The sequence below is a fragment of the Rana temporaria genome, chromosome 3 (genome assembly GCF_905171775.1).
Source record: "Rana temporaria chromosome 3, aRanTem1.1, whole genome shotgun sequence".
NCBI lineage: Eukaryota > Metazoa > Chordata > Amphibia > Anura > Ranidae > Rana > Rana temporaria.
Window position 1 is genome coordinate 387,289,059 of NC_053491.1, and position 72,089 is coordinate 387,361,147.

The 72,089-nt window shown below is 42.1% G+C and overlaps 2 protein-coding genes across 4 annotated transcripts in view; both read right to left on the reverse strand.

The window, feature by feature from the left end:
* Positions 1-13,269: 13,269 nt before the first annotated feature.
* Positions 13,270-28,538, reverse strand: SINHCAF (SIN3-HDAC complex associated factor). The gene is made up of 6 exons (XM_040345748.1): positions 28,342-28,538; positions 22,662-22,806; positions 20,271-20,370; positions 17,692-17,803; positions 16,628-16,784; positions 13,270-15,191 (listed from the first exon to the last, which is right to left on the reverse strand). Exons 2-6 carry the CDS (start codon positions 22,787-22,789, stop codon positions 15,074-15,076), a joined length of 615 nt encoding a protein of 204 aa, XP_040201682.1. The 5' UTR covers positions 22,790-22,806; positions 28,342-28,538; the 3' UTR covers positions 13,270-15,073.
* A 29,851-nt stretch (positions 28,539-58,389) lies between these two features.
* Positions 58,390-72,089, reverse strand: part of DENND5B (DENN domain containing 5B) — a 160,031-nt gene continuing 146,331 nt past the window's right edge. For all 3 annotated transcript variants that reach the window (XM_040345751.1, XM_040345750.1, XM_040345749.1), the window contains 4 exons: positions 70,735-70,817; positions 68,454-68,580; positions 61,684-61,858; positions 58,390-58,797 (listed from right to left, as the gene is read on the reverse strand). In XM_040345751.1, the coding sequence (XP_040201685.1) occupies positions 58,614-58,797; positions 61,684-61,858; positions 68,454-68,580; positions 70,735-70,817 (569 nt within the window). In that variant the 3' untranslated portion in view covers positions 58,390-58,613. The remainder of the gene's footprint in view (positions 58,798-61,683; positions 61,859-68,453; positions 68,581-70,734; positions 70,818-72,089) is intronic.

Sequence of the window (72,089 nt, forward strand, 5' to 3'; positions counted from 1 at the left end):
AGGCCAACTCTTTCTCGGTAAAAAGTCCAACAGTAAAGATGATGGTAAGAATATGGCAAGTGGGAAAACTTGCCTTGGGCTATAAAGGATTAACAGACTACTCCCCACTATGGGAAAATAATAACTTAAAAGAAATTTTGGCCATGGGAAAATTAAAAGAATGGGATAAACGTGGGATAACCAGAGTGGCACAACTCTACACAGACTGCACATTAAAACCCTTCTCAGAGCTAAGTCGGGAATATGACATCCCAAATTCTATGTTTTTTGCCTATTTGCAGGTTAGACACGCATTACAAGCCCAATTTAAATTACAGCCGGTAAGATGGCAAAAGCTCACGCATCTCCAAAGACTAATCAAGACGGGGGTCTTGAAAGGTCTTATATCAGAATTGTACAAACGGATCAGCGATCAGTTAATAGGAAAAGAGAAGCTGAGCAAGAATAAACAGAGGTGGGAGGAGGATATTGGACTCATAACAAATGACCAATGGGACAGGATACTGGAACTGGGGACAGTGGTTTCATTAGCCCCCTCACAACGGGTTTCTCACTTGTTTCTCCTCCACAGGGTCTACTATACCCCCAAGAAATTATATGGATTTGGATGGAAGTCAGATGACAAATGTCCCAGATGTCAAAATACAGGGGACCTTATCCACATGATGTGGAAATGCCCAAAACTGCATAGATATTGGGCTAAGACTCTGGACATTATAAATGCAACCTTTGGAACCACTCTGGAACTTGAAGCCAGGGTTTGTCTATTAGGATGCATCGAAGAGAGAATGGGGCAGAGGGATATATTAGTAGCAGTTATAAGATGCCTGTTTCAGGCGAGGAAATTGATAGCACTAAAATGGCAAGCACAAAATCCACCCACAGTAGAGGAATGGTTTAACGCAATGAATAGCACAATTGGGAAGGAAAGGGGAACATGGATTAGAAGGGGCAACCTCAAAAAATGTAATGCAATATGGGAGCACTGGTTATGTAAAATAGGCCGCTCACTTTAATCAGGGAAAGTTAGGTAAAGAATAATCTAAGGAAAGGAACAGAACCAAAAAAAACGTGTATGCACTTTAAAAGTAAGATAGGAGGGAGGGAGGGAGGGTTGGGAATGGGATTGAAGGAAATTTTTAACCTATGCAATGAATTTTTTGTATGCACATATAATGCACTGAATATAGAATATGGATATGTATTTTTTCTCTCTCTGCTATATATGTATGGAAACAATAAAAAAAAAGTATTGAATTTAAAAAAGAAGTGTTGGCTGGCATTGACGTGAACACCCAAAGCAGAAAGGCTTTGGGCTGCACCATCACATGACCACCTCTTATAATAAGTAAAAAGGGCTCCAGTCCCAGAGTGGGGCTTTAAACCACCTGACACATTCTTCTGTCTATCAGATTGGTGTGATTTTGGTGATGAGTTTGTGGGTCTGCACAATTTCTGTGTCCAATAACACATTCCTGCCGCCACCTTCCAGCCCTTTAAGTGTTTCTAGATCCTGGCAGGCGGGCATTCGAGTCATGTGACCGCTGTGATAGGCTGTCACAGCAGTAACATGATTGGAAAGCTCTGGATTGCAAGTATGCAGTGGCAGCTTTCCGATCCCTGCCAGCAACTGTGCTGGGAGCACACAGGGCACGCAAATTTTAGAACAGAAATGTTTACATTTAGGGCTTGTTCACACCCCCTGCACTCCAGTGCTATTTTTCTGCACCCAAAGCGCATAAAAAGTAGGTTAAAATGATTTCAATGGTGAAGTTCACACCAATGCTTGCAGTTCCAGTGCGTTCCTGTTCTATAAAACAAAACAAAAAAGAACATGCTGCATTTTTCCTGCACAGAACTGTGCTGGAATTCGGTAAAACGCATCAAAAATACACTGGGCCCCAGTACAGTGAAAAAAAAAAAAACGGAAAGAAGAGGGGGGAGCATCTGGAATGCACTCAGAAATTTAAATAAAAACGCAACAGAATGCGCAGCATTCAGAAACGCATCTGGAATGGATCTGGAGGACATTTTGTGGTGTGAACTAGCCCTTAGGCCGTAAAATATGCGGGCTCTCAGCGGCTGAGAATGTAGAAGGGGGATCAGGAGCATATAGGTTGGATGGGTGGAGTTGGGGCAGCGGGCTGTTTTTTAACCATATATGTTGTTTGAGGAATCATTTTTAATCTATATGGAATAAAGATATTGATTATATATTTAGAGAGGACGAGGTGTAAGTGGTATGTTTCATGTAATAATCATAACTGACAATTTCGTGAGTATGGTGACAGATAGAGCCTAGATCCATTGTGTATTGGCTTTCCTTTGCATGATCAGGAGCACACACAGGAGGGAGGAGACATAATACTCCCAGGTGGACAGAGACAGTCAGGAATTACTGCCGGGATCTCACTGTTGAAATATCAATGACATGTAAGACGCCAGAGAGTGACTAAGCTCACCAGGCTCCACTTATACTTTAAAAATGGTGGTCAAATTACATTATTTACATGGTAATAATGCGCACATACGTTTCAGTGCCATCAATTTTGAAAGGCAACCCGAAGCACTAAGGCAATGCCCAGTCAGGGGGGGGGGGGGGGGGGCGGTAGTGGGGTCCCCCAGGGTTTTGTGCTGGGACCAATCCTGTTTGATTTGTAAAGGACCTGGAGAATGGGGTAAGCAGTGCAATCTGTATTTGTGGACGATACTATGCTAAGCAGGGCAATAACGTTTCCGCAGGATGTGGAAACCTTGCAAAAAGACCAGAACAAACTAATGGGGTGGCCAACTACATGGAAAATTAGGTTTAATGTAGAAAAATGTAAACTAATGCAATCTATACACTGGGGGAGAACCTCTGGGGGAATCTAGGATGGAAAAAGAACCTGGGGGTCCTAGTAGATGATAGGCTCAGCAATGGCATGCAATGCCAAGCTGCTGCTAACAAAGCAAACTGAATATTGGCATGCATTAAAAAGGGGATTAACTCCAGAGATAAAACGATAATTCTTCCGCTCTACAAGACTCTGGTCCGGCCACACCAGTATGTCCAGTTCTGAGCACCAGTCCTCAGGAAGGATGTACTGCAAATGGAGAGAGTACAAAGAAGGGCAACAAAACTAATAAAGGGTCTGGAGGATATTAGTTATGAGGAAAGGTTGCAAGCACTGAACATATTCTCTCTGGAGAAGAGACTCTTGAGAGGCGGATATGATTTCAATTTACGAATACTGTACTGGTGAACCCACAATAGGGATAAACCTTTTTTGTGGAAGGGAGTTTAACAATACACGTGGCCACTCATTAAAATGAGAAGAAAATAAATTTATCCTTAAGCTACGTAGAGGGTTCTTTACTGTAAGAGCGGCAGGGATGTGGAATTCCCTTCCACAGGCGGTGGTCTCAGTGGGGGTCATCGATAGTTTCAATAAACTATTAGATAAGCACCTGAACAACCACAACATACAGGGATACAATGTAATACTGACATATAATCACACACATAGGTTGGACTTGTGTCTTTTTTCAACCTCACCTACTACGCAACATTGTGATACAAATGTTCTGACGTGTCCAATTTGTGGGATGTTTTGGTGTTGACAGCCTATTGTTTTCAATGGACAGGACAACCTTGACACAGCGCTCATTAGCACACTGCAACATTGTAAATGATCCCTCAAATTTAAAATAAAAGATTTTTATGGTAAAAAGTAGCACTTTTCTTCCTCCACATTTTACAGATCACTTCTCTCAGAAGACTTTTTTTTATTGTTTATTGTAAGTTATGCATTGAGTAGACTTCAGTACCATCTGTGTGACCCTCTGAGGTCCTCTTTATCCCAAATACATCTGCCTGCTGTGTTGAGGAGGCTGCAGGCCGCGGAATGTTTGAGCAGGTGCACAGAGAAGACAGCATTCCAAGCATAAAAGCTGCAGCAGCAGGGACACTATTACTACAGCTGGGAGAGGGCAGCCAATGACATAAGCAGGTCCCCGACTGTATCACGTTCCCACTGCAAGAGAAAGAACAGAACATTATTTTTTTCAGTGATTTGAACAGCTACTCATTAATCTTGCAAAGATGACAAAAAACTTTATTAACAAATACAGAAAACATCGTTCACAAAATTACCACCTGAGGAATGTTACACCCCTCTCTTGCCCAGACCTTTTTTTTACTTCTGTGATAGTTTGACAGACAATTACTTGGTCATGCAACACTGTGCCCAAATTAATTTTATACCTTTTTTTAACCACTTGCTGACCGCCCCATAGCACATTTACTGCTTCAGGACGAGCGTGCGGCGCAGAATCACTATATATATATATATATATATATATATATATATATATATATATATATATATATATATATATATATATATATATACATATATATATATATATATATATATACACACACACACACACACACACACACACACAGGTTTTGAGTTTAAGTCAGCGGCAGGACGCTGCCGCTGTAACTCTACACAGCGGGTCGTGTGGACCCAATGTCCGCCGGCACCTGCTGACCATTCGGCACACTGACAGAATGGCAGTCTGCCTATGTAAACAAGGCAGATTGTTGTTCTGTCAGTAAAGAAGGCATGGATCCTGTGTTTCTGTAAAGCAGAAACACCGATCCATGCCATCCACTAGCAAAAGCACCTCCCCCACTACACTGAGCTAGGCACACAGTTAACCTTTTGATCGCCCCTGATATTAACCCCTTCCCTGCCAGTGTCATTAATACAGTGACAGTTCATATATTTAGCACTGATCACTGTAATAATGTCACTGGTCCCCCAAAAAAAAGTGTCAAATATGTCAGTTAGGTTTCCGATTTGTCTGCCGCAATATTGCAGTCGCGCTATAAGTCGCTTATTGCCGCCATTACTTTTACATCATTTGACTTTTGCTCTTACATTTTAAAAATAAAAAATATCTCATCGTTTGTAGACGCTATAACTTTTGCGCAAATCAATATACGCTTTTTGACATTTCTGTTACCTAAAACATGTAGCAGAATACATATTGGCCTTAACTAATGAAGACATTTTTTACTGGATAAGATTTAGAGCAGAAAGTAAAAATATTGTTTTTTTTCTCAAAATTGTCGTTCTGTGTTTATAGCATAAAAAAAAACACAGGAGGTGACCAAATACCACCAAAGGAAAGCTCTATTTGCAGGAAAAAAAAAAGAACATCAATTTTATTTGGGTACAGCGTCTCACGACCGTGCAATTGTCAGTTAAAGTAACACAGTGCCGTATTGCAAAAAATGGCCTGGACAGTAAAGGGGGGGGGGGGGGGTAAACCTTCCAGAGGTGAAGTGGTTAAAAAGATAAAACTTTCTTTTGGTGGTATTTATTAACCGCTGAGATTTTTATTTTATATGAAGGGGAAAAAAAAGACCAAAAACATTTTAAAAAACAATTTCCCATTACTTTCTTGAGATAGATTCTAACATTTAAAAATGCCAGGACTGTAGTAACGCCCCTAAAACTACCCCTTTATGAAAAGTAGGCGCCCCAAGGTGACTGCAAAAATTGAAATGAAGAAACATGCTGGTATGGAGAAGTGTGGGTTTATGAAAAAATAAACATCCAGACTAACCTCTGTTCTGCAGCATCGGTGTGAAGCTGCAGCTGTCCCACATCAGTGCAGCGGAGAACTGAGCGATCGCATAACTGCTGTCTGCTTGGGGTGGAAAACAGTGACGATCAGTCACCTTTCTCTGTTCTGCTTCTCCTACACTCACTGGAGCGCCAAGCTGTGGAAGGGATGGGCACAGCTGGTTCTGCCAAAAGCAGAGAGGCGGAGCCAGCTGTCAATCTGTCAGCCGGGTGGATCCCAACAATATTGTCAGAATCCTTCCAGAGCACTGGAAACCCAACAATACAAGTGGCCACCTCAACACACATTATGTAGGCATGGTATACTGTTCTATTCACTAGGAAACTTGCCCTGAGAAATGCTATGCAGCCATTACCGCAAGATCAGCAGCACTCAGATGCAACAAAGGAAGGGATATTTTTTTTTTTAAATGGCTATTTTCAATACACATACAATCCCCCCCCCTCTTTATTGGAATGATGAGGGGTTATACGTTTTTTTTCAGGTTTTTATTGCTAGGATTCTTCAAGTAATGAGGAGCGCAATATCATTTGATGTGTAGTCTGAATGTATTTTTTATATTGTGTAGTATATTTATAATAAAAGAAATATAGAAGATGAGCATTTGCATAAAAAGCATTGGGGCAGGAGCTACATGCTGGCAGTTAGTCTGGTTGAAAAAAGACAAGTCCATCCAGTTCAACCGCCGCCACCTCTTCCATGCTTGGAACTGGCGGCTCCTTGTAGGTGCATTGTTTCATTTGTCATGACAGTATACTGGTATGTGGATGAAGCCTTTTAATGTGCTTTCTATATTATTAAATACATATTCGACACTATATGTGGTTGGGACTCATGCGGTGAGCGTCCCCCCCAGTATTGTATCAAGTAAACCAAGGGTGCCCAACCTTTTGAAGAGCGAGGGCCACTTAAGCGACTCGGTAACCGGTCACGGGCCACAATGAGAGGAGCGGGTGAATGAGATCCCACTCTGCTTAATAGAGCCCATTCTACTCGCAGCACACCAAACTCGCAGGTAATAGAAGTCTATGGTTCAGTGCAGGTAACCCACAGGTGCATTTCTCTGCACCTATGGATCAGTTTGAAAGCAGCCCAGTAACCACTGCATATGCTATATATATATATATATATATATATATATATATATATATATATATATATATATATAAAAATATACACACTGATATTAGTAATAAACGTACCTTTTAATAACAGCATTCTATTTTATTCCATCCCAGAGCAGGTCACGAGCTACATCAGAGGGCTCCGCGGGCCACTGGTTGGGCACCCCTGAAGTAAACCGTCTGACTGTCCCCAGTGGTGAGAAGTGGCACTACTGGTTGTCCCCCATTGTGAAAATGAAGCTGGTGGACGACGTGGAATCCAGTTGATACAAACATGAATGTTGATGCTTTCCTCTGGCAGCTTAAGACCCCTTTCACACTGAGGAGTTTTTCCCAGGCGGTACAGTGCCAAAAATAGCGCCTAAATACCACCCAAAAAACTCCTGCCCAGCCTTCTCAATGTGAAAGGCAGAGGAGCGGTATGTATACCGCTCCTTCCCATTTAAAACCATGGAAAACCACGGTAATACCACCCCCAATGCGCCTCTGCAGAGTCGCACTGCGGGCGGTATTAACCCTTCATCGGCCGCTAGTGGGGGTTAATACCGCACCTCTAACGGCCGAATCCCGCGGCAATTCCGACGGTATACCGCCTCCTGCCCCAGTATGAAAGGGGCCTTAGGCTGGCTATACAGGATACAATTTTCTTTAAACTATGTAGTGCAAGGGATACAATTGAAAATGTTGTTTAGTTTTGACCTCATATTATATGGTTTGTGGTAAAGCTAAAAGGAAAATTGTACAAGAAAATTGAACATGTATGGTCAGCCTTAGACTCCGTTCACATCTCCACGTTCCAAATTGCAGGCAGAATTGCTGAGATTCGCAATAGCAGCAAATCGTGGAATGCTGGTGCATTTCCAGCACGTTGCCCGTTGATTTTAGTAGCACCCCAAACGCAGCACAATTTTCCCACGATTCGTCAGGGGGACAATCACGGTAAAAACAGGCAAACAGTGTTAAGCCTCATACACATGGTACGATTGTTGGCCAATCGAGCATCTGTGTTTGGTGCCAGGATCTTGTCTTACATACCAATGTTACACAGTTGTTGTGCCACAAACACAACCATAGTGACATACTACGAGGAATTTCAGCTCAAGCACCACACTTTGGGCCCCTTCTGCCAATTTAGTGTTTGGTGGGCATTGATTCCGAGCTTGCGTGTTTGTACTTCGACATTTGTGTACTGACCATACGAAATTTACTAAATTGTCAAAGGCATACTAACAGTAAGAATTTAGGACAACAGTCTGTCAGACAATCCCCTTCCAACAATCATACCGTGTGTACAAGGCTTTAGGCTAGGTTCACACTGCTGCAAATTCACAAATCCCTGAAATCGCGGCCGCAAATGCCAGTCTATAGAGCCGAATTTGCATCGCACACGGATCAAACTCGCACAGGACCCTTTTTCCCCCCGCAGCTTAGATTCACACCGCACTAATGGAAAACAATGTTATTTTAATGACTTGCGAATTTGAACGATCGCAACGGCTCAAAATTCGCAGCAGTGTGAACCCAGCCTTAGAGAGGATTTCAATTAGTTGGTGGAAGACACTTTCACTGCGTGATATTAACCACTGCCTAATGCCGATATACGTCGGCAGAATGGCACAGGCACGTCGCCTTTAAGATTCCAGCCGCGGGTGGCGCACGCGACCAGGTCCGAAGCTCCGTGACCCGATCGCCGCCGGTGTCCCACGATCGGTCATAGGAGCTGAAGAACGTGAAAAAGGTGTCAAAATTTCACAGTCACGAGGGGAGGGGGGGGGTAGGGGTTAGCCAGTTTTGTTTGGGAGCCACATTGCACGACCGAGCAATTGTCAGTTTAACCACTTGCCGACTGTCGCATGTATATGTACGTCCACAGAATGGCACGTACAGGCATATGGGCATACATCTACGTCCCCGCCTTTCCGCGGGTCGGGGGTTCGACCAGTGTCCCCATTGGAAGATTTCCCCACCATTTCTTTTCTGGAGATAACCCAAAATTTGTTTGTTTTTTTACTGTCAAAGAGGATGACAAAAACAGGACAAAGAGGGTGAATCTCCCTAATGAGGCCAAAGACAGTGTTTTATTGCTAACAGGTGTTCTAATTCATCTCCACTCTATTCAAAACTAGAAAAAAAAAAAATACGTATTCACACACCTCATTAGGACCCTTGAAACCTCAAAAATGTAAAACAAGTGTAATACAACTTAATCACAGCTTATGGCAAGAGCACCATCGTGTGGTAAAAAATGGGTACTGCATATGGTCCAAGGACAAAGCCAAGACAGAATGAGGATAGCATTCCATGCAACAGATGTCACATTCATTTTCCATAACCGATAGTTAATGACCGATGCAGAACACATAAAAGGGAATTTCACACAGTAGACTGGGCAGATGTAAACACTAACTGAATGACATGGCGTTTCCCAAAGCACTGTCATAATAAAAACACCCCCCCTTTCTTGTCCTTTGCTTCTTCTCAGCACTACTGAACGCTTTGACATGTAATCCAGCTATAGCTGTATGGCATTTCTCAGTATTCACCAATAGTGGCCTGTGTAATGCATGTTGAAATTACTACTTGTAGACCCCATTCCATGCAAACGTTGGGCCAACACAGGATCAAAAACTGGGAGACAGAGGCACAACATTATCACCATACGAGGAAATAACTGTAGAAAACAGACTTTTTTTTTTTTTTTTTAATCGTGGTAATAAAAAGAGAAGCATAGTCCAGTATATGGAAACAAATACACATAAATGCTACAGAAGGATAATTATAAATACACATCACTTGGATATACAATATAGGCTTTCCAGTTTATCATATTTACAATAGCTGCCATAACTGTACAGATTATCTGAAGATGATACAATTATTTGATATTAGAATAAAATAAAAAAAGATATTAAAATAAAATAAGAGTTGTAGAAAGCTCGTTGATCAGCCACCCACATTTAATGTCTAGACAGCAGGAATGACAAGACCTGCATTGTCCACAGCTGCCAATTAAAAAATAAAATAACCGCATTCCATGGAAGGGGAAAGCTGATCGGCCATCTGAACACCACTTGTTGCTTATCCATATGAAGTGAAGATGTACAGAAAGTGTGCCAACAAAAAAGCTTGACAACCAATCAGCTTCCAGCTGTCATTACTACAACGCTAGTTTGAGAATTATACACTGGTTGCTGTGGGTATTCTATAATTCCCACAAAAACTCTTCAAACATTTGCTTTCATGAGGTCTTGCATTCATGAAGACCTACCTACCGATTTATCAACCTAATATGTCCCCTTATCGAGGTTGAGACGTTAAGATTCTATATGCTTGTTCAACCCCCAAAAAATGCATATAATAAATAGAATTATGAATTAGAACATTGGCACTCTAATATTTGTGATTGCTTAATGTAGGGTTAGAATGCCTCTCTTTGTTGTGGTAGTAACAGTGGAATATGCTGGGACTTATTTATCAAAAGAACATGGGGGGGGTCAACTGAGACAACAGAATCACAAAAAATAATCTGATTCAATGCATAATACAAGGGTCAAGGAAACCTTTTGAGAGAGATGCATGAGGGCTGCCATTATTAGTATTCTAGAACAGTGTTTCTCAACTCCAGTCCTCAAGGCGCCCCAACAGGTCATGTTTTCAGGATTTCCCTGCCTTGAGGACTGGAGTTGAGAAACCCTGTTCTAGAATGCTAGTTGTCTGGACCAGTGTTTTTCAACTCCAGTCCTCAAGGCGCCCCAACAGGTCATGTTTTCAGGCTTTCCATTATTTTGCACAGGTGATTTGATCAGTTTCACTGCCTTAGTAATTACAACAGCCATTTCATCTGAGGGAAATCCTGAAAACATGACCTGTCGGGGCGCCTTGAGGACTATAGTTGAGAAACACTGGTCTGGACAGTTCTGTAACCCACATGGTTCCATAAGGTTTGAGTCACTAACCTGGAAAGAGTCAGACATTCTAATTTGGATACCTGTTTCAGGTAAGAGACACAAAACAGGTGTGAATATATATATATATATATATATATATATATATATATATATATATATATATATATATATATATATATATATATATATATATATATATATATATATATATGTGTATTCTCACATGAAAAAAAATTGGACCATCTGACTGTACTGGATTAAAGGTTACTAGGCTATTTTTTGTTCTCCATTCATAAACATAGCTTGAATCAGGAACATACTGCATTATAGCCACTGGATGGAGCCAATGATCTTTACTGCATCCATAATGTGGTATTCTTATGACCGAACAACATTAAACCTGGAGCCTCGTAACACGCAATTGTGCCAGGATTCACACAGAATTAATGTACATGTAGTTTTACAGAATATCTCTGCAAATTTTTTTAATAAATACACCCTAAAGTATTGAAGCAAGAAGGTAAACAAGGCAGATCATGAAAATAGCATTTGCAGAATGAGATTTAGTACCAGATGCCTGCAGCTCTCACTCAAGGTTTCCCTTTTCTATGCGACTTATTTCACACATTTGATAATGAAAATGCAATAAAAGGGCTCCCTGAGAGGATCACCTTGAATATTCAACTCTCCCACTAATAGAACTGCAATTCTCCGCAGTAGTGAACAGAAACTGGCAACTGAAGACCTTGCAGAATCTGACACTTCTGGGAGTGTCAATCTCCTGGTCCCCTGCAGTGCTCTGTCCTTCAATCCAGCAGTCCATACATCACTTCTGCATCTTGTAGTGATGTATGGAGTCAAAAGGAATCGCACAGCATGGGCAAACCACCAGGAAATAAGACACTCGGAGAATGAAAAATCTGCAGAATCTTCAAGGTCACTATGATGAGGTCACTGATGCTTGAACATTAGTATTCCTGGCCATATATTTCAGGCATGAATTTTGCGCATAAAAGAAAAATTCTAACTCCTAGAATGTCGTTTGTTTTGTATGGAGGGGTACCCATACCTACATAAAATGGGGACAGTCCAAGCGGATTTCTGTCTTTTTTTTTTGACTGATCTATAAGCAGCACATTTTTACACGCCTGTGTGTACAGGCACATTAAATGCAGGCCAGGGTTTTCAATCAGGAAAAAAAAAAAAAGTCTTTAGGTCTCGAAATGCTGTGTTTTCAGGCAACAGTGTTCAAGAGGCCTAAAGCAACAGATTATCTTCACTTCTATGGCACACTCGGCAGTATAGGAGAGCATTCAATGCCTTTTTTGAAGAACTTTAAAGGCACTCATGTTTGGGCCGATTACTGAAATGCTCAACAAAAGAAACTGGATTGAATGTCCATAGAAGGCTGGTGAGAACCGTCACCTACAATTGTTTGGGCTCAGGCTCTTTCTAGGTAATGCAACCAATAAAAAGGTCCATTTTAATATTTAAAATATACAAACTCATAGCAAAATAAAAAGGAGAATACACAAATCTGATCAGCATTAGATTACTTTTTGTGGTATGCAACATTGTAATTTATTGCTCCTGTACAAAAACAAACCATGTTCTGCGCATTAAATGTTTTGTAGTGTAATTATACATATTATACATATATTACATATATTGTTACCACAAACCATATTTACACAACTGATTGCATGTGACCCTGCCATGGCAAGTCAATCCTGTACTCAAAGAAATACAACAGCTGCTGTTACTGTTCTCCTTTTAAAAATGGCAATTGCCTGGCTGTCAGAGTGAATGATTGTATTGTATTGGAATGACAGACAGAAAACGATTTGCTTCAGTAGAGTTCAGCAATGTCAGCCTTCATACTACCTTACCATTACAGTCTTAGTGTCGAGTGACCTTAACAGTCTGCCTGAGGATTGACAGGTCTAAAAAAACATATTTAAATTTTTAAACCGAGGAAATGTTTTATTTATATTATAAAAACACGTTTGTACTAGCGGGCTCCATAATTCAATAAAGCCATTTCTGTATATGGTTAGCCAAATTGCTGCTGTATAGTCTATCCCAAAGGAAACCTATAACTATCAGTTATTGATGGATTGCTACTAAAAACGTAGTTATTGTTACTAAACCCACAACAGTAAAAATCAGTAAATATGTGCAGTAAAGCATTCTTGTTATATTCCCTGCAGAACCCAAGATGTTAATCTTCCACATTGTGTAAAAAGGCTGTTTGATCCGGTCTTCTCCAATCCTCCTTTTACTGTCCCCAATTCCATCTCCCGATAGTACAGAGCATTGGAGGCACTCTGTACATGCTCAGTTTAGCATGTATTGCTAGGAGAGGTTTTTGTTTTTTGGAAGGGTGCATGTGATCAGCACAGGGCCAATCAGCACTGTTTCAGAGAGGGTCAGGGTTAATGCAGCCTAATAGAATAAAAGCTCCTCCAAGCTTTAACCAGTGCTCGGCCAGACACTGATAGAAGTCATAAGACTGCTGGTGAGAAAAGGTCTTTAGCAGTTTATATTTACTAAAATAATTGCATTTCCATGTTTTGTGTACTGTGGGAGACCAAATATAGTGAATGCAGAGTCCTGGGTTTAGTAACACTTTAAGTGATTTTAGTTGTGAACTAGTAAACATTGCCAGTGCAGATTAGGCATTAGCCTTGATCAGTCTGCTTCTGAAAGCACAATACCTCTTCTGGGTAGAATGACACCTAGGGTCTTTCAATCTACCTTCTAAAAAATGCACTCCCTGCAGTATTCTGCTAGTAAAATGACATCCAACAAATCATTCAATCTCTCAGCAGCAAATAGATTTAATCACCCATAGCCCTTGCCTTAAAAGGTGACCTATACCTACAGAAATATGTAGGCTGCCATTGTTGATCTAAAAAAAAAAGCTAGTTGCCTGGCAGTCTCGCCATCCTATGCTTCGTTACCAGCTGAAAAAAGAATGCAGATCGGGCACATCAGAACTACTACTTTGCATACTTGTTCCAGGTCAATGGAAGGCAGAGGCAGTTTATTTTCTGGTCACATAAATATGAATTATATGACATTATCTTACAATTGTAAATAAAAGTCAAAATGGTACAAAAAAAAAAAAAAAAAAAAACACTTTATATATTCCCTTTATACAGCATTTGCTAACAAAACCAATAATAAAAAAGGATTCTCCCTGGAAAAAATTTAACAAAAATAAAAAATTCAGACAGCATTGCCTTTTAGCTTAACACAAGTAACATTTCCCCAGCCATTGGTGAGGAAGGAGTTGATCTTTGCAGAATCTGATGGATCCATAGGTCATCTTTCCTATGCATGAAGAATCTGGTTCTTTAGCTCCATAAAGCTTTTCCACCACAAAAGCAAATCCAATTACTTCTGTGTCCAACAAGGACTGAAGACATCAAATTAAAAACCGATTGGCTTTTTGATGCCATAAAGGTAAAAAGAACCAATTGTAGATCATTTTAGCTTTTAACACTGAGGCAAAATGTACATGAAGTCCTAAATATAAAAAAAATACGAAAGTGGCAAAAGACAGCATGGATAGCTGGTAAGTTCAAGACTGCATAGTGGCAAAATCCAGGGAGGCAAGGCACTGAGAAGCCAACCTGAGAGGTTAATGAACAAAAAAAGTGTAGGTGCCCATGGGCAAGTCACGTCCATAAGCTTTCCTGCATGGTCCAGCACTAACCCGTAACTGCATCCAAATCTATAAAGTCTCTTAAGAAAAAATTCCTTGGCAGTCTTCCCATACCAGAAAATCTGTGGTATAATCCAAAAGGAAGAGTGGCAAATCCTCCTTTAGTCTAGTCAACTGTGCCGAAAACGTACCTCAGTTTAGCCCAACTAACACCAAACTGAATCAAAACACAAGCTTTCCTACAGTCAAGCTATGTGCACCAGAACTGCTGGTATCCACGCAACAACCTTTACAAGTCAAACTATGATGTCACATCCCTTCTCCCTTGACAGCATTGTGGAAGGGGGTGAAAGGGTGGGGGTTTACCCCAGCCAAATCTGTACCAGTTTTCGTTGAAAGTGAAAAAGAAAAAAAACCCCACCACAAACACTGTATATATAAAAAGTAAATATGCATAAATTTACCATGTATGTACACAAGTTGCATTTCATATTTCTGAACCGACGTGCAAAATAAAATAAAAATTCTGCAAGTTCTTGCAAACTTTCAAAAAAGGTGGCATGAGCCCAACTAATTCATATACATCATCTAGATTGTTAAATATCTTCATATCTACATAAAACGGTCATAAAAAAAGAAAAAATAATATTATACGTATATAAAAAAAAGTGGGGCTTAAAAAATAAAAAAGAGGGAGAAGTTCTTTGTCAAGTGCCCACTGGGTCTCCTCAACTGGTTGTGGTCACCTCTGTCTTTTTATTGCTGCAACAAGGCTTGTACTGCTGAGCATCGATGAGGATTTCACCATAGCGTCCTTCGTAAATTATTCCACAGCAAACCTTTTGCCTAAAAAAAAATTAAACAGAATTAACGAGGGGAAAAAAAAAAAAAAAATAGTACAGGACAAGTTGACGAAGAATCTGCACAGTTAAGCCTCTTGCACACAATGAGAATATTAGACGAATGATTGCCCCTTTTTTTTGCATGCTAGCCTCGTGTTGAAAATGAAGAGGTTAGTGAATTTACAAAAACTATCGTACAACTTTGGAAGTGATGTAATGTGTTGTATTTGTACAATAACGTATTCATCCGTTTCAGAGCATGCGTGGTCTTGCCCTTACGATTGTCAAATAATGCATCAATTACATAAAAATTGTACGAGAATCTTTTTGGGGTTTGTCCCTTCGGCTCTCGAAAGCGGTGTATGAACGATCAGATTAACAAATCGGTATTAGTCTGATTTTCTAATTACGTGTACTAGGCTTCTTTACACTATATGGCCTTAAGCAGGGATCCTCAAACTACGGCCCTCCAGCTGTTGCGGAACATCAAATCCCATGAGGCATTGCAAAACTCTTGACATTCACAGACATCACTAGGCATGATGGGAATTGTAGTTCCTGAACAACTGGAGGGCCGTAGTTTGAAGACCCATGGCCTAAATGTTGTAGACATCCCAACAAATCATACTTTTGGATATGGAATGTTTTGACAGCCCATTCCATAACCATGGACATCTTAGCCAAAAGAGCGCTTGTGAGGTCAGGTACTGATGTTGCACAAGACGATCTGGCTTTTAATTGGCTTCCTATTCATCCCAAATGCGTTTAGAGTTACGGAACTTGAGTTCCTCCACACCAAACTGGTCAACCCATGTCTTAATGGAGCCGACTTGGTACACAGGAGCACAGTGATGCTGGAACAGAAGAGATTCTTCCCCAAACTTACCACAGGGCTGGGGGGGGGGACACGGTCTAAAAGGTCTTTGCATGCTGTAGATATTAAACCAAAACACCCTCACTGGAAATACCCAACCTCAATTATTTAGAGGTGTCCACATAATTTTGAGCATATAAGGGTGCAATGATCAAGAGCACACAAACCTTTGGCCATAGAGTGTATACGCATGCAACAAAAGGTGCATTGTACACAGCTTTGGAGGACTACAAGGAACAGCAAGGTATATTCAGACAGTGACTGACCTACACCCAATTTTAATAAGCGAATAGTTTAACTTCACAGCTGCTCAGGAGTTATAGGTAGGATAGTGAACATTGGTGTGCAGTAACACGATACTTGTGTTAATTACTGAATGCATTGTCACAGGAGGAAGAGAAACTTGTGTAATACAGATCTGGATGAATGAAGAGTTCTTTTTAAAATAGAACTAATTGTGTAACCCATCAGTTTGAGTGCTGTCTGAATATCCTACATGCAATAAAAAAAAAAAAAAAAAAAAAAAAAAAAAGGGGGGGGGGGTTCCTTTTTAGAGAACATAGTACCTTTTCCAGTAGGTTGGATCCAAAAAGGAGAAGGAGGAGGAGCCCCGGCTTGGTGCGGTTCTTCTTATTTCTACATCCGTGTCTGTGTCGGAGTGGTTACTGCAGGATGAGGAATGTGTCGGTGAAGCACTAGAAGCTGTACTGTGCGCACCAGAATCTGCAGAAACATTGACATTTATTAAATCGGGACGATCAATCAGTTTGTGACATTTAAGTCAAAGTCCAAAACTCCTCTCCCCCACCTTTCAATTAATGATCAAGTCACATCCATTAAAAACGGTTAAAGCCAAACAAACAAACAAAAAAAAAAAAAAAAAAAAAAAAAAAGGGAGGGAGAAGGACTGGGCCAATAAAGGATTTTCCAAGACCAGAAATGAAGGCAAACCTCCCCAACAGGACGCTTAAAGCTGAACTCCAGCTCTCCCTTCAGTCTTGCACAGATGTAAAGGTTCCTCTCCTGTAATGTAATTGCTTAAGACCCCTTTCACACTAAGGAGTTTTTCCAGGCGGTACAGCGCTAAAAATAGCGCCTAAATACCGCCTGAAAAACTCCTGCCCAGCCTTCTCAATGTGAAAGCCCGAGGGCTTTCACACTGAGGCGAAGCGCTGGCAGGAGAGAGAGAAGAAAAAAAAAAAAAAAAAAAATATCTCCAGCAAGCAGCATCTTTGGAGCGGTATGTATACCGCTCCTTCCCATTTAAAACAATGGAAAACCGCAGTAATACCGCCCGCAATGCGCCTCTGCAGAGGCGCATTGCAGGCGGTATTAACCCTTTATTGGTTGCTAGCGAGGGTTAATACCGCCCCGCTAGCGGCCGAATCACGCGGCAATTACCGCCACCGGCTGTGCATTAGAAGCTACAGAAAAAAGCACAGGGACCCAGTGAGGAGATCACGTGTCCTAAAATAAGGTAGGCAATGAAAACAAACGTTTTATACAAAACCTTTATAAAACAGGTTGAGGAGGGAAAAAGAGAAACTAAAATATAAAGTGGAAAACATTTTAGCCTCAAGGGTTAAGACTAGGGGGAGAAAGCCTCACGCCACACACAAGCACAACTTACAATGGCCTGAAAGGTTTTTATCAATTTGGTTCCTTCTAGCAGCCAAACGCCTAATTGCTTTGGGTCTGATTCGCAGCGCTTTCAAGTTCGGTCCCCCACGAGCATCTACTACCTGTTGACAAAACAGAGTTGGGAGGGTGAGCCGTAAAGTAATAAATAAAAAAATAAAAAAAACAGACCCACCTTCAAGCCCCAACTGCCACAGCACCCATCACTGTCAATTTACTGACAAATATTACTATTGGAAAAAGGTGGATTGGGCTCCCCCAAAACGTTGACATTAAATAAACTACAAAAATTAAATAAAATACGTTGAGAAATTTTCCTGCTGCAAGTCTCACTGAGAGCACATGCTGCTGGCTTCATATTTTTATAATCCATTAGATAAGAAATTAAAAATAAATAAAAAAAACACGATAAGTAATAGTTATAATAGTAATATTAAATACTAGTGGAAGTAGTATTAAGAATAAATCGAGTAACAGAATAGTAATAATGAGAAGAATACTAGTAGGATGAGTAATAGTTAGAATAGGATAATAGTTATATTGGAATGATTAACATAATAATAACAGTTGTTATATTAGAATAATAGTTATATTAGAATAATAAATAATAATAAGTTATTAGAATAGTTATATTGGAATAATAAGTTATTAGAATAAGAAATAAGTTATATTAGAATAATAATAATAATAATAATAGAAGAAGAAGTTATATTATTCTTCTAATAACTATTATTCTAATATAATTATTAGAATAATAAGTTATATTAGAAGAATAGAATAGTTATATTAGAATAAATAATAATAAATAATAATAATAATAATAATAATAATAATGTATTAGAATAATAAATAGTTATATTAGAATAATTATATTAGAATAATAAATTAGAATAATAAGTTATTAGAATAATAATAAGTTATATTAGAATAATAATAAATAATAATAAGTTATTAGAATAATAGTTATATTGGAATAATAAGTTATTCGAATAATAATAAGTTATATTAGAATAATAATAATAAGTTATATTAGAATAATAAGTTATATTAGAATAATAAATATTAATAAGTTATATTAGAATAATATTAATAAGTTATTAGAATAATAGTTATATTGGAATAATAAGTTATATTAGAATAATAAATATTAATAAGTTATATTAGAATAATAATATTAATAAGTTATGAGAATAATAGTTATATTGGAATAATAAGTTATTAGAATAATAATAAGTTATATTAGAAGAATGATGATAATAATAATAGTTATTAGAATAGTTATATTGGAAGAATAAGTTATTAGAATAATAATAATAAGTTATATTAGAATTATATTAGAATAATAAATAAGTTATTAGAATAATAGTTATATTGGAATAATAAGTTATATTAGAATAATATTAATAAGTTATATTAGAATAATAAATATTAATAAGTTATATTAGAATAATAATATTAATAAGTTATGAGAATAATAGTTATATTGGAATAATAATAAGTTATTAGAATAATAATAGTTATATTAGAATAATAGTTATATTAGAATAAGTTATTAGAATAATAAAAAGTTATATTAGAAGAATAATGATGATAATAATAATAGTTATTAGAATAATAATAAGTTATTAGAACAGTTATATTGGAATAATAAGTTATTAGAATAATAATAAGTTATATTAGAATAATAATAAATAATAAGTTATTAGAATAGTTATTTTAGAATAATAAGTTATTAGAATAATAATAATAATAATAATAATAGTTATATTAGAATAAATAAAATAATAATAAATAATAATAGTTATATTAGAATAAATAAGTTATATTAGAATAATAATAATAAATAATAATAGTTATATTAGAATAAATAAGTTATATTAGAATAATAATAAATAATAATAGTTATATTAGAATAATAAGTTATTAGAATAATAAATAATTAGTTATATTAGAATAATAATAAATAATAAGTTATATTAGAATAATAATATTAGAATAAATAATAAGTTATTAGAATAATAGTTATTTTAGAATAATAAGTTATTAGAATAATAATAATAATAATAATAATAGTTATATTAGAATAATAAATAATAAGTTATATTAGAATAATAATAATAAAGTTATATTAGAATAATAAATAATAATAGTTATATTAGAATAAAAAGTTATTAGAATAAATAGTTATATTAGAATAATAAATAATAATAAGTTATTAGAATAATAATAAGTTATATTAGAATTATATTAGAATAATAAATAAGTTATTAGAATAAGTTATTTTAGAATAAGTTATTAGAATAATAATAGTTATATTAGAATAAATAAGTTATATTAGAATAATAAATAATAAGTTATTAGAATAATAATAAATAATAGTTAATAATAATATTTATATTAGAATAATAATAGTTTGTCTTGACATTAGTCTTGTTTGTATAATCCTAAATAATGCATACAAATTATACAATCAGTTTTTATTGCCAATTTAAGAACAGTTTCGGCGCTTAGTGGACAAGACCTGCTGGCAGTGGCGCACACCGAGCACCATCGGTGAAACCTATAACTTACATGATTCCAGTTCTTTTTTGAGTCAGATGGAAGCTTTTTCCATCTCTTCACCAAAAGCACGCAGGCGTTGCAGATATCCCCTGTGCGTCTTTCATGCAATCTACAAAACAGAGCAGAAATGTGCATTTAAATATTTTATTTTTTAAACCTTATGCAATAATTTGTGCTTGGAATTGGGGATTATCCCACTGATGGAAGGAGTTGGGAACCCCTAACCTGCCTGACTGATGGCACTTCACTGACAATGTGTCAGAATTCACCAGCTCAGGAGGTGGAGAATCGGGAAGTGAAGATTTGACCTTCTCGATCAGACTCCCCTCCCTAAGACAGTAACTATGTCCCCCTGCCATGTTATGTATATACAGCATCTCACAAAAGTGAGTACACCCCCTTACATTTTTTGCAAATATGTTATTATATCTTTTCATGTGACAACACTGAAGAAACGACACTTTGCTACAATGTAAAGTAGTGAGTGTACAGCTTGTATAACAGTAAATCTGCTGTCCCCTCAAAATAACTCACAGCCATTAATGTCTAAACCACTGGCAAAAAAAGCAAGTACGCTCCTAAGTGAAAATGTCCAAATTGGGTGAGGACTACAGTCTAGCATTGTGAGAGTGTCATGGTCTGGGGCTGCACGAGTGCTGCCGGCACTGGGGAGCTACAGTTCATTGATGGAACCATGAATGCCAACTGTGACATACTGAAACAGAGCATGATCCTCTCCTTTCAGAGACGGGGGCCGCAAGGCAGTATTACAACATAATGACCCCCAAGACTACCTCTTCCTTTCTAAAGAAGCTAGACCTAAACCATATTGGGCATCCTCAAATAGAAGGTGGAGGAGCGCAAGGTCTCCAATATCCACCAGCTCTTTGATGACATCATTGAGGAGAACTCCAATGGCAACCTGTGAAGCTCTGGAGAACTCCGCACCCAATAGGGTTAAGGCAGGGCTGGAAAATAATGGTGGCCACACAAAATAGTGACACTTTGGGCTCAATTTGGACATTTTCACTTAGGGGTGTACTCACTTTTTGTTGCCAGCGGTTTAGACATTAATGGCTGTGTGTTGAGTTATTTTGAGGGGATAGCAAATTTACACTGTTATACGAGCTGTACACTCACTACTTTACATTATTGCAAAGTGAAATTTCTTCAGTGTTGTCACATGAAGATATAAAAAAAAATATTTACAAAAATGTGAGGGGTGTACTCATTTTTGTGAGATACTGTGCGATAGTGTGTGGACCAAGTTTTTTAACTTCACAAAAGGAGAAGCGATTTACACTACTTCATAAACAGGCAGACAGAGGAGAATGCTCTCCACTGTAAATGCCGGGGAATGGAGCAGTGACCATTTTCCACGGCTTCATAAACAGACACCAAAGCCAGAAGAGAAGGAATGAAGGTATAATGTGGGGTTGATATATGATAGGCAAATAGACTGAACTCACTCCAGAGCAGGGGTGTCACGCTCATTCAATTGTACGCCACATCAGCATTACAGCTGCCCATAAAGGGCCAGGGACGATATAGTATTTATCCAGCCCCCGCAAAATAGGTGCAGGAACTCAACAACGCTCGGGGCACGCTATGTGCAGAGTTCAAGGTTCACCATTTTCTTGGCAAAGTGAAGCTTCACCTCATTTACCAAGATCTGGAGCAACTGCACAGTCTTATTTGCTTTAGTAAAACCAACCCCTGTGCCTCTTGACTAGGTTTGAGGTTTAAAGTGGAGTTCCACCCATAAATAGAACATTACATCAGTAGTTTTAAAAAAAATTCATTAGTCCTTTAAGAAAAAAAATCTTTTTTTTAAGATGCCTTCAAAGTGTTGTTGCTAGGCAGAATAGTTAATCTTCCCTCTTCTTGCACCTAGGTGCTTAATGCTTCCTAACCTACACCGCACAGACTCCTGGGAATGTAGTGGGTGTAACTTTCCAGGAGTCTGTGCACTCCCCAGTCTCGAAGAATCATGTGACTTGGACAGTACAGGTGCTGAACCTGATCTGAAACCTATTACACTGCTTGTGCAGCACTGAGCATGTGCGAGATCTGCAAGGCTGAAATCCAGGAAGTCATACAGTCTGGCTTCAAGATGCCCACATCTAAGATGGCCCCAGTCAATTTCTATTTTATAAAGTGTCTAAATGCTGTAACAACCTAACAAAACAGACCTTCGTTTACAGACTAACTTTACTAGAATACATTAAGCTTGTGTATTACAGGGGTATTTATATTTAAAAAGTGAAATTGTGGCCGGAACTCCGCTTTAAATCTGACAATCGGGTATTCATCGAGGTGATGTTTTATGTAGGTTCTCATTATTACAACTCCAAGTAGATTATACAGAGGAAGCACAGAAAACTCCGCCAACATTCTTACCCAAAACAGGTCTGAAAGTCGCCCTCATATCGGATGCTGTCTGTAAAGCGACTGCTGGAAGATTTGGCTTTGCAGATACAGCAGCCTCTGGAGCTCCTGTAAGTTTTTGGCTTATAAAATCCAATCATTTTTCAACTGAATCAATCTGAAAAGAATAAAAAAGAGAATGCATCAGTCTGGAAATACAGAACATTATTAAAGGATACATTTGTGGCTACTAAATAACCTTTAAGTTTGTTGAGTTTTTATGACTGTACCCCCTTTTCTTCCACTGCAGAGAAGTAATACAGAATCTACGAAGGTAGACAGATGGCAAGATTTGGATTTATTTTGGGGTGTATAATGGGGGGGGGGGGGGGGCATAGAACTGCTGACATTTTAAATGTTAGTTTGGTCAACTTGTAGATCGCATTACATTTTAATATATTTGACATCCTTAAAAAAAAAAAAAAAAAGGGGGAGTGGAACTATAATGCACAGACTAAAAACTTCAGATCGTAATAAAAAAAAGCCTCCATTCTGATTGGCTGGGCTATTACAGCCTTTCCCATATACAATTCGCACACTGTTTCTGGCACTTCTAAAACATCACACAATGAAAACATGAAGCCACAAAAGCCGTTCAGACTCTGGATGGCATCATAAGAACAGATCAAAGCCTTGCTCATTGTACAAAACATCCTCCATGGGATCAAAGACGCCTCAAAGCTGCAAGTTTGCATGAGCTAGCGTGCAATAAAGAGCACCAGTTGCCTACATAAAATGATGGTCACTGATCTAATTTTTTAGCTGTCTGATGCTTAACGTTTTGTTTTGGCTAGAAAGGGGAACCTCTAAGGCACAGGTGTCAAACCAGGCTCACAGGCAGATTCTGGCCCTCCAGGCCATTTCATGTGGCCCTCGCATCTCTCCTGCAGCTGCAGGAGAGCTCCAGCCCTCCTCTGGTCCTCCTCCAGACCCCCAATTTCTGCTTTCAAGCAATGCATCCAGCTTCTTCCCAGCAGCAGTGGCTTTTGACATCTAATGTAAGGGGGAGGCACTGATCATCTAATCTTACAGATACAACTGGCCCCTTTGAGAACAATCATAATGCTGATGCGGCCCACGATGAAATGGAGTTCGGAAACCGCTGCGCTAAGGTTTTTATTGTTCATTGACCCCGTTGAGATTTCAGTTCACTTCCTGTTTTGGTGACCACACAGTAAGTGAAGGGGGATTATTAAAAACAGCTATATGGCCTCTAAATTTGAATGACTGGGATTGACATTCTACCAAAGTTCTGCCTGAATAGTGCTCCTCCCGCAAAAGTATGAGCCGTGTTTTTTGGGTACCAGTACCACCATCTGCATTATTAATGTTGGGGGGCCGTCACTTCAAGCAAAACCAACAGGCCCAGCATTCCCAGCCATACCGACATAGCTTCTTTGATGTCAAGTCACACAGAACATGCACCGTCAACCAAATATTGCCATGTTTTTGTTAAAGAATTAAGGGACATGGGATTAAAAAGTGTCACTAAACCCTCTTTAAAAACTATTATTAAATGGTGTATTACATGCTGTTCATACTCTGTCACTAGGAGATTCATTTCCTGCAAAAAACCTGCTTGATCCTGCTGCTCTCTGTCTCCACCTGCTGGCCATGTCCCCAATTCAGCTAGGGATTTTGCAGCTGTGGTAGCAAATCTGCATATACTCCGTTTTCAGTGTGTTTCTATGCAGAGCATTTCCTCCCTATCTCAGCTGAGCAACCCATTTGACTATAGCGACACACATGTGGGCATATACACATGTCCACTAACCAGCTAAATGCAATGGGGCAGGATATTAAAAGGTAGATTAATGGTGGCTTCAAATCCCTCCTATTCTAAGACACAGACTAGAGGGGAGTGACTGAGAAATCTGCCCACACCATGCCATTGCCAAAAAACAATGGTTTGATATCAAATACACAGAATTAAAGTCATTGTAAAGTTTTCCCCCCGCAAAGAGCATTGGCCATGAACTTGTCTTGCATAAATACAGCACACAAAATACGTGAAATTTCAGCTCTTGAGCACCACCCTTTGGGTACCTTTTGCTAATGTCGTGTTTGGTGAGCACTGATGCCTGAGCATGCATGTTTGTCCTTTGGACTTGTGATGGACATGTGTACATGCGATAGGAAAATCTGACAACCGTTGTCCACGGAAAATGTATTAGCCTGCCATCCAACATTTGTCAGCGGAAAGTTGGACAACAATTGTGAGCATACAAACGGTCGAATTTTAGGCCAACAGTCTGTCACACAATTCCTGTCCGTAAATCCGATCATCTCTGTGCTGGGACTTCTACTTGTTTGCCACTACCATCAGCTGATACAACAATGTTCCTCTCCTTGGATTGGATGTGTGGGTACCATATACAACATGATCATGAACAAAAATTGTTTCTGGACAGCCCCACTCTGAACAAGTTGTTGCCCTTATTAAAAAAAAAAAAGAAAAAAAAAGGAGGACAGCACTACAAGTCACAGCAACATAAAATAAAACCCGACTAAAAACCGTCATAGCTATGACTAAGCACTAGTTTCAGTGCATAACTAGATTACCATGCACAATTCCAGCACATGGATAAAAGTTATACACCACTCGTCTATCCCCCAGGTCCACCAATTTGGGGGGCCACTGGGCATGCCTAGGGCAAGGGGAGTAACATCTTAATAGGAGTGTACAAGTGTGAGGGTTCCTCAATCCTTCCCTGGTTGAGAATTGCTGAAGAGGAGGATTCAGGTCTGAAGAGCTTCAAATCATTTGATTTGTTAAAGCGGAGCTCCACCCTAAAGTGGAACTTCCGCTCGTCTGAACCCCCCCCCCCCCTCATATTTGGCACCTTTCAGGGGGGGTGCAGATACCCGTCTAGGACAGGCATTTGCACCCACTTCCAGGAATACACTCTGCTGTGACCCTGCGGGCAGTATGCCCCCCCCCCCACGTTATGTTCTGGTTAACACTCTGCTCCCAGAACACAGCGGGAACCAGCAAGGACGGCGCAGCGTGACTTGCGCATGCGCACTAGGGAACCGGGCAGTGAAGCCGCAACGCTTCACTTCCCGATTCCCTCACCGAGGATGGCGGTGGGGGCAGCCAAGAGATTGCTCGTCTTCTGCTGCCGACAACGCTGGACTCCAGGACAGTGAGTTACCTAGAATTAAAGGTCAGCAGCTGCAGTATTTGTAGCTGCTGGCTTTTAATATTTTTAACGGCAGAGCTCCGCTTTAAAAATGATAACCGTTGGCTAAAAAGTTGAACAAAAAATATAAAACACTTTGGTTAACCTATGACAACGGTCCATCAGACCGTTCTCATCGGATGGACTGATCGTGTGTACAAGGCCTCAGGAGGAGTCGGTTAAAATGGAGCAGTGCAGCGCCAGATTAGCCCAGCAAAGAAGAAAGGCAAACTTTGAATTACAATCATATAAATTTTCTTAGTGTAATGGATGGAGCATACAAATGGTTGGATTTTCCGACAACAGCCAGTCATCACACAATTCCCATTGGATAATCCGATTGTGTGTAGGAGGCTTTAGAATGTAAGCTCGATTGCGCTTGTATTGAATTTTACCTGTACTGTCTGCCCTAAGGTTGTAAGGTGCAGTGCAAACTATTGGCACTATATAAACCCTATATAATAATAATAATAATAATAATAATAATAATGCCCATTTTATTTTAAAAAAGGCTTACAGCATCTTACTGTGCAAAAAAAAAAAACACAATGCTGCTAGTGGATCTAAAAGATTGTGAATTGTGCCTTACACATCCTGGATCTATAGTGTTCTCATTTTGCATGCATGAACTCAAGTTCTTTGGAAAAGCCTAAAATGGAACTTCACTCTCCCAAACCACATTGATCATCTTTCATTTCTTTAGCTACTTCCTAGTTCCTTGCCTAGGCAAATGTCACATTCTGGGGGTCTTCAGGAGAGGTTTTCTCAGCCAAGCACATCCTCCTGCATGCATGTTTGAGATAAGGGCAGATGGATTCCAAAAAATACTGCATGATGCTACCTGTCCTTAGCCAAAATGGTGACGAGCAGGATTGCTAATGGGTGTTTTTCCCCCGAGTGAGGTCTCAACAAAATAAAGTATGGAGACATGGATAGATGTGGGGTTTACTTTGATTATTAAAAATTAACTAAATGGCACCTTTGGTTTGTGGTGTTTAGATGCAGCAATTCTGCTTTCAGAAGGGGGGGGTGGTTCCCCCCAAAAAAGATCCAAGAGGTAAAAAAAAAAAAAAAAAAAAAAAAAAGAGAGAGAGAAGAAAATAAATGGGGGGGGGGGGGACAGTACTAGACTAAAAGGTGAGAAGGTGGGCTTAACCAAGTATTTAGTTCATGCTCACTGAGTTCTGCAACAAAATAAAAAAAGAAGTGCATACAAGTGAATCTCACTGATGACAGGTTCTCTTTAAGCCCTGGATGGCGATCTGCTCACAGACTAGAGGGGCTCTAGGAAAGGTGGGGGGCAGACAGCAGGGGTCATCTCAGGTAAGGCTGGTAACGGCTATATAAACACGCTGACAACAAGCAATGGACAGAAGCCCCTCCTGAGCAATCAGCGTGTCTTTGTTATGCCTACGTGCAGAATCCCCAACCAGTCACCCCGACCACCCACTGATCGTCCTCCACACCTCCCCCCACCCTCCGATCCCTACACATCCCACCACCACCCAGCGATCCCTACACAATACAGCACGTGCTGACAGCACTTCACACCGATCCCAACACACAAACACTACAACAACCAGCAGGCACGATACAAAGTCCCAGCAGAACCCCGAGCCCATCACCAATGTGCGATCACAGGGGTGTGTGTGTGTGTGTGGCCATCACAATCCAAGGCCTCTGCAAAGCCGTACAATGAAAGTTGCAATGCACGATGACATGAGGCAGATACTGGGGGGTCCAGCAAGCCCGACAATTGCTACAATCCCCTCCAGCTCAACATTTACCAAGTTGCGATCTTTGATCAGATAAAGGTGGCATTGGTATATTGCAATCAGGGGTCACCCTGCAGATATTGGGGTGCCCGTCCTCTAAGATTGCTGCATCCTCCTCTTCTATGGAGATGCAACAGCGGACAGTCCCAGTAAAGGTGGCAACGGGTGGGCAGAGGACAGAACAATCAGATTAAGGTGGCATCTTCTACTGGCAGCCAATCAGGGGGCGTCCTACCAACCCCCTGATATTGGGGGTCCAGTGACCCCCTAAAATCCACATACACCCCTCCACCGTCATCGGTAAGCCCAGTCACTTTATAAGTTACAATGAAGGATCAGACAAAGGTGACACCAATGATGGGGTTCAGCCTGTAAATAATGGGGTGCCCCCCACAGGTAGCATTGCACATGGTGCCAAGAGCTGTGAGTACAGGACCCCCCCCCCCCTTACACAGACATGAGGCTGGGCGATGACACGGAACAATGGAGGGACAGGCAGCCTGACACATGGCACTGCCACCCCCCGGAGGAGCCCCGAGCCCCCCTGTACATACCCCCCAAATGTGTACACACACTGGACTGACAAGTGTCCGGACACCTCCGACCACCCCACAGTGCACAACACTCACCCCACACACATAGACACCCCCTGGTACCATGCCAAGCTCACCCCCCTCCGCTCCCCCGGCCTCTTACCTCAACTTGTCTCCGGTGTCCCGTACACGAGGGGGTGTTGCAGAAAAAAAAAAATCTCTAAAACTCTCCCGGGTCACCTCTCACGAGTGTCTAGTGCGCAGGCGCCTTTCCCACGCTCTTATTCTCTTGAATCGAGCTCATTAGCATGGCTGCGTGACGTCACCTTCCTGCTTCTCCATTGTCCTTTTAAGAAAGCTGAGAAAGGCGGGAAAAGGAGAGAGGCGAGAGACTTGTCATTGCTTTACCGTGGGATGGGGAGGGGCCACAGCCAAGAGGAGAGGGAGGGGCCAGCTTTGGAAAAGTCACAACAAAGGCTGTGGTTGGTCCAGGCTGTGCAGTAGTAGTGTGGCAGTCCATTGATGAGCTATAGGGGTCGCAATGGAGACTCCGCCCATTCTCCAAAGGGGAAGTGCGGCTGATAGAGAATGGTTGTCAATGAGACCCAACTCCCCATCCTCAGCCAGACTGTACAGGATAGGCTTTACTTTAACATCCAGCGCTGGAGTATGCAGATCACAGCGAATCACGTGCTCTGCAGCTCATCCATTCAGAAAACATCTTGCATTCATTTCAATGAACGTGTGGCATTCTCATAGCTCCCAACTGTCCCTAATTTCAATGGAAAGTCCCTCTGTCCCTCATTTCTCCTTATTTGTCCCTCATTTTGGTCTGATCTATATAGTTGTATATAACATGCATACCTCCCAACATTTTTAAATGGGAATGAGAGACACCTACCAGCAAATATATGTTGGCATTTTCATGCCCCCCCCCGCCACACCTCCTTAACCACTTAGCCCCCGGACAATATTGCTGGTCAAAGACCAGAGCACTTTTTGCGATTCGGCACTGCGTCGCTTTAACTGACAATTGCGTGGTCGTGCGACGTGGCTCCCAAACAAAATTGGTGTCCTTTTTTTCCCACAAATAGAGCTTTCTTTTGGTGGTATTTGATCACCTCTGCGGTTTTTAGTTTTTGTGCTATAAACAAAAATAGAGCAACAATTTTGAAAGAATTTAATACTTTTTGCTGTAATAAATATCCCCCAAAAAAGATGTAATTTTTTTTAGGCCGATACATATTCTTCTACATATTTTTCGTAAAAAAAAAAAAGCAATAAGCGTTTATTGATTGGTTTGCGCAAAAGTTATAGCGTTTACAAAATAGGGGATAGTTTTATGGCATTTTTATTAATATTTTTTTTTTACTAGTAATGGCGGCGATCAGCGATTTTTATCGGTACTGCGACCTTATGGCGGACACTTTGGAACACTTTTGACACATTTTTGGGACCATTGGCATTTTTATAGCGATCAGTGCTATGAAAACGCATGGGATTACTATAAAAATGCCACTGGCAGTAAAGGGGATAACACTAGGGGGCGAGCAAGGGGTTAATCATGTTCCCTGTGTGTGTTCTAACTGAAGGGGGGTGGGACTGACAGATCGCTCTTCATACATTGTATGAACAGACGATAGGTAATTTCCCCCCCTGAAAGTACCGGAAGCTGTGTGTTTACACACACAGCTCCCGGTTCTCGCTCTGTAACGAGCGATCGCGGGTGCCCGGCGGTGATCACACCCGCCGGGATCAGGGACGAGCGGGGGGCGCACGCCCCTAGTGGCCGCTTCGCGAGGTCACGTATAGCTACGTGCTCTCGCGCAGGGGAGCCGACCTGACCCCGTATAACTGCGGCGGCTGGTCGGTTGAAGAATTACCCAAAAAAGAGGTTAATTATATCCACAAGTGCTTTTTTTTTTACCACTACTATTCCTTTATATTGGCTTTTAAAATGTACAAATGCAGCAATTTAGAATTTGCAAGAAAGGTTTATCACTGGGAAACACTTTTTAAAGATAATATTATTTTTTATTTTTATTATTATTGTATATTTTCTATACAACTATACAGATCAGACCAAAACGAGGGACACATGAGGAGGAACGAGGGACATTTCTCCAAATCGGGGACAGGTGGGGGCCATGAAAATGCATTATTTATCCTTCTAAAAGTTTTTCCCAGTGCTAAACCTTTCATCCAATTTCTAAATGGCTGCATTTATACACTTTAAAAGCCAATATAAAGGAATAATAGTGGGAAAAATAAAGCACTTGTGGGTTTAACTAAAAATTATTTTGTACAATTCTCCTTTAAGGGGGTGTGGCAGGGTGTGTGTCCTATGCCTACATACATTTGCCAATAGGTGTCCCTCACTCCCATCTCAGAAAGTTGGGAGGTATGCATTCTGTGACTGGAGGAGGGGAGTGGGTGATGCACTGCCACAGGGCATACTGCAGTGTACATCTGTGTGATGCCCATGTTTACCCACATAAGGATGCACAGGTGTTCTGTGCAACACACATGCAGGCCAATTGGGAACGCAGCAACTGCACCGACAAAGCTGCGGCTACAAATGTGTGATCTGTGGGGGTGCACATCCTTGGGTGCAGACAGTGTACATTGGGGCCATGCACCCACACAGCTGTCCAATTGGGAGCAACGGCTGGGTCTGTGACCCAATGACACGAATGGGATGCATGGAGCAACCTGTGCATTCCCATACAGGTAAACACGCCCTCAATCAGGTGTATGGCTGTGATTGAGGCCTTAAGAATGCAAGAGGAGTCACTGAATAAGTAATCATTGAGATCTCTGTTCTCCATCATAACGTAGTAGTCACACATTGATTAGTGTTCACTTCATAGCATAAAGGAAAATGAGGGTGAAGGAAGCTCGTTTGGGTTTAATTATTTTCTATATAAATTCTTCATGGTCCACAGGTGGGACTGCGCTCTCTGCCTTCTTACTTGGTGCTACAATGGGGGAGATTTACTAAACCTGTGGCACACAGAATCTGATACAGCTGTGCAGAGTAACCAATCAGCTTTGAACTTCAGCCTGTTCAGTGAGACCCCTTTCACACTGAGGAGTTTTTCAGGCGGTACAGCGCTAAAAATAGCGCTGCTATACCGCCTGAAAAACTCCTGCCAAGCAACCTCAATATGAAAGCCGGAGGGCTTTCACACTGAGGCGATGCGCTGGCAGGAGAGAAAAAAATCTCCTATCAGCAGCATCTTTGGAGCGGTGAGAGGAGCAGTATGTTTACCGCTCCTTCCCATTTAAAACAATGGGAAACCGCGGCAATACGGCCCGCAATGGCCTCTGCAGAGGGGCATTGCGGGCGGTATTAACCCTTTATCAGCCGCTAGCGGGGGTTAATACCGCACCTTAGGTCCCTTTCACACAGGCGTCTCCGGCTGACAGACTTCACTTACTCAGCAGGGAGGGGGGAAATTGCTCCGCTAAACCCTGGATGTCACATCCATCTCCGCTCTCCTCTATGGGGAAATCGGGTGAAAACGAACATCCTGACCGTTTTCATCCAATCATACTTGATCCGATCCGCCAGATGGATGGAAAATAGGAACACCATCCATCTGGATTATGCAGAGAAGATCGGATATCAGTGGACATGTCACCACCCCATAGGGGATACTGGAGGGTGACAGCGTCCGATCAGGTCCCCCTGAAAAACTGACAGGTGGACCTGATCGAACCAGAGGAAGAAAACATCACCAGAGAAAGAAGACAAGTTGGAGCTACGACGGGGAACATTCTTCATTCTTAATAAAGGACTTTGTCAAAAACCTGTGTACTGTTTTTTTTTTTGGGTGAATGAGTAGGGGTAAAATGTACCCCATACTTATTCACATGGTGGGGGCAGGATCTGGAAGCCCCCTTGTTAGGGGGGGCCTCCATATTCCAATAAGCCCCCTGCCCGCAGACTCCCACAACCACTGCCCAGAGTTGTCAGGAAGAGGCCCTTGGGGAGTATGTTGAGGGCATGTGGCCTGGTTTGGTCAATGAGGGGGGGGGGCACTCGCTTGTCCCCCTCCCTTTCCTGCCCTGCCGGGCTGCATGCTCAGGTAAGGGTCTGGTATGGATTTTTTTTTTTGGGGGGGGGGGGGGCCCATGCCATTTTTTTCTTTTTTGACATGGGGTTTTCTCCTCAAGATCCTCAGGGCACAAGTCAGATCAGTTAAGATGATCATCTGACTTTGATTCGACTTCAATGATATTGAATGGACTGAAAACGGACCGAAGTATTTCAGAAACCCTTTTCAGACCCTTTTCACACTGAGGTGGTTTTCAGGCATTTTAGCTCTAGAAATCACCTCTAAATAGCGCCTGAAAACCTGCCTCCGATTCATTTCAGTGTGTCTTTTCACACTGGAGAGGTGCACTTGTGGGACGTTAAATAAAGTCCTGCAAGCAGCATCTTTGGGGCGGTTTGGGAGCGCTGTACACAGCGCTGTATCCATCGAAACAAATGGGCAGGGCTTTGGAAGCGCCACAACACAGCTAAACCTTCTTTGGGGTTAAAAGCGTCCCGCTAGCGCCCAAAAGGCACCGCTAAAATGAGCAGCGCTTTAGCACTAACGCAGCCCCAGTGCGAAAGAGGTTGTTAAAGTCAGACCGTGTGTCCGTATTCATCCAATCCGTTCCGCTAGACGGAAGAAAATTAGGGTTTTCTTCCATCTGAAAAAGCGGATCTTTGCGGAGGCGGATCGTTACGGACGTTAGCGGATGCATCATCCGCTAACGTCCACAATCCCATAGGGATAAACGGACTTGTAAAAAACGGTCCGTTCGTCCGCACCTGTGAAAGGGCCCTTAGGCCTTCACAATAAAACCTAGAAGCTGATTGGTTCCTATGGACAGCTGCACCAGGTTCAGTTAATCTGTCCTGATGGGTCCCTATTTCTTTTCTCCGGAGGTTGGGGTGTACAGCAATATTGTGGCCCCCGTATAATACAACTAGGGAAAGACCTCTTCATATTTGAGACATTAGGACCGTTTTAGCTGCGAGGACCAATCAAAATGCATCCCATGACTTATAACAGATACAAGCTGGGAAGTTATTGTACAAACAAACCTCCTTCAATCTGAAACAAAGCTTCCCATCCACCACCCTCCATATTCCGCCTGTGTGTAATTGTCCTAATTCATGTGTTAATGATCTCTCCATGAAGTCTCAATTCAAAAAGGTTACCACCTTAAAGTGTTTCAGGATGTATTGTCCATAGAAGAACTCATACAATGACATCCAATGATCTAAAAACAGAGTAAATGTTACAATACAGGAAAAATAAACATATCATGCATCACTCAATGATCCTTTCCAAAGAGTACAAGAAATGGCAACAACATATTTGCAAAGGGAAACTCAACATCTTTACGTTTTCTTAATTTAAAGTGATACATTACTCATTTTTGGAAGTTCCTCTTTCCTACCTCCTCCCCCCTTCTTACACAATAGCTTGTTTGTTCTTCTTTATTTTTTTATCTTTTTATTATTTTTCAAAACAGGTAAACTCATCTGGGAATACGCAATGGTGATTTACTCCTATTTTCTGTGGCTGTGTACAGTTCAACAGATATTAGCGGTAACTAATACAAATATAGACAGTTATGTTAAGCAAACATTTGAACGGAGCTATCCTAGGACAGTCCATATTCATTATAAGGCTATTTTCACACTGAGGTGCTTTACCAGCCCAGTTTCACACTGGAGCGGTGCGCTGGCAGGACGCTCAAAAAAGTCCTGTAAGCAGCATCATTTAGCGCCCCTGCCCCCCCAATCACAGCCAGTCACATGCTCTGTACTCATGCGTGCCCCTAGGGGCGTGCAGAGCGGCAATCGGGGACTGCGCTTGTCACCCTGATACAGCCGATCCCAGGTCGTGGTAAAGAACCAATGAAATTGTCTCTTTACCTCGTGACTGGCTGTGTCCAATCACAGCCGGTCACAGAATGTAAATAAACCGTGGTAACGACCGCGGGTTCTCCTTACACACCGGTCGTGTGTGAGGAGGAAATTGCGGTAACTGCTTGTTACCACCCTACAGTACACACCAATCACCCAGTAATAAAGAAGACCTGTCACCAGCCCATCTGAGTAACCGAGTACCTGTCACCAGCCCATTAAAGTAATTGTTACCAGCCCACCTGAGTGCCTGTCACCAGCCCATCTGAGTACCTGTCACCAGCCCATCTGAGTACCCGAGTACCTGTCACCAGCCCATCAAAGTACCCGAATACCTGTCACCAGCCCATCTGAGTACCCGAGTAACTTTCACTAGCCCATCTGAGTACCTGTCACCAGCCCATCAAAGAACCCGAATAACTGTCACCAGCCCATCTGAGTACCCGAATACCTGTCACCAGCCCATCTGAGTACCTGTCACCAGCCCATCTGAGTACCCAAGTAAGTGTCACTAGCCCATCTGAGTACCCGAGTACCTGTCAGCAGCCCATCTGAGTACCTGTCACCAGACCATCTGATTACCTGTCACCAGCCCATCTGAGTACCCGAGTACCTGTCACCAGCCCATCAGAGTAACCAGGTATCTGTCACCAGCCAATCAGTGTACCCAAGTACCTTTCACCAGCCCATCAGTGTACCCGAGTACCTGTCACCAGCCCATCAGAGTAACCAAGTACCTGTCACCAGCCCATCAATGTACCCGAGTACCTGTCACCAGCCCATCTGAGTACCCGAGTACCTGTCAAGAGCCCATCTGAGTACCCGAGTACCTGTCACCAGACCATCTGAGTACCCGAGTACCTGTCACCAGCCCATTAGAGTAACCAAGTACCTGTCACCAGCCCATCAGTGTACCCGAGTGTCTGTCACCAGCCCATCAGTGTACCCGAGTGTCTGTCACCAGCCCATCAGTGTACCTGAGTGTCTGTCACCAGCCCATCAGAGTACCCGAGTACCTGTCACCAGCCCATCTGAGTACCCGAGTGCCTGTCATCAGCCCATCAGAGTAACAAAGTACCTGTCACTAGCCCATCAGAGTACCGAGTACCTATGCCTCATAGAATATACCTTGGGGTGTTTACTTTCCAAAATGGGGTTATTTTGTGGGTAATTCCACTGTCCTGGAGCTCCAGGACCTTCAAAAGTTTGATAGGAAGGAATGAAATTAGATGTGTAATTTAGGCTCCTAGAACGCCTGAAGGTACTACTTCAATGTTGGACCTCTGTATGTGGCCAGGCTGTATAAAAGTCTCACACATGTGGTATCACCATACTAAGGCCCCTTTCACATTGAGGAGTTTTTCAGGCGGTAAAGCGCTAAAAATAGCGCTGCTATCCCGCCTGAAAAACTCCTGCACTGCAGACTCAATGTGAAAGCCCGAGGGCTTTCACACTGAGGCGATGCGCTGGCGGGAGACAAAAAAATCTCCTGTCAGCAGCATCTTTGGAGCGGTGAGAGGAGCGGCATGTATACCGCTCCTTCACCGCTCCTTCCCATTGAAAACAATGGGAACCGCGTCAATACCGCCCGCAATGCGCCTCTATAGAGGCGCATTGCGGGCGGTATTAACTCTTTCTCGGTCGCTAGCGGGGGTTAATACCGAACCGCTAGCGGCTGATACCCGCGGCAATTCCGGCGGTATAGCGCCGCTATTTTTAGCGGCGTTATACCGCCACCGCAGCTCCCGCCCCAGTCTGAAAGGGGCCTTAGGACGAGTAGCAGAATGTATTTTGCAGGGTAATTTTTGCTATGTACATGCCATGTGTTAGAAATATCACATTAAAGTGGTTCTAAACTCACAAAAAACAAACCTGCAAGACAAAGGCATAATGAGCTCCTATGCATAGCAGTGATCCCCGTACACCACTCCAGCCCACAACATTGCTCCCAGAGTTATTTCTGGGTATCGTGGGCTCTGGCGCTGTGATTGGCTGGAGCCGCGATACAGGAGATATCTCCTTAACCATGCAGGTTTAGGCGATATCCGAGGTAGCTACAGGTAAGCCTTATTATAGGCTTAGCTGTAGTCAAAAGTGGATTGTAAGGGTTTACAGACACTTTAATTGACCACTTTGTGTAAAAAAAAAAAAAAAAAAAAATTTCCGCGTTTTCCAAAGACTTGTGGAAAAAAAAAAACATTAAAAAGACTCATAATACCACATATAATATATGTTGGGGTGTTTGCTTTCCAAAACGGGGTCTTTTTATGGGTAATTTCATTGTCTTGGGTGCTCTGGGATCTTCAAAATGTGTTAGGTCGTTAGGAAATTAGATGTGTAATTTATGCTCCTAGAACGCCTGAAGGTGCTCCCTGCATGTTGGACCTTTCTATGCGGCCAGGCTGTGTAAAAGTCTCACACATTTGGTATCGTCATACTCAGGAGGAGCAGCAAAATGTGTTTTGGGGTGTAATTGCAAGTATGCATATGCTGTGTGCGATAAAAAACTATAACAACAATTGTGTGTAAAAAAATAAATAAAAATTCTTAATTTTCCCAAGAATTGTGGGGAAAAAAAATCACAACTTCAAAAAACTGGCCATGTCTCTTACCAATACCCTGGACTGTCTACTTTTCAAAAGGGGGTCATTTGGGAGGTATTTGTACTTTCCTGGCATTTCAGGGCCTCAAGAAATGAGATACGCCGTCAGTACATCAGGTATGATCAATTTTCAATGATTGGCACCATAGCTTGTAGACTAAATTTCACACAGAGAAAATATACACCAATTGGGGTTATTTTTAACCAAAGATATGTAGCAGTGTACATTTTGGCCCAAATTTATGAACAAAAATTACTTGTTTGCAAAATGTTATCATAAAAAAAAAAAAGGTGTTTTTTTTCCAAAATGTTTGCTCTTTTTCCACTTATGTCGCAAAAAATAAAAAACCCAGTGGTGACTAAATACCACCAAAAGACAGCTCTACTTGTGTGAAAAAAATTATAAACATTTTGTTTGTGTACAGTCTTGCATGATTGAGTAGCAAATGTGAGAGCACTAGAAGCTGAAAATTGGTCTGGGCAGGAAGGGGCCCTGTATTGAAGTGGTTTAACCCCTATTGAAAATCTGTGGAATGACGAAGACTGCAGTCCACAGTCGCCATCAAATGTAACTGAACTTGAGCAGTTCTGCAAAGAAGAGTGGACAAATAAAGTCTAGATGTGCAAAGTTAGTAGAGACATCCCAAGAGACTAAAGGCTGGAATTAAAGGGGTTGTAAAGGTTTGTTTTTTATTTTCTAAATAGGTTACTTTAAGCTAGTGCATTGTTGGTTCACTTACCTTTTCCTTCGATTTCCCTTTTAAATGTTTTTTTTCTTTGTTTGAATTTCTCACTTCCTGTTCCTCCTGAGTAAGCTTGCCCCCATCATCTGAGCCATTCTGGCTGGGGGTTAGTCAGCGTGCTCGACCCCTAATTTGGCACTACATCCCTGCGGGGAGCCGCTGTGTGGGCAGGGATGTAGTCCCAAGGGAGGGGGCGAGCACGCTGACTAGCCCCCAGCCAGAATGTCTCGGATGATGGGGGAAAACTTACCGGAGGAGGAAGTGAGAAATTCAGACAAAGAAAAAAACCTTTAGAAGGGAAATGGAAGGAAAAGGTAAGTGAACCAACAATGCACTAGCTTAAAGGAACCTATTAGAAAATAAAAAACAAACATTTACAACCCCTTTAACTCCTTTACCCCAACACAAATATGCAGCCCCATTGCGCTGGGCTTTTTGCCTCGGGCAGCATATTCGCATATCTCGCTGTGTATTGGGAGCATGCTACACAGCGTGCTCAAAGGACCGAGACCCGGCTCTCATCAGGTGCCCAAGGCCCCGTACCAACAATCTGGACCTAGAACTCGCAATTCTTCATCACCTGATCGCTGTGGTAGCCTCTGATTGGCTACAACAGTGATCAATCATCGTGAGAAGCCCACACCTGTGTTTCTCTTTGTGAATGGAGGAGTCTCTCTCTCTTGAAAAAGTGTGTAAAAAAAATATAGAAAAAATTAAAGAAAAAATACCTAGATCAAGGTTTGATATAGAAAAGTGCCAGAGTTAGTGATTGGGTCAAGGTCAGTATATTTTGTGCAGGATTTTTTTTATTAGTATCAGTGTTTTAGGTGGGGGATACAAAATAAATAAAAAATGGACACCATTGTTTCTGGGTTGTACTACGAACAAACAACAAATCACATAAACATATGTGGTATTGCTGCAATCATTAGGAGCAGGAGAATTTATTTTGGGTTGTTCTTTGGTGGTCCTGAAAAAAACAAGGTATATTCCACCTGGATGCACAAAGTAGTTATATACTATACTATGTATGGTTTTTACTAACAGGTGTCAAATTTGCAAAATTGTGCTTAGGCATTAAAAAATATTTCTACCCATGGGGTGAAGGGGTTAAAGCAAGCTTTCTCCAAGTCAGTAATTTTGTTTTTTTCTGCGTTTTATTTGCCAATTGATTTTATTAATCCATTATTTTTGTGCCCATTGTCCTCATATTCCTTACCTATGCCATCTATCCTAGGCTTTGTGCATATACAACGCTACAGGGCTAAGTTCGATTGCCCTGCAGGCATTTGATGGCAGACCTACTTTCTTGCATATTGAATTCCCTGACTGGTAAGCCTTTCTCCATATACAATTCCTTCCTAAAAAAAAATGTTTTGTGTCTTATATAAGTGGTATACTATTACTACTTTGTATATTAACAAAACTCATTAAAGCGGTTGTAAACCCGCGATTACTTTTTTATACCTGAAAGGCAAAAGCCATAATGAGCTAGTATGCACCGTATATGAAATACTTACCTCGGGAAGGGGGTGAGAGGAACTTACCTAGTCCACGCCGAGCGAGATGTCATCTTGACTCAGCGTGTCTTCCGGGTATTGCCGCTCCAGCGCTGTGATTGGCTGGAGCGGCAATGACGTCACTCCTGCGCATGCGCGCGGGAGACTTCATCTCGGCAAGGTCCGGCGGCTGCCGGTCCTTTAGCCCAGGATCCCCGCTGCGCATGCGCCGCTGCAATCAGCGGCGAATTGCGAGGTTAATATCTCCTAAACCGTACAGGTTTAGGAGATACCTACAAGTAAGCCTTATTATAGGCTTACCTGTAGGTAAAAGTCATAAAGTGGGGTTTACAACCACTTTAAGTTTGTACTTTCAGATTTGTACCTTTCTGCCATTACCAACGATTTTGTGTATCTTGGCAGTTTAGCCAGTGCCCCACCTTTTGATGTTATAACAATATGTATAAACAGGTAGGCATTGGAGGCTATGTTTAGCCCTAAGTTTGGGGATATTTGTTGGCCATGACACTTTGATTCATGGCAATTAATCCCTAATTATTCTTAATGAATTTTTCTGTGTTTTTTAGTTTATATTATAGTCCCCTGCAGCCACACTTGGGTTGGTGTCCGTTCTGCTACCTTGAGCATAGCGTTTGACCCGATCCTCGTTCCATGGGTAGGTGTGATTCAATTATGCACTTAATTTATCTGTGATACCCTCATGCTTTTGGACCCTCTTTCTTTCGGTCATCTGTTTGACTTCCAGCTATATGATGATTAATATGTAATTCATTAATACTGTTATTTTTTCTTATAGAATACATTGTTACACTGTATGATTTTTCACACCCCTGAAGAAGCCAACGATTTGGCAAAACATGTTGGGAAACTCTGTTATATTCATCCATCAATGTATATCCCACATCAATATTGTTCCTTAAGCAGGCCATACACGGTCGAATTTCGAACAAATTTTCTTTTCAAAAATCAGAAAGTTCGTTTTTTTTGTGATCCGATTATGCCACCATTGATTTTCGAAATTCGGCCAACCAAACCTTCATGTTGCCAGGAATATTCGTTTCTCTCCAGGAATATTCTTTTCTTGCACATGCGCATTTTTTTTTCTATTACATTTCTCGCACGATTCTCCCATCATTGATCAGAAAATTTCCAACATGTCGGATTCCTCAAATTTGATTGCTGCATGAAAATCGGCTGTAGCTACAGCCCACTAACGGTGCGAAATTCTTTGATACGATTTTTGAAAGAAAATTCTTTCGAAATTCGAACTGTGTATGGCCGCCTTTACTTTGATTAATTTACTGTAACAAAAAAAATTTCTTCTAACATTGTTTCCAACACTTCTTTGCAAGGCACTGTTATAATCCCCTCAATTCCCTTTACTTTGCTACCACTATTGGGATGAGGTGCCGTATCTAATAGAGGACACACCAAACACTTTGACCTCTGTCTAGTAAGTATGTTTTAATTTTATTTTTGAAAGTGGTCAGTGAAAGATCCCTTTCACACTGAGGAGTTTTTTAGGCGGCACAGCGCTAAAAATAGCGCTGCTATACCGCCTGAAAAACTCCTGCCCAGCAACCTCAGTGTGAAAGCCGGGGGGCTTTCACACTGAGGCAATGCGCTGGCAGGAGAGAAAAAAATCTCCTGCAAGCAGCATCTTTAGAGCGGTGAGAGGAGCGGCGTATATACCGCTGCTTCCCATTTAAAACAATGGGAAACCGCGGCAGAGGCGTATTGCGGGCGGTATTAACCCTTTATCGGCCGCTAGCGGGGGTTAATACCACACCGCTAGCAGCCGAATCCCGTGGCAAATCCGGCGGTATAGCGCCGCTATTTTTAGCAGCGCTAAACCGCCACCGCAGCTCCCGCCCCAGTGTGAAAGGGGGCCTTAAGGATTTTGGCAGAGGGAAGTTCTACTTTAATGATCAGCTTAGATGTAATGAAAAATAATGTACATCTTATCTAAATGAGAAAAAAAAAAAAAAAAAGAGAAAACATAACATAGCAGAAAGACAGAACAGGAGGGGGTTGACTTACTAAATCTGATGCAGCTGTGTATAATGACCAATCAGCTTCTAACTTCAGCTTATTCATTTTAGCTTTGACGATGAAACCTGGATGCTGATTGGTTACTATGCACAGCTGCACCAGATCCTTTATGCTCCAGTTTTAAACAATCCTCCCAAATGTGTCTGTTTCAAACTCAAGTTACTGTACCGTATTAAAAGCGAGGAGTTTCACAGATTTTTTTTTTTTTATTTCTTTTAAGTCAGCAGCTACAAATACTGCAGCTGCTGACTTTTAATATTAGGACACTTACCTGTCCAGCCTGATCTGTCCCTCGGCTCTTGGGTGGAGGCGCCGGCATTTTCGGTAAGGGAATCAGGAAGCGAAGCTTGCGGCTTCACAGCCAGGTTCCATACTGAGAATGCGCGAACCGCACTGTGCGTCTTCACTGGTCCATGCTGTCTTCTGGGATCTGTGCATCTCCCAGAAGACAGCGGGGGGGTGGGGACAAAAGAGGGGGATGAACATGGCGTTGATCGCCGCAAGTGGAAGCAAATACCTGTATTAGACAGGTATCTGCCCCCCTCCCCCTGAAAGGTGGCAAATGTGACACCGGAGGGGGGGGAGGAACCGGAAAAGCAGAAGTTACATTTTTGGAACACTGGTGCGATTTGACATGTCAAATCGGTGTGGCGCCGCACGTGCAGAGTTCAGACCATTCTATACGAGTTTAGCCCTGGCTCACACCTGAATGATTTTAAATACTTTTCTAGAAGCACTTCAACGCTCAACATGAGTATTCCCATTGGACCCCAATGGCCCGTACACACGATCTGAATATCGGAGGGAAACTGTAGTCCGAGGAAGAATCGTACAATTTTCGGATCGTGTGTACACTCCTTTGAGAGCCGATCACGAGAGTTCATCCGGTATTATTCGATCGGACAAGCATGAAACGTTTCCTTGTACGATTTTTGTTTTGTTGTCGTCCAAAAATACAATACAAATACATTACAACACATGACATCACTTCCGATTTTTTTTTCTTTTGTAAAATAATTTTTGTGACTTTAGTAACCTATTAAATTTCTACTTGCGACTATTAAGCAAAAAAAGTTGTGCAATCTGTCGTCCGATTTTCGGATCGTGTGTACGAGCCATAAGGTCCCCGATTAAGAACCGGTTCACACCTGAATCATACAGTTACAGCGTCCACATTCCTGTGCGATTATGCATATTGGAATGGGCTGCTTTTCAAAACAGCGCTGCACCAATTTGCATAGTACTATACAATCTGGTGCCTGTAAATGCACGGTGTATGTGATCTGCTTGTGACATTAAAGGGGTTGTAAAGGTAAAAACATTTTTTTCCTAAATAGCTTCCTTTACCGTGCAGTCCTCCTTCACTTACCTCATCCTTCGATTTCGCTTTTAAATGTCCTTATTTCTTCTGAGAAATACTCACTTCCTGTTCTTCTGTCTGTAACTAAACACAGTAATGCAAGGCTTTCTCCCTGGTGTGGAGAAAGCCTCTTGAGGAGGGAGGGGGTAAGCAGGAGGGTCAGGACACTCTCTGCTTTGCAGATAGAGAAAGGAGCTGTGTGTTAGTGGGCGTCCTGACACTCCTGCTCGCCCCCTCAAGAGGCTTTCTCCACACCAGGGAGAGAGCCTCGCATTACGGTGTGGAGTTACAGACAGAAGAACAGAAAGTGAGTATTTCTCAGAAGAAATAAGGACATTTGAAAGCAAAATCGAAGGATGGAGGTAAGTGAAGGAGGACTGCACTAAGGTAAAGGAAGCTATTTAGGGAAAAAATGTTTTTCCTTTACAACCCCTTTAATATTACACCTGCAGCAGATCGCAAAGGCAGTGCGTTTCTAGCACAGTGCAGGAAACATGCACAGAACACGCCTTTCCCACACCACGTTCTGGTGTAAACGAGGCCAAAAGAATAAAAAAAAAAAAAAAAATGGACGGTACAATCTCTCATGCAAAGCAAACACTAGATGTGAATGCATCCCTGGATCTATAACAGATACAAGCTGGGAAGTTATTGTACAAACAAACCTACAACAAACTGCAAGAAAGCTTCCAATCCTCCACCCTACATGTTGCTCCTGTGTGTAATTGTCCCAATTCATGTGTTAATGATCTCTCCATAAAGCCTCAACTCACAAAGGTTAGAACCCTGAAGTATTCCAGGATGTGTTGTCCATAGAAGAACTGATACAATGATGTAAAAACAGAGTGAACGTTACAATACAGGCAATAGAAACATTTGTATCACTTGTTTATCCCTTCTAAAGAGTACAAGAAAAGGCGGCAACATAATAGCAATTATTTAAAGCAGAACTTTATACATTGTTTACATTCCTCTCTCTGGTCTCCTTCCTCTTCCCTCTGATTTAGACCCCTTTCACACTGAGGAGTTTTTCAGGCGGTACAGCGCTAAAAATAGCGCTGCTATACCGCCTGAAAAACTCCTTCACTGCAGACTCAATGTGAAAGCCCGAGTGCTTTCACACTGAGGCGATGCGCTGGTGGGAGAGAAAAAAATCTCCTGTCAGCAGCATCTTTGGAGCGGTGAGAGGAGCGGCGTGTATACCGCTCCTTCCCATTGAAAACAATGGGAAACCGGCGCATTACGGGTGGTATTAACCCTTTATCGGCCACTAGCGAGGGTTAATACCGCACCGCTAGCGGCCGATTCCTGCGGCAATCCTGGCGGTATAGCGACATTTTTAGCGGCGATATACCGCCACCGTGGCTCCCGCTCAAATGTGAAAGGGGCCTTAGGTCAGAATGACGTTGTGGCTCACCTACATGCGTAAACAAACCACTGCCCTCTGCCAGCACCCTGGCATAGACCCCCATGGTGTGTCTGCACAACATATCGCAAGCTGGCTTTTCAGCCATTGGCGAGATATCGCACTAGATATAGTGTTTTTTTTTTTTTATTGATCACAATTGCATATTATGTTCACATCAGTGTGCCGAGGAGTGATATAGTTCCTGGTGTCTGATCATTCATTTGAATGGGCAGGGCGTATTGGGAGCGCTAAATATAGCGCTCCCAAACCGTCCCAAAGTTGCTGCTTCTTGCAGGACTTTTGCTAATGTCCCGCAAGCGCACCGCCCCAGTGTGAAAAGACACAGTGAAATGAATGGGAGGCGGTTTTCAGGCACCATTTCTAGTGCTAAAACTCATGAAAACCACCTCAGTGTGAAGGGGGTCTTACAATTTGAAGCGCTTTTCTAGAAGTTTGAGTATTCTTATTGTATCCTAAGGTGCCCCATCACACCTGATCATCATGTCACTTTAAGCTTGAAAAAACATCATAGAATTCAAAAGGGAGCAGCCAAAAATGTGCACTTTTCACTTGATTTTAGCCTTTTTTTTTTTCTAGTAACTAACTGGCCATTGGATAAAACAAAAACACTCAAACTTGAAAAAGCTTGAAAAGCACATATACAAAACATGCATAAAAAAAAAAAAAGCACCAAAAATGCTTGGCAATCCACAAAGCTAACACATTATAATAAGGATATATATATATATATATATATATATATATATATATATATATATATATATATTTATACTGTATATAGATATCTATATATCCATCTCTATATATCATCATCTATAAAAAAAATTATATTATATACAAATAATATATATATTTTTTTATGACAGTTATACTCGATAAGGAGTGCAAAAGATTAGAAAATTACTATCATATGGCTGAAATAAAAACCCTTATGCCGCGTACACACGACCATTTTTTATGGTCTAGAAAAAATAAAGTTTTTTTCAACCCGATTCTTGTCAAGCCTGCCTTGCCTACACACGATCGTGAAAAAAAAAATGCTCTAGCAAAGCGCGGTGACGTACAACACGTACGACGGCACTATAAAGGGGGAAGTTCCATTCGGATGGTGTCACCCATGGGACTGCTTTTGCTGATTTCGTGTTAGTAAAAGTTTGGGGAGAGACGATTCGCGCTTTTCAGTCTTCATGCTTTTCAGTCTGTTGCAGCGTGACGAATGTGCCAATTCCATTACAAACGCTAGTTTTACCAGAACAAGCGCTCCCGTCTCATAACTTGCTTCTGAGCATGCACGGTTTTTTTCACGTTGTTAAAGCCTACACACGACCGTTTTTCACAACGTGAAAAACAACGCGATAAAATAGAGCATGTTCTAAATTTTTAATGCCCTATTTTCACATCATGAAAAATTCTCTGGAGCCTACTCACTATCGTTTTTAATGACCTTAAATTTATTTTTTATTTTTCACGTCATGAAAAACGGTTGTGTGTACGCGGCATTATACTTGTGTACACTGTATACGAGGACTTTGTATATAGTATGAAAAAATATTGGTGTAAATTTGCACTTGAGAGGAAATTGCTGCTTTTCCTCCTCCCTTCTACCATTCCAAAAAATCATTTTTTTTTTTTTTTTGAGGAGAGAGTGCAAAGTTTTGTTAGGAACCTGCTCCCACCTCTGTCACCCTCCCTTCAGGTCCCAGGACCCTTCACAGTGTGCAGTGTGGCTTGTGCATGTGCAGTTGGAAACTGCAAGTCGTCACAGTCGGCTTCCCACAGCTAACAGGGACCCGAAGACCAGCCTGGGTGAGGACAGTGCTGGATCCTTGGATAGGCACGTGTCTATTAAAAGTAAGCAGCTACAGTTTTTACAGACTACATTTTTTGGAACCTGGCTGAAGCTCCTCTTTAACCACTTCAGCCCTGAAAGGATTTGCTCCCTTAATGACCGGGCCACCTCTGCGGTTTTTATTTTTTGCGCTATAAACAGAGCTTTTTTTTTTTTCCTTTTTGCTATAATAAACATTGAAAAAAAAAAATACGTAAAAAAAAAAACTGAAATGCATTTATATATTAGTCTACATATTTTTGATTCAAAAAAATAAATACAATTGGCGTACATTGATTGGTTTGCGCAAAAGTTAGAGAGTCTACAAAATAGGGGATAGATTTTTGGCATTTTTTTTTTTACTAGTAATGGTGGCGATCTGCGATTTTTAGAACTCAGAAGGAAGACCGGGGGAAGATGGAAGCCCTCTCAGTGGGGGCTTAATGTTCAGGCAAGTCTCTCATAATGTGCTAGTATGCATTGCATACTAGCACATATGACATTGCCTTGCAGGTGATTATTTTTTTCTTTAACTGTCGTTTACTACCTCTTTAAGCTGGCCATACACTGATTGAAATTCTGCTCAACTGACCAAACTTTGTCTGCTGAGCAGGGACGGCCACACATTGATCAATCGTTTTATCAACTTCTATTGAAGGGACAAACTTTAGTTGATCAGCGGCTGCAGTAGTGGATCACCCTGTGAGAATACAATGTCCCAGTTGCAGGGGGGGGGGATTCCTCCATCCACCTAATTTGCACAGGTGGAGGAACCTGGTAGCCAAATGAAAAAATAAAAGGTGTCTATGGGCACCTTTATCTACATGTAGATTTAGATGTAGACCTCATGCATACGGGCACATAGGGCCATATGATGTAATATGTGGGTGTATTTCCCTGCACGTACAGCTGCCTTAAAGTGGATGTAAACCCAATTTATTTTTTATGTCACAATGTAGAGTATAAGATTTCCTATCATCTGTGCCCAGTCTTGCCACACAGAGTTAAACCAGCTCTGAGAAATCCTCTTTTATTGTTCAGTGAAAATTAACAGACTTCCAGATAAAAACCTGTCTAAATAAAAAGTCCTTTCCTCTCTCCTTGCTTTGAGTGACAGGTTATTTACATATCTAGCTTGGACATGTTTATCATATGTTATGTTTATCATAACATGAGGTGATCCATAGTTCATTGTATATTACCAGGATGTGTTATGTGGGGGAGGGGTGGATTTCTCACTCAGAGGAAAGGACTTTTTATTTAGACAGGTTTTTATCTGGAAGTCTATTAATCTTCACTGAACAATAAGAGAGGATTGCTCAGAGCTGGATTAACTCTGTGTGGCAAGACTGGGCACAGATCATAGGAAATCTTATTCTCTACATTGTGACAAAAATTTTTTTTTTGGGTTTACATCCACTTTAAGAGTCAGTTCACGCAACAATTTCTGCGTTCCGGTCTTCCAGATGCATTTCTGCATGCCCATTTTTTATGTATCCTGGTGTGTTTTTGATGCGTTCCAGTACATTTTTTCCCCATATAAATTTAGGACATGCAAGTTCTGGTGAATTTTTGATGCATTTTGCCGCTTTCCATACAGAAAAAAATGCAACATGTTCTATTTTTTTGACTGTATTGAAATGCACTGCAGCTCCGAAACGGTCTCCCAAGTATTTCTGAGTCTCCCCCCCCCCCCTCTGGCCACATGCTGTACTGCATACAATAGAAGTCAATGTGGAACGAATCATCTCGGTTTCCATCGACTTCTATGGGGAAACTCGCTTCAATATGAGAGTGCTTTGGATTAAAAGCATTCTCCTGGAACAGATTATGCTCATAATCCAAGGTTCCACTGTACCAGAGTATAGCTGCATACAACAACTGATTACCTAGCTGCAAAGTCAAGAAGATTCAAAACCACTTTTGGTATTACATGAACATGCTGTAACTCCACTTTTGAGAAAATTAAACATTTCCCTCTGGGTGATCTATGCACATTGCCAGAATTTTAACAAACGTTGTTGCAGATTCCTACCTTTTGTTATTCTGAAGAAATCCCTGTGTGTTTGTCTGTGTCCATGTTCTAAGTGAGTCTATTGGGAGTGGTTTCATAATTATCAACCAGCTGCTGCACATGCAGGGCTCTAATGAGGAAAATTGCTGGGCCTGCATCCCTTTAGATGTGTTCCTATTGGGAGTATCTCACCAAAAATTACATTTTGTTGTAGGGGTTGCCTGAAATCTGACTTGTATCCAAAGCCAGGTACACATGATCAGATTATCAGACAAATTTTAGTCAGTTTTTTGTATGCCGCTAGTCTCATATCAAACATGAAGCGGTTACTCACCATACAAAAATTCTCGTATGACAGAATTCGACATCAGAAGTGACGCAATGGGGGTTATTTACGAAAAGCAAATACACTTTACACTACAAGTGCAAAGTGCACTTGGAAGGGCAGTCGCTGTAAATCTGAGGGGAAGAACTGAAAGGAGGGGAAGCTCTGCTGATTTTATCATCCAATCATGTGCAAGCTAAAATGCTGTTTATTTTCCTTGCATGTCCCCCTCTGATCTACAGCGACTGCACTTCCAAGGGCACTTTCAGTGCAATTTCAAGTGCACTTTGCACTTGTAGTGCAAAGTGGATTTGCCTTTAGTAAATAAATCCCAATGTGTTGAATTGTTTTGTATATGTTCTTATGATTTTTGTTTGGCTGAAAACTGTATTAATAAAATGAAAATTGGACTTTGTGTTTACATCCGACAAAAATTTTAGAGCCTGCACATCCAGTTTTTGTTGTCTGAAAATTTGTAATCGGAATGTCGAAATTAGCGAAAAAAAAAAAAAAAAAATCGGCAGATCGTTCATCGGACAAAATTTTACTTTTGATTTTCTGATCGTGTCTTTAGTGCAGACTTCTGGGAAAATCCGTGAGCCAATCACACAAGCAGGAAATGTTTCTTGGGGGGGTTCTGTATACATTGCTTGTACAGAACACCTCCAGGTAGCCATATTTCACTTTACAGAAAATGACAGAGCTGCAGAATGAAAAGGAAAGGTTATTTTTAATAACATTCAATCAATATGACTTGTGTCACAATTGTATACGGTATTTATCGGGCTATAACGCGCCCCCCCCCGAACTTGAAGGAAGATTCCTGCAAAAAAAATAAAAAATACTTACAGTTTAAATGCCCCTCGTCGGTGTCTTGCCCGTCGTCCATCGCGTCCTGCCCGTCGTCCATCGGCAGCCTTGTCTGGTCCGGCGTCCTTCTGCGGCCATCCCCGCGCTGTGTTCGAACCACTGCGCCAACATATACCGAGTGGAGTACACTCGGGTATAGTCGGGCGGGCTCGGCTCCTCTCGCGTAAAGGACGTACAGGATGCACAGGACGTGACCGCGAGAGGAGCCGAGCCTGCCCGACTATACCCGAGTGTACTGCGCTCGGTATATGTCGGCGCAGTGGTTCGAACAAAGCGCGGGTATCGGCGTATATCGCGCACCCACAATTTTGCCCTGATTTTCAGCGCAAAAAAGTGCGCGGTATATGCCGATAAATACGGTATATGCTATTTTTTTATTATTTGACATTTTTTTTCCGAACAAAGTGGAGTTACCATTTAAGCTTATAGGAGATTTTAGTGATTGGGTTTACAGCTTCATTTTAAGAGGGAGCAGCCATATTTCTAAGCAGACTAATACACAGAGGGGCCGGACAGTCTCTACGGCTGAACTGTCTACCTGCACTGTGGTTCACACAGAGTTCCAGCCCCGGAATGTGAAGAATGTAGTCTCATGTTTCATTCCTGGTTATGTTGTCATGACACAAGGGGCTACCGAGCTCTGAGGAGGGATCAGGGGAAATTAGCCTTCATACACAGGGAAGGCATAAACCATATTGGAAGCCATGGAATCAGCCTTTATAGAAAACCTCTAGACAATAGAATATTTGCGGGGTTGTCTATTGTTCCTACAGAACTGACAAATAAAGTTAGCCATACACCAGCCCAATTTTGTTCAAACGCATGCAAATTGCGAACCATCGTTCATCACAGCACTCGGTGATTCCCTTATGTACTCGACACATTTTTCATGAAAGCCGACCCTGACAAATTTTAGTTGATTGCCATGCCAATGATTTTGAACTCTACATTTGGTTTCAGGATGCGCATTACAATAAGTGCAATTTTTCCCAAACAGAATCAGATTTACAGAATTCTGTTTTGTTCAGTAACATGCAAAAATCCAGAATATTGCTGCAATCTTTGGTATCTTTTAAGAAGTGCAGCAATATTCTGGATTTTTGCATGTTACTGAATCTCGCAGACAAGCTGTGCAGCACCCTGTGTTCTAGTTCACAACATGCAGGAGTTGGTCATTCACCTAGAGCGGCATTTCTTTGTCTTGTTTTTTTTGGGGTTTATTTATTAAAAAATAAAAAACCCAGTGGTAATTAAAGCGTTCTACCCAAAAATGAAACTTCCGCTTTTCGGAACCTTCCTCCCCTCCGGTGTCACATTTGGCACCTTTCAGGGGGGGGGGGGGAGCATATACCTGTCTAATATAGTTATTTTGCTCCCACTTCTGAGCATAGATACCCGAGCCACCCTCGGGTATCTCCACCCCCCGTCTTCTGGGAGACACAGGTCCCAGAAGACAGCAGGGACCCAGTGGGGTCGCGCATGCGCAGTAGGGAACCAGGAAGTGAAGCCGCTAGGCTGATTCCCTTAATGAAGATGGCGGCGGCAGCACCCGAGAGCCGAGTGATAGATCGGCTTCAGTTGCCGACATCGCGGCCTCCTAGGACAGGCAAGTGTCCTTATTTTGAAAGTCAGCAGCTGCAGTATTTGTAGCTGCCGACTTTTAAAAAAAATTGGCGTAACTCCGCTTTTAATACCCCCAAAAGAAAGCTACATTTGTGTAAAAAAAATGATTAACATTTCTGATGGGTACAGTGTTGCATGACCACACACTTGTCATTCAAAGTGTGACAGCGCTGAAAGCTAAAAATTGGCCTGGGCAGGAAGGGGGTTAAAGTGCCCAGTACTGAATTGGTTAACATAACGTCAGGGAAGGACTGACAACTCATGGGTCCCCCGGGCAATAGGAGATCATGGGGGCCCCCAGGCAATAGGAGATCATGGGGGCCCCCGGGCAATAGGAGATCATGAGGCCCCCGGGCAATAGGAGATCATGAGGCCCCCGGGCAATAGGAGATCATGAGGCCCCCGGGCAATAGGAGATCATGAGGCCCCTGGGCAATAGGAGATCATGAGGCCCCTGGGCAATAGGAGATCATGAGGCCCCCAGGCAATAGATTATGGGGCCACACAGTATACACACACACATACAGTATACATACACAATATACACACACAGTATACATACTCACAGAACGTTTTATTTCACCAACCACTAACAGGTTCATCCCATCCACAGCTTTGCAACAGGATGAAAAATAGTGACAAGGAAATTCTCAAGAGATAAAACACATTTTAATATTGAAAAAAAAAAAAAAGTGACAATTGTGTGAAAAAAAAAATTCATACAGAACAGAAACATTTAATACTGATGTGGAAAAAGAAGCAGCTTTTTTGTTTAACAATTTAAAAGAATTCCAGTACCACATGAGAGAAAGAAGATCCGAGTTCCATTTCCATGGTTCGGATCACTAGACGAAGATGCAGAACCAAATTCATACACAGATTACGGTATTGCTCCAAAGGAAAATTCTGTTAATGTCCTCAGCTGATTGGTCCATTGCAGGTGTAAGAAGCATTGAGTGAACTACAAGTCCCAGCATGCTCTGTCAGCAAGCAATGCTCTTAAGTACTAATAAACTTTTATTGGGAGGGGGGGGGGGGAGCACAGTGTAAACGGATGAGTGTGATAGACAATGCTGCTAGCTATTAAATAAAGGAGCCGACTAATAATACAACGACGCATTTCGCATCCTCTACAGTAATGGCAACAAAGAAAATTAGAGAGGAGTACATGTCAAAAAGGACAACTCCAACATATACAGTTCACACAAACACAGCCCCCTTTCTCAAGTGTAACAAGTAGTGCAATACTTAAATTCCACCCTTTAACAAAAAAAAACACACAACCCAGTGTATCTGAATAAATAGGAGTTTGTACAAGACAGGTTCACAGCCAAAAAGAGAGAAAAAAGAAGGAAGCTGTATGTCCTGAAGCAACTTCTAGTGATTTCATTACCACCACCTTGGGAATCACAGTTTAAAAAATAATAATCCATGTACTAAGCACCTTTCATACATAATAGGTTACCAATAGGCAAAACATTTGTATTTAGGATAGAGCGGAGAGGGTTAGAACATCTGCCAGGTTTGTATTGCTGTGTGGTCTGGCTGGGGAGAGTCACCCTCTTTAAAGTGAAACTAAATACTTTTAATTGTTAATTTTAATTCCTTATGCTGCCATCATTCATAAATAGGTAGGAAGGTATGTTATATTAGATTAACTTGTTTTAAACTTTTTTTTTTCAGTGGTTTCCTGGTTTCTAGCTTAGGCCAAAATGATCATACATCCCAGGCATCTTCATAGGCATTATTTTCTTTCATCTGGAGTAGGGAAGGAGGGGCTTCTCTGCCAAGCACACCCTCCTGCCTGCACGCCTGAAGTAAGGGCACAGGGACTCCAGGAAGTAAATGCTACATGAATCATCTGCCCTTACTAAAGATAGCCATTAAGAAAAATGCTAGGAGGATGTTTTTCAAAGTGAACAAAATAAAGCATGGAAAGATGGATGAGTGAGGTTGATCTGATTATTAAAAATGAATTAAAAAAGCGGTTTCAGTTTGTGGCGTTTTTATACAGTTTAGTTCCACTTTAAAAGTCCTGGGGACGGCTGTTACTGGCATAAAGAGCATTAGAAAATTCTAAATTTTAGTTGTCTCGGGAACAGGAGGTGAATGAAATCTTCCAATAGGGACGCCTGCTCTGGTTACAGCCATGTTAAAGGCCATTATCCTTTATATTGGAGAGATTTTAAGCTGAACTCCAGGCATGCACAGTTAATTCAAATATATTCCACAGCAGCATCAAATGCCTGTGCCAACCCAGTTATCGCCTTGTTAATTTAACAGTGACATCATCACTGTGCTGTTTATAGCCTGTACAGAGAGCAGAGCTGTGGGAGGGACCCAACAGCTCCACCCACTACAAGCTGCCTGCAGAAAACAACAGGGGGGGTGGAGTCAAGACCAGTCGCCCTGCACAAGAGGAGAGCGCAGCAGTGAAATGCACAAAACATATTGTGACAATATTTAGCCAATATTTGTTTTTCCGGGAGTTCAGCTTTAACTATTACTACACTATCCAAAAAAAAGAATGTCTATAAATACAAAATTGCAGATTTTTTTTTTTTATATATAAATCAATCAACCCATCAATGACTGTATATGGAGTAATTAACAGTCGGCTACATGTGAAGGGTGAAAAACACAGTATGTGGACTCTATTGTGTCTAGCTTTTTTCTTTTTCTCCCAGTGGAGAGATTTCCCTTCACTTCCTGTCCCAGAGACACAACAGAAAGTGAATGGAGATCCCTCCAAAGTAAGAGGAAGTCCCCACTTAGGAACTGGTACGTGTCCCCATTAAAATATTTCTTCTCTATTCCTGTTCTGGTGACAGCAGTAAAATATTTTTATTTCTCACCACTGTCTATACCACCAATGGGCACCAGGACAAATAGAGGATGCAGACAGTAAATAAAACCTAACTGAGGTTCTAACCCTTCCACACTCCATCCAAAACATTTGAATTGATGCACTTAATGTTCTAGATGCTCATATTTTAGCCACAAGAAAACAAAGGTTCTTTGATGGCCATGTTCACACCTTGGCGGTTTTTTTTTTTTGGGCAATCCGGTACACTTTAGATGCGTTTTACATGCATTGGCATTCAAGTGCATCAAAGCAGCAAGCCGTGCCAAAAAAACACACCAATATGAACATGGCCTATAAGCTCAAGGTAAGCTGTGCTGATGTTGGACAGGATGTAGCGAAAGAGAAGGGGACAGGCACAAATTAATGTATTTATAAAATATTGCATATGGTCTACCTCTATTTGCTCTACAGGTTGATTATTAATTGAAAAAATTGAGCAGTTCAGAAAAAATACCATCTTCTGGCCACTAGATGGTGCCGATGATCACAGTAAATTAGTGTTTCGTTCATTTGATTGTCAGCGCCATCTAGTGGCCATAATGATATTTTCCCAATTCCCTTTTCTGTATGAAGAATAAACATTCCATCTGGAGAGAAAACAGCCCAACATTAGATTTTGACCTCAATTGCACATGCAGTAAAGATCTTATATACATTGTTTTTATTTTTATAAATACATCCTACTGGTTACCACAGTCTACGTTACTTTCCCCACATTAAGGAACAGTCAAATGGATCAACAGATCACTGCGTTATAATAATATACCAAGTTTCCATTAGACTTGGATTAGAACCTGAAAAGTCCAGTGCCGTTATAAAAAGATGGACAGTTTGTAAATGAAAAAATATACAAATCAAAAATAAACTTTTAAAGCTATAAATGTAAATAAAATCCATTTAATGTAATCTGATCAGTGTGTGAATGTAATAACCTTGTTGCTGTGCATAGTTCTATTAAATGTGACATAATCCGTGTACATGAGTGCAGACATAATGTCCATTACATAGGAAGGCTCTGCTTCATAGTGCTGCATAGTGGTTGTGCCTTGCTGATCCAAGTCCAAAAGACAGATCTGCCTTACCTATGTGGTGTGACTAATTGCAATGAGATACACAGCCACTAGATGGAGACTCTACAATTTCATATGCAATACGACAATGGAAATATGGTACGGCAATAATGGAAAAAATGGAAAGTCACATTGGTATTTAAACTGAACTTCCCAATAATACCTGTAAAAATACACAATGCTTTACAGTTTGCCTTCAACACTCTTCACCTGCCTTTCCTTGCTGTGGGGATGCAGCTCATATGCAAGACAGCAGCCCAGCAATACCCAACTACATGCCCATGCATGCTGCAAATGTACAATCTGGCAGCATAGCCGATGGAGCAGAGCAGGGAAAGCCGCCTTTCATGAGATTTTCTCAAACTCAGAACTACTGAGCGATCACACTTCGGAAACACAACAAAATCTGACGACATGGGGTCACTGTGAAAAACTTTTAGTGGTTATCGGAATGTGTGGCCACATTGGATCAGGAACAGTGCTTAACGGAGTTCTTTTTTAAATGTGATGGAATCGTGGTGTGGGGGATGTTGTCACCTAAATGGTTAAATCCATAAGGAAGGGTAATGCTTCTGTCTGGACAAACATGCCTCCCACTGACAATATATATATAGATGTATAGAATAGGAATAGATCAGGACAGAGGCGGCTGCATCACTAATACTTACACTGGTTTCTTGCTATATAACTTAGGAAAATAGTTCTCTTCGGGATTTCGAGGTACTTACAACATACATACATAAAACGTCTCAGACATGCTTTGCTATTAACACCATAGGAGATGATCTCATGCCAACGCCACCCAAAACTAGATTGTGTGGGCAATGATGGATTGAATCTCCCCACCAGGTTCCTATAGATTAGTAGTGTGGCTTATCCATCCCTCCCGCATGAGCAGTATTGATGGTGTCACTCTCCAGCATCCCCTCTTCATTAAAGTGTATGTCCAGCCAAACTTATTTTTTATTTGTTTTGGGATGAAGTGGGGGAGGGTTTGAACCCGTTGGTTTTTACGGTTAGACAGATTTTTCGCTTCATATAGGCTAGATTCAGGATCCTCTCCTGTACCGAAATGGCTTACAAGAGCCCGCCCACCTCATTAATTTGAGTTCAACCTCTAGATCAGGGGGTTCTCCAAACTTTCTAAATAAAGGGCTGGTTGACTGTCCTTCAGACTTTAGGGAGCCGAACTGGGGCCATCGGGAGTACAAAATGTCTCAGCGTCAGTAAACAATCCCTTATCATTGGTCTCATGGGGCCCTATCGTTTGTGTCATTGGAAGGAATTCTGCCCCATCATTGGGAGGAACTGTGCCCCATTCAATGGCGCCAGTGGGAGGAACTGTGCCCCATTCAATGGCGCCACGGGAGAAACTGTGCCCCATTCAATGGCGCCACGGGAGAAACTGTGCCCCATTCAATGGCGCCACGGGAGAAACTGTGACCCATTCAATGGCGCCATTGGGGGGGGGGGGGGTCGTCCCCCCATCATTGGTGCCATTGGGGGGGGGGAATTGTCCCCTCATTATTGGTGCCATGAGGGGGGGAGAAATTGTCCTCCATCATTGGTGCCATGGGGAGGGAAATTGTCCCCCATCATTGGTGCCATGGGGGGGGGGGGAATTGTCCCCCATCATTGGTGCCATGGGGGGGGGGGGATTGTCCCCCATCATTGGTGCCATGGGGGGGGGGGAATTGTCCCCCATCATTGGTGCCATTGGGGGGGGGGGGGAATTGTCCCCTCATTATTGGTGCCATGAGGGGGGGAGAAATTGTCCTCCATCATTGGTGCCATGGGGAGGGAAATTGTCCCCCATCATTGGTGCCATGGGGAGGGGGGGGAATTGTCCCCCATCATTGGTGCCATGGGGAGGGGGGGGAATTGTCCCCCATCATTGGTGCCATGGGGGGGGAATTGTCCCCCATCATTGGTGCCATGGGGAGGGAATTGTCCCCCATCATTGGTGCCATGGGGGGGGGGATGTGCCCCATAATTGGTGTCATTGGAAGAAATTGTGCCCTTCAATGGTGTCGGTGAATAAAATAGAACCTCAAGGGATGGATAAAAGCAAGCAAAGGGCCACATCTGGCCCCCGAGCCTTAGTTTGGAAACCACTGCTCTAGATCATAGAGGCTCAATATCACATATGGGTGTCACCAAGGGCAGTCTGCCTGCAAATGTAGTCTGTCTTAGACTGCCCAGTTCTTTGGATTGATATCCAAAATTTAAGGCATTTTGATGTTTGCATAATTTCTCTTACGAGCCAGCCCACTGCTTGCATTAGGGGTCTTGAAAGGAATACTGAAGGAGGCTGCTGGGATGTTTTCAGAAAGCCATGTACAGCATCCTGCCGGCTCCTCCCACCAGTCATGATTTGCGCACAGTGATGATGTTATCAAGTCTAAAACAAGGTATGTAGTAAGAATGCCAAGGTTGTATATATAAATGTTAATGAGGGGTAGGGAGGGACCAGGAAAGAAAATACAATTCCATTTACTTCAGCCTAAAAAAATATATATAAAAAAAGAAAAAACTATTTTGGCTGGACATACATTTTAATAATAAAAAAATGTGTATGATCAGGATACCTCTTGCAGAATTTCAGCAAGATTGGGAATTATTATGGGATGGATCTGCCCTAGAGTCACCAGGTGGGGATTACAATGCCCAGCAGTAAGAAACCAGTTCCTGGTGGAGTTGGGAATTTAATTAGCACCTGGAGTTAGTAACAGAGGCAGGCATCTTGCCAGGTGAATCAGTATTCGTGGGTCGATGACATCATAAAGGTGAATGTTTTATGGGTTAGACTTCCTGAGAGAGCAACCAATAAAGTAAATGGAAATCAGTGACTTCCCAAAGGGGACGAGCGGAGACGGTCATTAAGAAACTTGACATTAAGCTGGGCATACACATATTAATTTTTTCCTCCCCATTTAGTCTGTGGGCTTACAGAATATATAAAGGAAGATATTCCTCCATCCACACTACACAGCATAGATAGACAAATGCAGCTATTATTTGACAGCAGACCCCACCAGCTGTCAAAATACCATACAGCGGCTGCAATTGATTGGAATGCAGCTGCTGCTTGGCTGACAATTTTCAGTCCAGCTTTTTCAATCAAGGGAAGCCAAGTAAGAGGTGGCTGACAAAAGGTGGCAATCCAAAAAAGGAATTTAGGACAGTTCATCAAGAACAAAATTTGTGGCCACATTTAGTCCAAAATCATGTGGAGGAGCCACTTAAAAGTGGAGACATCACAAAGTCATTATTCTGGCTCAAAGGGAATGTAAAGCCCAATTTTTTTACAATTTATTTCCACGTTCCTGTTTGGGAGATTTCCCTTTACTTTATGTGTTAAAGACTGGTGTCACCAGAGCAGTGTTTCAACTCCAGTCCTCAAGGCGCCCCAACAGGTCATGTTTTCAGGCTTTCCATTATTTTGCACAGGTGATGTGATCAGTTTCACACTGCCTTAGTAATTACCACAGCTTTTTCATCTGAGGGAAATCCTGAAAACATGACCTGTTGGGGCACCTTGAGGACTGGAGTTGAAAAACACTGCACCAGAGACAGGAAGTGGGATAAAATCTCCACAATGGAGAAACAGCAATACAATAAAGATAGTTTCTAACCCTTCCTCCACTGTATCCAGAATGGAAAAACATTTGCATCAGCTATTATTTATGCCTGTTTAGCAATTAATCAAGTCTCCCTCCCGAATACTGCGTCACCTTACAAGACAGTTGCTGCCACTCTCAGGTGATTTATTTGGCTCAGAATGTCTAATGCAATGGAAACAAATGAGCATCTACCTGCTTATTTGTCAAACCAATGCATCTTTGATAGGCAAAAAAACTTACCGTATTTCTACAGTTTCTGAAAAAAGTTAAATAAAAGTACTAAGTAAACCTACCTGATATAGTCAGAATCTTTAAAAAACTACAGTCGTATTTACACACGAGACAGGAAAATACTCTATTGTACTAAATATCTGATTCAAATTTACTGTAAGTGACAATGTATGCCATGATTCAGAGCCCGACTCATGCTAACGCATTTTGGCTTCCAGTGATTCGCTACCAAGTCCAGTGTTCCACCTCGGGAAACACTTTGGCGCAGGCCAGAGTTCTAGGAAATGCAACAAAAAAATAAACCCCAGAGGGAAAGAACGATATTGTACAGCGTCCCAGAAGCAGATCTACACATCGACCGCTTTGGTGAGGGAACTCTCCAGGACGATGTTGAAGTCTTGAAGAGTTTGCAGCACTCGGACCAGAGAATTCACCATCATGTTATCCCGTAGCAGCGCCGTCTCCTCGTACATCCGAACGATCGTTGGGCATTCGGCCAAAAGGGGAATCCACTGGGAAAGCAAATGATCCCTAATAGACAAAGTCAGAACATGTGGAATGAACATACCATCTTAAGCAGCTTACAAATATATTCAGAAGACCTTTAAAAGAGAAAACATCACCCTAGTGCTGGCCATACATGTTTCAATTAATTATTTTTCTGTTCAATCTCTTCAAATAGGAATAATTGATTAGCAGGTCCCAATTGATCAATATGACACACGCGGGACAGCTTTCAAATCGCTAGCTTGAAGATATGATCTTAAGTTATTAATTTCATCTTTGTTTTTATTATAAAAACTCATAACCTAAATGAAAAAAAAAAAAATTAAATAAAGCATTCCAGTACTGCTGGTTCATGCAGCAGTCGATATTCAACTCAGGTTGATCGAATACTAAATATATGTGAAGGGAAGTTATGCCCAATTGATTGTTGATTTGATCATTTTGATTAAATTGCACATTGATCAGAAAATACAATTAATGCATGTATGATGATCATGTGGCCTCATTCACACTGGCACTGTCAAGCCTGCAATTTGTATGGGTCTAGAGGACGTTTATAAATGCATGCAATAATTTTTCAAAAGTGACATTCACATTGTGTGTTTACCTGCCTTTGGGTGCGGTCAGTTTAACTTTGTTTAGAGAAAATAGCATTGTGTGCAATGAGGATCCAATTATAAACTCTAAACATGTACTGTAAATGTGATGAACCCCACTTTAAAGTAGTAACAGCTAAACGCGGGATCTCTAAATCCTAGTGTACACACAGGTTGAATGTCCGGCGATATTGTCAAGATCAATAAGAACCATCCGACATTCGGCCCGTGTGTATGGCAGCCCGCTTCTGTCTCCTGATCAATGCTCTCAGCCAATGACAGAGCACTGACCGGAGTGTTCTGGCGTCCCCCCTGTCAGAACACAATAGAACAGCAGAGGAGATCGCTGTACTAACACCGGATTATTAGTACGATGGTTCGTCCTGAGAAAAAATATGAACGCCCCTACTCTATCCAAAATGTAAAAAAAAAAAAAAAGTTTTGGCTCTAAGGTCTGTACACACGCTACGAAAATCGGATGGAAAAATTTGTACGACAAGCTGTCGGATCGTTAGTATGATGCTTTCGATAGCCGATTTCGCTTTTTTTTGTCAGACAAAAGCTGGATGTGCAGACTATAACATTTTTTTTGGATGTGAACGTCTGATTTTCGTTTCATTAGTATGGTTTTCGCACGAAATTTTTTTTAAGAGCAAGACTACTCAGAAACGAAAGAATACATACAAAAACTATTCAACACATGACGTCGTATGTGTATTGTGAGTAACCTCTTCACTTTCAAAATGAGAATAGCATGCCACAAAAAAAGGACATGCGGTCGTCTGAAAATCTAAGCGTGTGTATGAGGCTTTAGATGTACTTTAATTTGGAGAAATCTTCATCCTTCCGTTAACTGGTCATGTGACCAATCCTAAGGTATAGATCATTGGTTTTCAAAAAGCCTGATGACCAAGTCTATCGCAAGCCCATCTGGCAGAGGTCACGTGACCAATACCTTAGCATTAGTCATATGACTTTGCTGTGATTGGCCAAGCATGCGGGTCATAGTGCATGATTGGCCAATCATCAGCCAGCAATGCACTGCGATGCCGCAGTGAATTATGGGCTGTGAAACGTAACTCGAATTTGGCGCGAACGGCCCAAAACGTTTGTAATTAGACGAACGATCGAACATACGATGTTCGAGTCAAACATGAGTTAGACTCGAATATGAAGCTCATCCCTACTTACCAACTGAAAGCCCAGGAGCTGGAAAAACGAGTCTGCAGGAGCCTGGCAATGCACCAGTCATCTAATGATTGTGGATGTAATGCTTTTGCAAGCTCCAGCATAAAAAATAAAAAAAATAAGCATTTTTTTCCTCCAAAAATGTTTTTTTTTTTTGTTTGTTTATTTAAGGTGAACTTTAAAGTCAAAAATGTTAGTTTTTAAAATAACATGTTATACTTACCTCCACTGTGCAGATCGTTTTGCACGGAGTGGCCCCGATCCTGGTCTTCTGGGGTCCCTCGGAGGCTGTCTCGGCTCCTCCTCGCAAAAGCTTTCTACCTTCATGCGAGCGAGCTCGCATGGTGGAAAGCTTTTGCGTGCGCGTTCCAGTAATACAGCAGCGGCCATAGCAGCCGACTATCACTCTGCCCCGCCCCCCAGCGCGCCGCGTCATCCGCTGTGATTGACAGCAGCGCCAGCCAATGGCTGCGCTGCTATCAATCCGCCCAGCCTAGCCAATCAACAGCCAGGCTGGGAACCCGAGAACATCACAGGGACGCGCCCGGGAATTTAGAACGGTCAGGTAAGTAAAATGGGGGCTGGGCCGGTACCATCGGATGTTTTTTCACCTTAATGCATAGGATGCATTAAGGTGAAAAAACATTTACCTTTACAACCCCTTTAAGGACCAACGGTGAAGCTTGAGAGGTAAAAGGGGGCATAGGCGAGTTTGATCATTACAGGAAAAGCCAACCTAATCCAATTTTAGATTTTCTGATCACTTTGACAAATGTTTTCACTAAAGGCTAGGTTACCTCTGATTATGTGTTCTGTTTCTGAGAGGTTTTTCTTTTAAATGATTAGTTTGTTCCCCCCCCCCCCCCCGAATTAATGATATCTACAGCTTTATTTATTAAGTAAAAATATGGGGAAATGTTGATCAAAGGAATTGATCACCCCCCCACCCTATGCTAAAACCTATCGCTACCTACTGTTAAATCAATAAGACACCCATATTTCTAATAGATTTTATGATCAAGCCCTCTTCTATTTGGAAAAATGTGTAGCAAAGCTTCTTCTGCATTGTGTAGAATAAAATTGCAACCCCCCCCCTCCCAATACACACACTTATACACCAGCTCACCTTGCTCCCAGGCACACCAGTAGCTGAAACTTTCCATCCTTGCCGATATTTCTGGGGGCAGCCACAATGGAGGTAACGTAGTGACAGAAGGTTCTGCAGGACGATATTTGAAGAAGCTGGTCTTCCTCACCATCCCCGAATTGATCAGTAGTTTCAAAGTAAGCCACGGCCTTCTCTGTGTAAAAAACACATCGGTCGCTTTTTAATAATGGTGCTTTAAAAAGGAACAGCTCATAAACTGAATGTAAAAGACACACAGATAAATCAAAACCAAACTGATCTTTTGTTAAAGCTAAAGTTTAATCTGTTTATATTTTGCCATATCGGTTTCCTCCCTCCACCTACATCAACATGCTAATGAGAGTTTTAAATAAAACCTTTCCATAGTAATTACACCTAATTTTCGACCCAGTGAAGTTATCACTGGATCTTAACACTCCTCTATGCAATGCAGGCAGATTATGACTGGTGGGAGGGGGTACCCTGCCCCAATACTTCGCTAAAGAGCCCTGTTTCAAGTAGTGGGCTGGCTCTTAGGGGAGGGGTGAAAATAACAAAATGCGGTTATAAGTAGCAAGTTTGGAGGAATGGACATTCCTGGGCAAGCTGTATTTGCATACAGACTAATTTCTGTAACACCGATATGTGATGCTGAGCCTCCATGATTGAAAAACATGAAATCCTATCAATGGAAGGTGTGGGCCAGTGATGAGAATGAGACCCCTGACACAATTTCAGGGCAAAACCCATTTCTGCCGTTTGACCCAAATCATGAAAGTCTGCAGAAAACAGAGGGAGAACTGCTACTTTCGGTGTTCCAGCCAGAGAGACTGGGTGGAGCCTGTGCGGCTCCTTTTATTAACAACATGACATCACAAACATAAAGCATACAGATTGGTCAGTTCATATAGTTCAGTCCCTTATTACACGCCCCTGTGACATCTGTTTCTGGCACACTGCACACGTTTCAAAACAAATGTCCTCGTGTCATACAGGGATCCCCATTCAATTTCACAGGGGCTTCATTCCTCAGTTGATGGGATGGGCCGGAAGGAGGGAGTTTAGGAGTGCAGTAAAAGGGCCAGCTGTCTTCACTTAATCATCTCCTGAGCCAAGATTTTAACCCTTTAATCTGACGTAACTTCTTGGTCTTCATTTCAAGCAGAATTGTAATTGTAACTTTAAAACATCATCTGTTTCTTCATTTAACCACTTAAGCCCCGGACCAATATGCTGCCTAAAGACCCAAGGGGTTTTTACAGTTTGGGACTGCGTCGCTTTAACAGACAATTACGCGCTCGTGCGACGTGGCTCCCAAACAAAATTGGCGTCTTTTTTTCCCCACAAATAGAGCTTTCTTTTGGTGGTATTTGATCACCTCTGCGGTTTTTATTTTTTGCGCTATAAACAAAAATAGAGCGACAATTTTGAAAAAAATGCAATATTTTTTACTTTTTGCTATAATAAATATCCCCCAAAAACATATATAAAACATTTTTTTCCCTCAGTTTAGGCCGATACGTATTCTTCTACCTATTTTTGGTAAAAGAAATCACAATAATCGTTTATCGGTTGGTTTGTGCAAAATTTATAGCGTTTACAAAATAGGGGATAGTTTTATTGCATTTTTATTTTTTTTATTTTTTTTACTACTAATGGCGGCGATCTGCGATTTTTTTCGTGACTGCGACATTATGGCGGACACTTCGGACAATTTTGACACATTTTTGGGACCATTGTCATTTTCACAGCAAAAAATGCATTTAAATTGCATTCTTTATTGTGAAAATGACAGTTAAAGTTTGGGAGTTAAACACAGGGGGCGCTGTAACATTTAGGGTTCACTGTGTGTGTGTTTACAACTGTAGGGGGGTGTGGCTGTAGGACTGACATCATCGATCGAGTCTCCCTAATAAAAGGGATCACTCGATCGATGCGCCGCCATAGTGAAGCACGGGGAAGCCGTGTTTACATACGGCTCTTCCCGTTCTTCAGCTCCGGGGAGCGATCGCGACGAGGCGGCTATAAACGAATAGCCGCGCCGTCGTCCCGGATCGCTCCCCGTGCATGTGCCTGTCCGTGCCATTCTGCTGACGTATATTTACATGAGGAGGTCGGCAAGTGGTTAAGGAATATAACACTTGTAGTATATATCTTCACACATGCATATGTAACATTTGAGTAGCTCAGGAGGAAAGTAATCATAACACAAAATATTCATTTTAGTACTTCCATCACACCAGGGACAGTAAGGATAGTGAGGAAAACGGAGGTGATGTTGATGTCCTCCAGCCAAGAAATTAGTAGGGTTCTATCTGACACAATGAAGCTTCCAATACACAGAGTGTGCAGGAAAATCAGAGTAACCTTAATCAAAGTTCAGCTTTCTATTCAATTTTTTTTTTTTTTCCCACAAAATTTTGAACAAGTACAAAATCAGCATTCTCTGTTATAACAGAAAGTGATTGCTCATTAAAACAGGAGATGATTTGTTTACAGCCAGAAGAGTATATTTTGATATTGAATTCAAAGTATCATCATCCACATATTAGACTTGTGTGAGAAAAACAAACATAAAAATTAGACCATAAAGAAACACTGTATAACTTATGAAATATATAAAAAAAAGCAGTTTTAACAATCCATTAGAGTTCACCTTTTAAGTGATAAATAGTGCACCACATTTTAAACACCACAAGAGACCCGAAGCTGAAAAAGCATACATGTATGACGTGTAAACTGCACTGCCATTTGACAGATCGGGACAAAAGGAACAGACTTCCTTCTCTGGAGCTCAGGAAAAAGTGACATTTAATAAAATGTCAAACTGGGACTTGCTATTAGTCATCAGGAAGAGAGCAGATGTCTGACATTTGGTTTATTTGAACTGCCTGCAGGGGGCAGCAAAAACCTAAACTTAAAAAACAGTTGTATAGTTGATAAAAAAAAAAAAAAAAAAAAAAGATCCATCCAGTTCTTAGCAGTTGGAGTACACAACTGTATTCCTAAACCTGAAGAGAGCCATGCAATATTTCTCCTCTTGTATATACAGTCTGCCTATCCTGAGGGCCAATTGAGCATTGCACATAAACTTTCTGTGCTAGAAATCAGAAGGAGAATAAAAGGACTGCTTTTTTTATTAACAATTTTTGCAAGCTGCTTTAAGTGAGTTAAATATCTGGAAGCATATTTGAAGTACACCTACTGCTTAAAAAAAATCAGATATATGCACTCACTGTAAAAAAAAAAAAAAATTTGAAGTTCTTTGAAGGACACAGGAAGCCATGCACCGTCAGCTTATACTGCCTCCTACAGGAGGTTTGGACACCAGTAAAATACTACAGTACATGACTTCCTGTGTCCCACAATGGACAAGAAAGAAAATAGGAATGTTGTACTCCCTGCAAAATTCATTTTCTTGGAGACCTTTGAAGAACAGAATAGTAAAGTGGCCCTTTACGTGGCACCACAGTCAGTCAAACAACAGAAAACAGAATAGGGCAGAAAAAAAGACTTAACGGTTGCCACTTTATTTTAACACCAGGTGAGGAGAGTACACAAAATGTTAGTATAAAATTACAAAAGTTTATGCATAATATATTTCCATAAAATGGTATAGAACCGTTAACATGTATGACCTGTATTCCACAATACAGTGCCTTGCAAAAGTATTCGGCCCCCTTGAACTTTGCGACCTTTTGCCACATTTCAGGCTTCAAACATAAAGATATAAAACTGTCATTTTTTTTGAAGAATCAACAAGTGGGACACAATCATGAAGTGGAATGAAATTTATTGGATATTTCAAACTTTAACAAATAAAAAACTGAAAAATTGGGTGTGCAAAATTATTCAGCCCCTTTACTTTCAGTGCAGCAAACTCTCTCCAGAAGTTCAGTGAGGATCTCTGAATGATCCAATGTTGACCTAAATGACTAATGATGATAAATAGAATCCACCTGTGTGTAATCAAGTCTCCGTATAAATGCACCTGCACTGTGATAGTCTCAGAGGTCCGTTTAAAGCGCAGAGAGCATCATGAAGAACAAGGAACACACCAGGCAGGTCCGAGATACTGTTGTGGAGAAGTTTAAAGCCGGATTTGGATACAAAAAGATTTCCCAAGCTTTAAACATCCCAAGGAGCACTGTGCAAGCGATAATATTGAAATGGGAGTATCAGACCAGTGCAAATCTTCGAAGACCTGGCCGTCCCTCTAAACTTTCAGCTCATACAAGGAGAAGACTGATCAGAGATGCAGCCAAGAGACCCATGATCACTCTGGATGATCTGCAGAGATCTACAGCTGAGGTGGGAGACTCTGTCCATAGGACAACAATCGGTCCCTGTATACTGCATAAATCTGGCCTTTATGGAAGAGTGGCAAGAAGAAAGCCATTTCTTAAAGATATCCATAAAAAGTGCTGTTTAAAGTTTGCCACAAGCCCCCTGGGAGACACACCAAACATGTGGAAGAAGGTGCTCTGGTCAGATGAAACCATAATCAAACTTTTTGGCAACAATGCAAAACGTTATGTTTGGCATAAAAGCAACACAGCTCATCACCCTGAACACACCATCCCCACTGTCAAACATGGTGGTGGCAGCATCATGGTTTGGGCATGCTTTTCTTCAGCAGGGACAGGGAAGATGGTTAAAATTGATGGGAAGATGGATGGAGCCAAATACAGGACCATTCTGGAAGAAAACCTGATGGAGTCTGCAAAAGACCCGAGACTGGGACGGAGATTTGTCTTCCAACAAGACAATGATCCAAAACATAAAGCAAAATCTACAATGGAATGGTTCACAAATAAACATATCCAGGTGTTAGAATGGCCAAGTCAAAGTCCAGACCTGAATCCAACAGAGAATCTGTGGAAAGAACTGAAAACTGCTGTTCACAAACTCACCTCACTGAGCTCGAGCTGTTTTGCAAGGAAAAATGGGCAAAAATGTCAGTCTCTCGATGTGCAAAACTGATAGAGACATACCCCAAGCGACTTACAGCTGTAATCGCAGCAAAAGGTGGCGCTACAAAGTATTAACTTAAGGGGGCTGAATAATTTTGCTCGCCCAATTTTTCAGTTTTTTATTTGTTAAAAAAAGTTTGAAATATCCAATAAATTTCCTTCCACTTCATGATTGTGTCCCACTTGTTGATTCTTCAAAAAAAAAAATTACAGTTTTATATCTTTATGTTTGAAGCCTGAAATGTGGCAAAAGGTTGCAAAGTTCAAGGGGGCCGAATACTTTCGCAAGGCACTGTACTTACCTTACAGTAGTCCTCACTCTCACAGGCGCCATTCTCTGAGTGACTGGTCCCCGAAAACAGCTTCACTTCACTGCCCGGTCCCAGTTCTGACATCAGCAAGTACAATGCAGGACCAGCAGGCTTCCATTGTATGGGAAAACGGCAAGGGCCCATCTTTGGACAACATAGATCATGGGTCTTCAAACTACGGCCCTCCAGTTGTTCAGGAACTACAATTCCCATCATGCCTAGTCATGTCTGTGAATGTCAGAGTTTTACGATGCCTCATGGGATGTGTAGTTCCGCAACAGCTGGAGGGCCGTAGTTTGAGGATCCCTGACATAGATCATCATCTGATCCATCACAGTGGAGAAGAGCACCGGCTGTCAGCGGGAATGAGAGGTATCTGTACTTACTCCCTCAACTTTCACACATTGTGCCCATCGGCAGTGGCTCTTTTCCCCCTCACTTCCTGGTCTCACAGGCCCTGTCAATCAAAGCCAGCGACAAGGGAGCAGTACCAAGTCCCGCTGTCTATAGACACAGGCAGCGGGGCTTGGGAGCAAGCCAGCACATGAATGCCCCCATAGAAGCGGCTTCCTATGGTGGGCATTTGCCAAAGAGAAGCCAAGATCACCGGTGTGGAACCTGAGAAGAGGAGGTTCAGGGCCACTGTGCAAAACCACTGCACGGAGCAGATACTTTTTTTAGTCTTTTTAACAATCACTTTAAAGCATGAAGGTTTTTAGCGCTCAATCCCAGGATTTCCCCAAACAGGGCTGTGATAAGCAATTGTTTCAGCGAGGTAGCCCTCCTCCCACGGGGCGGTCCTTCCAAACACTGCAAACATTTACATGTGTATGGGTGCCTGTGCATGGTCACAGGGATATTTTGTTCATATATTATTTTTTGATTCATCCATCGATCTTTTCATATATTGCACATTTAATAACTTTTTGTTATAAAATGGTGTTCAGGGGGCATCGATGAGAGGGTTAAGATCGCCCCCGCCCAGCAGCTCGTTTGGAGACGTGTCCTCGGTGTGGAAACTCTCAAATAGTGTTTCATTGTTTGGTGGGAGTTAGGTCTGAGGAAGGGGGTCTGTCCCCCAAAACGCGCAAGCCATTTCACCGCGTGGCCATAGGGTCACCGCCTCACCAGTTGGAGCATTGTATATGATAAGCCTGATTTTATTCCTACTTTTGTGAGTATAACACGGTTATGTGATTTCAATAAATGGTTATTTATGGTAATGCCCTCTTGTGTACGTTTTTGCAGTGTATGGATTTTTTTATACAGCAGTTTACAAAATGAAGCTTGTAATTGGAGTAATCAGATTACGCTGACTGATGGAGTTTAGCTGCTCCCACAAACGCACAATCATTCATCCTGTCAATCAAGACATAGCCAAGGTGAAATAACATGGACCTGACAATTGCATTTAGGGAAACGGTTTACAGAACAAGAGCACAGGAAGCATTGTTATCGTTGGAGAAGGAAGGGCCTCCGATTTTACCTATAAAGTCCCAGATGAAGATGCTCTTGTGGAACATGCGGGCTGTTTTAAATCCATGATGGAAGACTTGCTCCAAGGCTGAAACTAGGCCATTTTCTCCGCACAGCAGGATGGTTAAACTGCCTCTCTGCAGGGAAACAAATCACATAAGAGGCTTTAAAGAGGTGCTGCTAATGTGGATTAGTGCAGCAGGCCCGCAATGGAAAACGGCAGCTGACAAGGAAGGGCGCTTTCTGCAGCTCGGCAATGACATACAAGAGGACATTCAGTCATGATTACACTGCTGTGTACAACTGCTCTGTGTTTTCTGTATATCAATTTCATTTCTCTCCCCTACTGTCCTGACACCATTTGAAATCCTTTCACTGTAATAAACTGGATTCAGCACAAAACATGATGCTAATCTGCGCCCTCCTTTCTGCAGTGCACTTCTGCCCTTGCCTCTATCTTGCAGTGCGCACCCTTCTCCCTTCCCTCCATCCTGCATGGCGTACTCTCCCCCTTCCCTCCATCCTGCAGGGCGCACTCTCTCCCTTCCCTCCATCCTGCAGGGCGCACCCTCTCCCTTCCCTCCATCCTGCAGGGCGCACCCTCTCCCTTCCCGCCATCCTGCAGGGCGCACCCTCTCCCTTCCTGCCATCCTGCAGGGCGCACCCTCTCCCTTCCCTCCATCCTGCAGGGCGCACCCTCTCCCTTCCCGCCATCCTGCAGTGCGTACTCTCTCCCTTCCCTCCATCCTGTAGGACGCACCCTCTCCCTTCCCTCCATCCTGTAGGACGCACTCTCTCCCTTCCCTCCATCCTGTAGGACGCACTCTCCCCCTTCCCTCCATCCTGTAGGACGCACTCTCCCTTCCCTCCATCCTGCAGTGTGCACGGTCCTCTCTCTCTCCATCCTGCAGTGCGCACGGTCCTCTCTCTCTCCATCGTGCAGGACGCACTCTCTCCCATCCCTCCATCCTGCAGGACGCACTCTCTCCCTTCCCTCCATCCTGCAGGACGCACTCTCTCCCTTCCCTCCATCCTGCAGGATGCACAGTCTCTCCCTTCCCTCCATCCTGCAGGACGCACAGTCTCTCCCTTCCCTCCATCCTGCAGGACGCACTCTCTCCCTTCCCTCCATCCTGCAGGGCGCACCCTCTCCCTTCCCGCCATCCTGCAGGGCGCACCCTCTCCCTTCCCGCCATCCTGCAGGACGCACCCTCTCCCTTCCCTCCAATCCTGCAGGACGCACCCTCTCCCTTCCCTCCATCCTGCAGGACGCACAGTCTCTCCCTTCCCTCCATCCTGCAGGACGCACAGTCTCTCCCTTCCCTCCATCCTGCAGGACGCACTCTCTCCCTTCCCTCCATCCTGCAGGACGCACTCTCTCCCTTCCCTCCATCCTGCAGGACGCACTCTCTCCCTTCCCTCCATCCTGCAGGACGCACTCTCTCCCTTCCCTCCATCCTGCAGGACGCACTCTCTCCCTTCCCTCCATCCTGCAGGACGCACTCTCTCCCTTCCCTCCATCCTGCAGGACGCACTCTCTCCCTTCCCTCCATCCTGCAGGACGCACTCTCTCCCTTCCCTCCATGCTGCAGGACGCACTCTCTCCCTTCCCTCCAATCCTGCAGGACGCACTCTCTCCCTTCCCTCCATCCTGCAGGACGCACTCTCTCCCTTCCCTCCATCCTGCAGGGCGCACTCTCTCCCTTCCCTCCATCCTGCAGGACGCACTCTCTCCCTTCCCTCCATCCTGCAGGACGCACTCTCTCCCTTCCCTCTATCCTGCAGGGCGCACCCCCTCCCTTCCCTCCATCCTGCAGGGCACACCCTTTCCCTTCCCTCCATCCTGCAGGGCGCACTCTCTCCCTTCCCTCCATCCTGCAGTGCACATTCTCTCCCTTGCCTCCATCCTGCAGTGTGCCTATTTTTCGCTCCCATTTTATTGCCATCTCACCACTTTTCTTGCCCTCTTACCCATCTTATGCCATATTGCAACCACTCCCCCCCCCGATAGAATAATATTTTAGCAATACAAAACTGAATTAAAAAAAAAAAAAAAAAAAGGCCTTAAGGGTCAGAGCAATTAGTGAGCACACGACAAGTAGGTTAATCCAGAGTCTAAGAAGACTGGCGTTTTCAGGCCAGGAAGGATTTCATTTTCTAAATAGGGAATTGCATAACGAGACTTTTCTGCTCATTTCCCTTTACTGCAGTAAAGGGTCACACAATGTCTAACACACATTCATCTTTTACACCCTCCGCTGACAACACATAACAGCTATATCAATTGTTACCTCTTTTTCCGGCTTATGAAAGTGTTTCACGATATTGTTCACAGCTTCTCCAATTCCCTCTTGGATTTGACCAGCATTTGGCTCTGTAACACAGGATAAAGAGCTCTAAATTAAAGGGGCACTACACTGGATTTTTCAGCAAGCAGGCAGGCATTAGACGTGTAATGTTAGAAATATTTATATACTATTTTTTTATATTTTATATGGTTGCCCCCTTAAATTGTTGTCTTTTAAACACAGATTGGTTCAAAAGGAGATTCCTATGTCATGCAGTGCAATCAGCACCTGCGCTGAATTACTGTTATAAAGGTCAATTACACAATAAATCAGTTGGGCTGGTTAACACAAATGACGGAATTAACAGGGTTGTGTAAGCAAAAGCTTGCACAAGTCTTCTAAATTTAGAATATGCAGCACATGATGCTCCTAACCAACAAGGCGTGCAAAAGCACAAAGCTCCACCAGTGCATTTGTAAGTGGCATAATATTGCCACAAGCTGGTGTTCAGTTGCCTTAAAAAAAAATAAAAAAATAAACATGGGAGGTTCCGACCTCTTGCGTACGCTTCAGAGAGGTCAAAAACTGGTGTGCTTAAAGGGGTTGTAAAGGTACCATTTTTTCTTTCCTAAATAGCTTCTTTTACCTTAGTGCAGTCCTCCTTTACTTACCTCATCCTTCCATTTTGCTTTTAAATGTCCTTATTTCTTCTGAGAAATCCTCACTTCCTGTTCTTCTGCCTGTAACTCCACACAGTAATGCGAGGCTTTCTCCCTGGTGTGGAGCGTCATGCTTGCCCCCTCCCTTGGACTACAGGAGAGTCAGGATGCTCTCTACGTTGCAGATAGAGAAAGGAGCTGTGTGTTAGTGGGCGTCCTGACTCTCCTGTAGTCCAAGGGAAGGGGCGAGCACGACACTCCACACCAGGGAGAAAGCCTTGCATTACTGTGTGGAGTTACAGACAGAACAGGAAGTGAGGATTTCTCAGAAGAAATAAGAACATTTAAAAGCAAAATCGAAGGATGAGGCAAGTGTAGGAGGACTGCACAGGTACAGGTAAAGGAAGCTATTTAGGAAAAAAAAAAAAATTGTACCTTTACAACCCCTTTAAAGGGGTTGTATACCGCTGGATGTTTCCCCCCCCCCCCTGAAAAGTAAAGTCATAATGTGCTAGTATGCATCGCATACTAGCACATTATGAGAAACTTGCCTAGAAACTACGCCGTTTCAGCGCCGCAATGTCAGCGCTGCAGGGGCTCCAACCTTGCTTCCGGGTTCATGGGCTCTGGCTCTGTGACTGGCCGAAACCAAGATAACGTCACTCCCATGCATGCATGCAAGAGCCACTATTCACGGCA

What these genes read in the sequence shown, in the direction of transcription:
- SINHCAF (XM_040345748.1), bottom strand. Translation starts at nt 22,789, where the DNA reads ATGATTGGATTTTATAAGCCAAAAACTTACAGGAGCTCCAGAGGCTGC. An exon ending in GACTTTCAGACCTGTTTTGG is followed by an intron (nt 20,371 to 22,661) that starts GTAAGAATGTTG and finishes TCTGTTTTGTAG; the next exon opens with ATTGCATGAAAGACGCACAG. An exon ending in TAAAAACCTTTCAGGCCATT is followed by an intron (nt 16,785 to 17,691) that starts GTAAGTTGTGCT and finishes ATGTTTCTGCAG; the next exon opens with ATTCTGGTGCGCACAGTACA.